Source organism: Apus apus, chromosome Z (assembly GCF_020740795.1).
Source record: "Apus apus isolate bApuApu2 chromosome Z, bApuApu2.pri.cur, whole genome shotgun sequence".
NCBI classification, from domain to species: Eukaryota; Metazoa; Chordata; class Aves; order Apodiformes; family Apodidae; genus Apus; species Apus apus.
In genome coordinates this window covers 59,382,756-59,454,844 of record NC_067312.1, presented here as the reverse complement: position 1 = coordinate 59,454,844, position 72,089 = coordinate 59,382,756, and the positions used below count along the sequence as shown (strand labels likewise).

The 72,089-nt window shown below is 42.3% G+C and overlaps 1 protein-coding gene across 3 annotated transcripts; it reads right to left on the bottom strand.

The window, feature by feature from the left end:
• Window positions 1-18,661: 18,661 nt before the first annotated feature.
• Window positions 18,662-53,730, bottom strand: ACO1 (aconitase 1). 3 transcript variants are annotated; one of them, XM_051643282.1, is made up of 21 exons: window positions 53,617-53,730; window positions 43,112-43,232; window positions 41,247-41,415; window positions 38,211-38,348; window positions 36,429-36,498; window positions 36,137-36,320; window positions 32,490-32,629; window positions 31,317-31,488; window positions 30,759-30,859; window positions 29,653-29,769; window positions 28,284-28,443; window positions 27,193-27,328; window positions 26,624-26,708; window positions 26,192-26,348; window positions 25,496-25,620; window positions 24,628-24,732; window positions 23,822-23,964; window positions 22,280-22,427; window positions 21,777-21,899; window positions 20,596-20,781; window positions 18,662-19,351 (listed from the first exon to the last, which is right to left on the bottom strand). In XM_051643282.1, the coding sequence occupies exons 2-21, from the start codon at window positions 43,206-43,208 to the stop codon at window positions 19,238-19,240; spliced, it is 2,670 nt and encodes an 889-aa protein (XP_051499242.1). In that variant the 5' UTR covers window positions 43,209-43,232; window positions 53,617-53,730; the 3' UTR covers window positions 18,662-19,237. The 3 variants fall into 3 exon arrangements, with proteins under 3 accessions (XP_051499242.1, XP_051499243.1, XP_051499245.1); XM_051643283.1 differs by lacking the exon at window positions 53,617-53,730 and adding an exon at window positions 53,069-53,335; XM_051643285.1 differs by lacking the exon at window positions 53,617-53,730 and adding an exon at window positions 49,061-49,078.
• Window positions 53,731-72,089: the final 18,359 nt, after the last annotated feature.

Below are 72,089 nucleotides of genomic sequence, written 5' to 3'. Positions count from 1 at the left end.
GGGAGAAGAAGCAGGAAGGAAGTTGTCTTCTGTGATCTCTGACCTTCCTCTGAGCTTACCTAGATATATGGAATGGAATATCTCTGGCCAGTTTTGCTGTCTGTCTAACTCAGCCTCCTACGAGGGGGGTCATAGATCTCCCCATAGTGTCTGAGCTGGCAGAGCAAAGATGTGACCTTGAAGACCCAGCAGTTAGAAAAACATTCCACCGTTATCAGTCTTAGTTGGAACGCTCTGCTACTAGTTAGAAGAAAGCTTACTGAAGGAAAAAAAAAATCAGTAAAAGGAAAAAATAGCTTCATCCTGGCTTAAAGCAGGACAGCAATACACACTGAAGCCTTCATTCTGTGCATAACTGAGAAAAACATACAGAGCTTCATTTATGAAATATAAATCCACAGGCATCCTTGTGTCTGAAAAACTGGATACGAAGGATTTTTCACGCTGGTTTTGTAGTGCTCAGGGTGTTCTGGTGGTTTTTTTGGTGTTCAGCAAGCAACATGGGAATTGCAGGAAGATGTGCAGGTAGCAGTGTGGATAAATGAGGAACAGACACTGAGCTGGCTCCCTTGTTGCTTCTTTCCTGAAGATACAGCATCTTTTAAAGAGAAGCCTGTTCTGTCTTAACTGCTTGCAAAACTCCATGCCCTGTAATTCTAGGCACCCACCTGGACCCGTAAAACCAACTGACTTATTTCCTTGTGCAGACAAGATGGACAGGACAGGCATTTCCAGCAGGCGATCTTGAGAAGACACTTAACTCCTCTGAGGACAATAATAGAGCTCCAGGGAGACCAGTTTCCAGTTTAGCTAACTTAATGTAATTCAGTGGGTTGGTGAACCAAAGTGGAATGACTGCCACCCATCCAGCTACTCAGCACAGGGTGTATTTATTACTAATGTCAGGCACTACTGTCTGCTAGTACACTGGAACTGTCGCTGGTGTTGCCTTGTGGCTAAATAATTCAGGTTTTTTGAAAGATGTTAAGATTAGGGTAGGTTTAGTGTTTAGGAATGGGAAAAACATGGACATAGGACAATATGTGTTTGCAAAGCTGGGCCCTGACAGTTCAAGGAGTGGCACCAAAGAAGGTCTTCAGGACACTCTCTGGGGTGGGCTGATGCAGGAAGCTCTCAGTGGGGCTTTTGTCAAAGCTGAATTTGGACGTTGTTGCAATGGGTCTGTGCTAGCACCAAGAGCGGCAAGCAGTCCTTCCTAATACTGGTTCCCTGAAAGATTTTGCTGGCTGCTGTTTACTTCTGCAATTGGTGATGACAATTGGGCCAAACACTTCTGCTGAGGATATATTACAGGAGAAAGTATGGACCTAGTGCAGGAGTGTGACTGAGATGTTGCCAAGCTGCTTGAGACGGATTTGAGGCTTGTTTTTTGACCTTTTATGACCACTCTTGTGGTGGAAACTCAATGTAAAACTCTTGCTGTTAGAGGGTTGCACTGGGAAACAATTTGGTAGTTTCAGTGCAGCAAGCATTTTCTCTTTTTACCCATTACATTTCTGCTTATTTCATAGAATCATAGAACTGTTCAGGTTGGAAAAGACCCTTGGGATCACCAAGTCCAACCATCATCCCTACTCTACAAAGTTCTCCCCTAAACCAGATCCACCAACACCACATCCAAATGACCCTTAAACACCTCCAGGGATGGTGACTCAACCTCCTCCCTGGGCAGCCTATTCCAGTGTCTAACCACTCTTTCTGTGAAAAAAAAAAATTCCTAATGTCCAGTCTAAACCTCCCCTGTTGCAGCTTGAAGCCATTCCCTCTTGTTCTGTCGCTCATTACCTGTGAGAAGAGACCAGCACCAACCTCTCTAAAATGACCTTTCAGGTAGTTGTAGAGACTGATGAGGTCTCCCCTCAGCCTCCTCTTCCTCAAATTAAACATTCCCAGCTCCTTCAAGTGTTCTTCATAAGATTGATTCTCTAGGCCCTTCACCAGCTTTGTTGCCCTCCTCTGTACTCGCTCCAGCACCACTCTTGAATTGAGGTGCCCAAAACTGGACACAATACTCCAGGTGTGGCCTCGCCAGTGCTGAGTACAGGGGGACAATCACATCTCTGCTTCTGCTGGTCACACTATAAGACAAGCCAGGATGCCATTGGCTTTCTTGGCCACCTGGGCACACTGCTGGCTCATATTCAGCCACTTGTCAATTAGAACCCCCAGCTCCTTTTCTGCCAGACACTTTCCAGCCACACTTCCCCACACTTTCATCAGTATGATGAAATATCATCATGATAGTGAAAATCTAGCACTCTAATTGCAAGGACATGCGTTAATCATCTCATTGGGAGTACCATGTGTGAAAGACATGTACATTCATGTGTCTGAGTTACTACACATTGCACTAAGCTTGTAAGAGACCTCCAAAAAAGCACAGTAAGCAAAATAAAACCAAGTATGGTAGGACAAGCAAGGAAAATTAACATTTGGAGAACTTTGTTCGACTTCCACTTGTTTATATCATCATACAACATCCAGCACTTCGTCTTTCCATTTTTTACTCTTGTAAATCACCAGAAGACCTGCAGATATTATCATAGAATCATAGAATCATGGAATCATGATTCTGATTGGAAGGGACCCATTAGGATCACCGACTCCTACTCCTGTCCTTGTGTAGGGCACCCCTAGAATCACACCATGTGCCTGAGAGCATCAACCAAATGCTTCTTGAACTCAGGCAGGCTTGGTGCTGTGACCACTTCCCTGAGGAGCTTGTTCCAGTGCTCAACTGCCCTCTGGGTGAAAAACTTTTTCTTGTTATCTAACCTAAACCTCCCCTGATTCAGCTTCCTGCCATTTCCCCAAGTCCTGTCATTGGTCACAGGACTGAAGAGATCAGAACCTGCCCCATCTCTTCCCCTCATGAGGAAGCCATAGACTGCAACAAGGTCACCCCCAGCCTCCTCTTCTCCAGGCTGAATAATCTGAGTGACCTCATAAGTCATCCCATCCAGATCCTTCACCATCCTCGTGGCTCTCCTTTGGATACTCTCCAGTATCTTGATGTCTTTTTTATATCGTGGTGCCCAAAACTGCACACAGTACTCAAGGTGAGGCCACACCAGTGCAGAGTGGGACAATCACCTCCCTTGACCAGCTGGCAACGCTCTGCTTGATGCACCCCAGGACACGGTTGTCCCTCCTGGCTGTCAGGGCACACTGCTGGGCTCATCTTCAGTTTGCCATCAGCCAGCCTCTCTGCCACGCTGCTCTCCAGCCACTTGTTCCTTTGTACTTACCACCAGGGTTACCATGTCCCAAGTGCAGAATCCACCACTTGCCCTTGTTAAACTCCATGTGGTTGGTGACTGCCCATCTCTCTAACCTGTCCAGGTGTCTCTGCAGGACCTTCCCACGAGGGAGTCGACAGCTCCTCCCAGTTTTTTATCATCAGCAAACTTACTTAGAAATCCTTCAAGTCTTGCATCCAAGTAATTGATGAAGATGTTGAAGAGGACTGGGCCTAGGACGGAGCCCTGCAGGACCCCACTAGCAACCAGTCACCAGCCTGATGTTGCCCCATTCACTGCCACTCTTTGTGCTTGACCTGTGAGCCAGTCACTCACATTGTATGGTTCACTTGTCCAGCTGTATGCTGGACATTTTGTCCATCCAGGAGGATACTGTGAGAGACAGCATCAAAAGCCTTGCTGAAGCCCACAAATATTACATCCACTGGCTTCCAGTGATCAGCTAGGTGGTTACCTTGTCATAAATGAAATCAACTTTGACAAGCAGGACGCTCTCCTCGTGAAGCTGTGCTGGCTGTGACTGATGACTGCATTGTTCTCCAGGTGTTTTTCAATACCTCCCAGAATAATATTTTCCATAATTTTACCAGGCACTGAGTAATGTATTTGAAAAAATTATTTTTATTATTCTCCCACAGTTCTGGCCAGTTTCAACTCCAGTCGAGCTTTGGCCTGTTGAATTTTCTCCTTTCAGTGGTTCACAGCATTTCTGTATTCTTCCCACATTATCTGACCTAGCTTCCACTAGGCATACACCTTCCTTTTTTGCCTAATCTGCAAGAGCAGATCCCTATTCAGCCAAACTGGACTTCTGCCTCCTCTGCTTGACTTCCAACATTTCGGGATTGCTTGCTCCTGTGTCCTTAGGAGGTTATGTGTAAAGAGTGACCAGCACTCATGAACCCCAGCACCTGCAAAAATATTTTCCCACAGTACCTGACTCAGAAGCTCCCTGAGCAGCCTGAAGTCTGTTCTCCTTATGTCCAGTGTTGCAGTTTTGTTGGCAGTTTTCCTGTTGTCAACAGATTTTAAACTCAACCGCCTAGTGATCATTGCAGCCAAGACAACCTCCAATCTCCACTTGGTTCACGAGATCCCCTGTTGACAAGCAGCAGAGCAAGGAGGGCATTCTTCTGAGTTGGCTCCCTTATGACCTGTTCCATAAAACTGCCATCCAAGCAGCTTAGAAATCTTATGTATGTCATGCTGTTGAATTTGGTGTTAGAATTCGACAATGAGAAATTAATTGCCCCCAGTTGTATTATTTAAGCATCAATGTGTTGTCATTGGGATTGCTTTAAAAAGTAGGAATTATTTGAGTGCTGTTTAAATTATTTTTGGTCAGAATTGGAAACATCTTTTTGACTGACAAAATATCTTAGCAGGCTTTAGAGTTTTGTTTTGCTAAATATGTGTATGCTGACCACGATTTGAGCAGTTCCAAAAAAAAGGTTTTGTATTATAAAGGATTCAGAATGTGGATGACTGTTATGCATGAAAAATAGGCATCTTCATACATGCAAGGCATAGTGTTTATACAGCTATTTGCAAAGCCTCATTTTGCTAACAGAGGCCAAAAAGGAAAAGCTGTAACTGAATTTGAGGCTAGAAAGAGCATCATTTGGCTTCTTTGCTTGAGAGAATGGAGAGAGTGTGACTTCCCTGCCTGACATCAAAATTGTCAGCTCCTCATTCCTCATGGTAATGTGGCTCAAAGAAGTGCTCTTGGTGAATTTATGAAATGTATATCTTCTGCTGTGCAGAAAATTTCTGCTTATATACCCTTCACACTGTGGGAAAATCCAGTTCCAACCCTCAGTCACTGCAACTAACTGCACTTCTGGTCTTTTGAACTCTTGAGTTGTTCTTGGTGGTTCTGCGCATGTCCACAAAGACAGGCTTATCAGCCAAGGACAAAGAGAAGTAATGAGTGAAGTGTCACTCATTACACATTCCTCAAGAGAGTCAGAGGTGAATCAACTCTTTCTGTTGAGTGAGACACATGTAAATAGGATTTACATTAATTTCCTGTCTCTGAAAGTCCGTATTTTTGGAGATTTGGCTTACCAGTGTGTGGCTTAACAAGGGAGGATACAGGTATACTCTAAAAAATCATTCAAGACTAGCCAGAAGTTGTATGTGTCTCTAACTACAACCATGCAAAAGGCAGTGACTCGTTTAAAGGCCTGAATGACCTTACCATCTTGAGTTTCCAAGAGTTAGTTGAACAAAGAAAGGAATAAAAGAGAACTGTTAAGCACTCTGAGATCATTACAATAGATTCTTAAATGGAAAAGAGCAAATTGGGAAAAGGAGGTTTTAGGCACTAAGGGTCAGGAGTCTGTTTTGAGAGCTCAACACATGTCCCAGCTGGTCCTGTATCAGCTTGCCAATATGGACTTTTGTTCCTTGACCACTTTGCTCATTTTTAAAAACAGGCTTCAAAACACCTGTTTTCCTGGACTTGCATGGAAATGGAGCTGTGCTCTGAACCTCAGTACACCAGGCATGCTCTGGTGGCTTGTGCTGGCCATAAGCACCAGCTGCTGCATGATCCCACCCTTGCTCTGGCAAAAAAAACCCACACATTTTTCCTTGTGCTGCTTTATCACCTGATATTGTGACATTTGAAAGTACTTGTGCAGGAGCTAGGGAAGTGGTAGTAATTGTAGCTGGGTACTGCAGTAGGATCTCCTGATTTGGAGACAAGGCAGTGGGGTCCTTAGGGGGGTGCACCCCACAAGCAGGGGGATTGTCAACACTGGTGGGTGCTGGCAGCATTAGATGAGGCAACTGACACAGCTTAGTGCACTGCCTGGCTTCTGCCTACCTGCTCCTCCTGGGTAGATCCCAAACCTCTGGGAAAAGGCAGGTGGCCCTTGCAGCCTTCTGATTAAAAGGTAGAGGTCGCCGTGTTCTCCAGCCTGTGATCTGGTCTGTTCCTGCAACTTACATCACTGGCCTGTCTACCCTCTGGTGTCAGCTGCTTTCTGGGAAGAAACAGCACCACTCTTTGTGGCACCACTCAGAATATAGTGTGCTTTGTTGCTGTCTTTTGATGCACAGTATGTCTCACAGGTTCTCCTTTTAGTTTGCTACAAAATGTGACAGATTCAAAAATTTTTTTGGAGGCTGGATCTTGTTGCATTCAACCAAGAGTTTTCTTTGCTCTTATCTGCAAGACTGGTATAGAAAATAAAGAGATGCTAATGAGAATGCCCGTGACATTTGAAACTAGGTTTGGGTAAGAATTCTTTTTCCTGCATTAAAGCAGTTAAAGTGTTCAAGAGATTGCTGTTTTCTTCCAGAGAAAGAACCAGAACTGACTGCCCTTTCGAAACATGAATCAAATGAGAACCCCAAGCTGGAAGAGCTTTCTGGCATCCTGGATGAAGCATATCACTACAACCCACAGACTTGCACATTGAGAGCCTTAGTAACTGTAAGATGTAAGTAACTTTTAAAGCTCATTTTAAAGAGAAGTGAGAAAATACAATGCCTCATCTATTACCCTTACTGTTTTGATCTGTAAATAGAAAAATATGCCTGTATTTGATCTTTCCAAGAAAATATTTTTCTTTTTCTGTCTTCCTAGTCATGATTCTTAGTGCTCTGAGACAGGATGAGGTTGCTTTTTCCTTTCTTTAACAACAATCCTTCATCACGTCCTCTTGCTCTGTGTCCAATTTGATCATTAAGCCAGACTTTTACTGTAGGTTTGAAGTCAGTTCTAATGAGATGTGCTACAAAGGTTTTGGTTTTAATGTGCTTGTAAGCCAGCAGCTCTGTTCTGTTACTGACTGCACATCAGGAGGTATTTGCAGGTTTCCCAGAGGATTCCTGTGGGCCCAAAGTGGGTCTGTGCCCTAGCTTGTGTTCTTGATCAAAAAAAGGGAAGTTTGTGGAGGAGAAGTTCTCTGGACCCTTCTGATACACCAGTCTGTTTCATACTTCAGATCAAGGTTTGAGTCTGGATGGTCTTTTTTCTTCCCTCCAATGCTTTGTTCCTAGAAAAAGGTCATGCTTGAAGTAAGTGTGCTGCTAATCATTCGTGTCAGCAGCTCCTAAATATTTACTGCAAGGTATCATAGTCTGTGTCTACCATAAACAGAAACCAGAAAAAAGCTGAAGGTAGGCTGAAGTCCAAACTCACAGCACCAAGAACCCGCTGGCAAGTTTCCACTACAGATGTAAAAGCCTGCTGTAGCTTGGCTGAAGTTTGTTTTTCTGGAAGAGCAGTTTGAAGGTACTACTTTTGATATGCAGTGAGAAAGTAAAATTCATCAATAGCAACTGATTTCCTTTAGATCCCAGAGGTGTCATATTCAGTGACTTGTCCTTCAACAAGGGAAATAAGCTTTCCTCTTAGCAGTGAAAGCTGTGTCCTACCTTGCCAGCCTTTTAAATTGCAGGAGTGATAAAAGTGGAAGTCTTGTGACATGGTTGGATCTGACATAATGGCTGTGACCCTTGCTTCTTCCCCTATTAATAGATGTTCACAAGTGCCTGATGCACAAGTGGCACCTTCTCTTCTGCTTTTGGATCTCAAAAGTATTAATTTTCTAGACAAGCGTGGGCAGGATCTACCTACCTATCCCAAACTAGCATTTCATCTGAACAGCGAGCTAAATTCCTATTTGTTTTCCAGGCTTTGAATCAAAGAATTACAGAATCACAGAATATTAGGGGTTGGAAAGCACCTCCAAAAATCATCAAGTCCAGCCCCCCTGCCAGAGCAGGACCAAAAATTAGGGCAGATCACTCAGAAAGGCATCCAGACAGGTCTTTAAAGTCTCCAGAGAAAGTGACTCCACAGCCTCTCTGGGGAGCCTGTTCCAGAGTTTTGTAACCCTCACAGTAAGGAAGGTCTTCTTCATTCTGAGGTGGAATTTCCTGTGCTTGAGTTTGAATCCATTGCCCCTCGTCCTATCACAGGACACAAATGAAAAGAGGTTGTCCCTGCCTTCTTGACACCCAGCCCTCATGTATTTACCGACATTGATTATATCCCCCCTCAGTTGTCTCCTCTCTAGACTGAAAAGCCCCAGGTTTCTTAGCCTTACCTTGTAAAGGCAGGTGTTCCAGCCCCTTAGTCATCCTTGTAGCCTCCGTTGGACTCTCTCAAGTACGTCCCCATCCCTCCTGAACTGGGGAGCCCAGAACAGGACACAACACTCCATGTGAGGTCTCACCAGGACCAAGTAGAGGGGGAGGAGAACTTCCCTCAATCTGCTGGGGACACTCCTCTTAATGCACCCCAAGATGCCATTGGCCTTCTTGGCCACAAGGGCACATTGTTGTCCCATGGATAACTTGTTGTCTACCAGGACTCCAAGGTCCTTCACCACGGAGCTGCTCTCTAGCACATCACCTCCCAGCCTGTACTGGTGCATTTGGTTGTTCCTTCCCAGGTGCAGGACTCTGCACTTGCTCTTGTTGAACTTCATTATGCTCCTCTTTGCCCAGCTCTCCAGCCTGTCCAAATCTCCCTGAATGGCTGCACAGCCTTCAGGTGAATCAGCCAATCCTCCCAGCTTTGTGTCATCAGCAAACTTGCTGAGAAGACACTGTCCCATCTTCAAGGTCATTGATAAAGATGTTGAACAGGACTGGACCCAGCACTGATCCCTGGGGGACTCCACTAGTTACAGGTCTCCAGCTGGACTCTGCACCATTGACCACCACTCTTTGGGCTCTGTTGTGTAGCCAGTTCTTAATCCATCTCACTATCCATTCTTCTATCCCACATATCCTGAGCTTGCTCACAAGGATGTTATGGGAGACTGTGTCAAAAGCCTTGCTAAGGTCAAGGTAGACACATCCACTGGTCTCCCTGCATCTATCTACTCATTCAGTCACGACATCATAGAAGGCTACCAGGTTAGTCAAGCATAATTTCCCCTTGGTAAATCCATGCTGACTACTCCTGGCAACCTTCTCTTCCGTGTGCTTAGAGTTGACCTCCAAAATTAGCTGCTCCATCATTTTTCCAGGGATGGAGGTGAGGCTGACTGGTCTGTAATTTCCTGCATCTTCCTTCTTGCCCTCCTGTTTGAAGACTGGAGTGACACTGGCTTTCCTCCAGTCCTCAGGCACCTCTCCTGTTTGCCATGGTCTTTTGAAAATGATGGAGAGTGGTTGGGCAATAACATCAGCCAGCTCTCTCACCACTCTTGGGTGCATCTCATCAGGGTCCATGGACTTTTGCACATTCAATTTGCATGACTGATCTCTGGCCCACTCTTCATTGACTAGTGGAGAGTCTTCCCTCCTCCAGGCTTCCTCTCCTATATCCAGGCTCATAAGGGCTGGTCTTAGTAAAGACTGAAGCAGAGAAGACACTCAGCAACTCTGCCTTCTCTGCATCCTCTGTTACCAGCGCTCCCACCTCATTCAGCAGTGGGCCCATATTTTCCTTATTCTTCCTTTTACTACTGATATATTTTAAGAAGGTCTTCTTGTTCTCCTTTACTTTGCCAGTTTGAGTTCTAAGAGGACTTTGGCCTTTCTTGTTGCCTTCCTACGTACTCTGACAACTTCCCTATAGTTCTGCCAAGTGACAAGTCCCTTCTGCCACAAACTGTAAATTTCTTTCTTCCATGAGAATTTCTTCAGAAGATCCTTGCTTATCCATGCAGGTTGTTTACCACCTCTGTCCAATTTTTTACTCGAAGGAATGCACCTTTTTAGCTTGGAGGAAGTGGTATTTAAAAATTGACCAGCTTTCCTTGGCTCCCTTTCCTTCCAGAGTTTTAGCCCATGGGATTTCTGCAAGTAGATCTTTGAAGAGTCCAAAGGTAGCCCTACAGAAGTCCAGGGTTGTAATCCTATTTATTGCCTGCCTCTTCCTTGTAAAATACTAAACTCCACCATGTCATGGTTACTGTCACCAAGGCTATTCCCAACCTTAATGTCCCAAACCAGACCTTTATTCATTAATACAAGGTCCAGCAGTGCACCTCTACTCATTGGTTCGTCCACTACCTGCATTATAAAATTACCATCAATGCACTGCAAGAACTTCTAGACTGAACACGCTTTGCTGCTTGGGCTTTCCAAAAAATATCAGGGTGACTGAAGTCACCTGTAAGTACTAAGGGTGTGATCCAGAGGCTTTTTCCAGTTGACTGTAGAAAGCCTCGTCAACATCTTCTTTTTGGATTGGTGGTCTGTAGTAGACACCCACAACGGTTTCATCTTCAATTACATATCCCTTAATTCTTATCCACAAGCTTTCAACCTGTCCTACCTCCCCCCCTGGATAGAACTCAATACATTCCAGTTGCTCTCCTACATCAAGAGCAACACCACCACCTCGCCTTGTTGTTCTGTCTTTCCTAAATAGTACACAGCCATCCATGACAACATTCCAGTCATGGGAGCTGTCCCACCATATTTCGGGGATTGTGATGATGTCACAGCCATTCAACCTAATGCAGATCTCCAACTCCTCTTGCTTACTGCCCATGCTCTGTGCATTAGTATATAAGCATTTCAGAGAGGGAGTCAAGCAATTAGTTTTCACTTTTGGTATCTGACCATTTCCAGCCACTTCCCTGGTTAGCAACCCATTAGCGAGCCCTGCGTTTTTGTTGTCGCATTTATCACCATTTCCCACTCTACTTAGCCACATAATACCAGATGTGTTGATGGGTCATGGAAGAAGAGATGAAAAAATATGTATGCAGGTTTGCACCGAGGAAAACCAGTTGCCACACTGCTAGAAGTGTTTTACTCCTCCTGTGTTCATCTTCTGTGCTTTTAAACAGAGTAAGGTCATGCAATGAATATTCGGTAATGTCACCAAAATTACCCAACTCAGGTATGGAATTTCAGAGCTATTTAGAAGCCTAGTTTGGGCCTAGAGATGGACATAACGCCTACATCTCTCAAGGGTGCATTGGCAATATTTAATTGTATCACCCAAGTAGTTAACTCTATAATTTGGCAGGAAGTGATCTCATTTGTATTTAATCCTCTGCTTTCAGGGTTTGTGCCCTGTGATTTTCTTATTTTTGTCTTATAATGAAACAATTGGTCCAGAATTAATGTTTTGGGGTGAAAGAACAATGTTTATTCTTAATGAGCCACTAAAGTTGCAAAGAAAATAGGATGTGTCTGTTATAAAACACGTAAGATCGTGATTTGAGGGGAGGGGAAGCTCAGAAGCAAAACCGAACATTTTTTCTACCAGAAATACTTCTAAACTGCTCTGAGACCACTGTAGTTCCTAGTTTACCAGTGTCACAGCAACAAAAAAGTGGGCAGGCAAGAGGCATAGATAGGAGGAAGAGTTGGCACTTGCTCCTTTCTTCTCTTGCCAGCACTGCATTTCCAGTTCCCCAGGTTTTTTTGATAGATTTTTTTTTATCAGACACTGAATAGCAGTGCAGAAAACTAGTTAAGTAAGAGTCAGATGAACTTTCCATTTCTAGCTTTTGTTTCTGTAGGAAGGCAGTGAGATGCTGTTCAATAACTGAAGTGTAAAGCCTGCCAGAGAACTTCACTCACTTCCACAGAGGATGGGGATATCCATGAGGATTGCTGGAAGGGGGCATCTTGTTCTGCTGTGTGATCCAAGAAGAAAGAATTGAGAGAACACTGTTTAGAAGCAGCATTATCTGAATCTGAACTTGGGAAAAAAAAGCAGCCACACAGAAAGTCCTCAGTACTCTCTCATGGCCCAGCTGCTGCTTTTGCATGTCTTGTTAAGAGCAACTAATGAGGGTAAATGTGTTGTCACGGAGGTCATGGAAGGGCAAGAGACAGCAAGTGCATCCTTGAGACAAGCAAAACAGAAGTGGTCGAGAACGAGAAACACAACCATTATGAAGAAGAAATTATCAATGAAGCAATTGAAAAGCTGCAAATTTTGAATGAAACAGCATTTCCAAGAAAGGTTTGTACTTCTGTTGAATTCTCATACTCAAATCTACTGGTGTAATGTATATTGGCCTCCATCTGCTGGGACTCTGTCTAGGACTAAGGGATAACCTGAGGGAAGTGTTTACTGTGCTTGGTTTCAGACCAAGGCTATATCAGCCAAGAAGGGAATCTATATGCTGCTCACTTGCAGAATGTGATCTGTTCTGCAACTGTGAAAACCTTGAAGTTTAATTTATATAAACTTCTCAGCTTAGAAAGCAAATAGAAGCTACTCTGTCCACTGGAATAAAAATATTGTTGTCTGCCTGGGGTAGCGGACAGGGAGATGGGAAACTGTGCAGATGGTAATATGTGCATCCATATTCACATTCAGAAACACTTCATCTTTGCTGCAGGTGAGTAACATTGCTCTTCTAAAGCTGTTGTCATGTCAAGTGCTCATTGATTTCAGAGCAGCGGTTTCTGGGGGATGTCAAGAAACCATCTCCTGGGTCAGCAACAGGATGACATTTGGGTTTGTACATGCTCTTCTGATGGTGACTGGTCTATGTCCTATAGGACCATCCATCTTTCCTTTAAGTAACATCTAGCAGATGAACAAGCCTAATAGAACACCACAGCACACATTCAGTGCTTTACATTAACCTTGCTGTGCACTTACTGGATCAGAAAATATCATGAGGATGGAAAGAAGTGTCAGAAACTTCCAGTGCTGAGGTGACATGCAAGAGGTGCAGGCCATGTCTCTTCCATGACCACCCCACCTACTCAGGTGCTGCCACATAATAACTGTGAGGCTCTGCAAGTGGAACCAAACAATGAGGAGGACAATGGTTCATCTAGCTTGGAGCTGTTGCTGAGGTTAAGTCAGCGTGTGCCCTGTATCAGAACTGCTTCCATAAGGAAAAAAAAGAGGGTCATCATCATTGAAGACCCGCTTCTGAAGGGGACAGAAGGCCCAATATGCAGACCAAACCCTCTTCTTAGGCAAGTCGCTGCTTCCCAAGGGCCTGGATTAAAGACCTGAAGAGAAAACTTCCTACCCTGGTACTGCCCCTGGATTATATTATCCGAGTCACTTCTCATGTAAGCAGCAATGCATCAAATTCCACCAAGAAATCCAAGGGCAATGAAGAGAGACTTTGGGACCTTGGGGTGACTGTTTAAGGGATCAGGAGCACAAGTACCTAAATGATTCTACGATTTTATCCTCCTAGACCTTTGTTACAGATTTCCCAGAGAAGACTGAAATAAGCCAGTGGCAGCCAGTGGAAATAAAAAGGCTTTATGCAGCATAGTTCTGCCATATCCCTGAGGATTTGCAGACCACCCCATGTTTCCAGGCAAGCTTTCAGAGACTGAGCTCTGCCACAAGGGATGTCCAAGGCCCTCCAGCCTTTGTGAAGCTGCTTCTTCCATCCCAGAGGCTTGGTTTGGCTGCTTCTCAGATGATTCTGTTTCTGCATGAGCTGCAAGTTCCCAGCTCCAGACTGTGGCTGTTGCCTCATTCTCTGCCTGTAATTTCAGGGGTCTCTGGAGCCTTCCTTCCAAACCACATAACTTCAGTCTTCACAAGGGCTTGATGTCTTTATGACCAAAGAGGGTAGAGGGAAGAAAGGAACAAATGGTATAAATGCTGTCCATTATGTGGCCTTGTTGTAGCCTTGCCTTCTCAACCTGACAAATATAACACATTCTTTCCTTGGTATGAATTGCTAGAACCAGGCATGTTTTATTTGTTTGCTTAAAATAGGTTTCTAGATGTCACAAATCCTGAGCCATGTTTAGGCAACATTGGGACTTCTCTGAATTTCCTAATGATCTTGATTTTTATGTATTTGTTAAATATACATGACCTGCAAAAGCAGGAAAAGGTATTACAAGATTCCAAAAGAAGACAAACAAGACCTAAGGTAGTGGAAGGGAAAAAAAAAAAATCTGTGTGGAAAATGCAAAGCATATGCCTGCAGTATGGATGACATCAGAGTTCTAAAGGTACATTTCTGTATGGAAGCCTACATCCATGAACACCAGACAAGTCAGCATTATTTAACTAACAGCATTGTTTATCAGTGTGGAAAGTAGGCTATTATGTGCAAACTAAAGCAGAAAAAAAAATCTGAGTAAATGGACTGAGTAAATCTGAGTGAATCACAGGATGCACCATAACTACTTCTGTAGCATGTTATGATGGTAGCTGATGATGTCCAAGGTGTGCAAGTACATGCTATGAGAGGAAACACTTCATTTTTCCTGAACGCCCTTCTGTTAGAAACTGATTAACTTTGTGAAAAGCCATGTGATCCTCAATGACACAACTTACCAGTGTAACTGCTGGATAGTTACTTTCCCAAGTAGTGAGAGGCTGGAAGTCTTCCTGCAGTTCAGGTTTCTTCTACTATTTCTGTTGACTGAAGGTTATGTAGGCACAATACTGAGATCAGCTCACTGTCCAGCTCTTTGGCTTACAGGCCAGTTTTCAGGTTCAAGAGGTAAGACAAACCATGTTGTTACAAGAGGAGCCCCTTAATTCTTCACTATTACCTTGTTTTCTGTTCTTTAGGTAGTTCACATTGCTTCTGTGTATCTCATGGGGATATTTTTGTTGTAATCTTTCTCAAGAATTTCTCTGTAGGTCCGAGAAGCCAATACTCTACACATGGAAAGTGGTGATCATAAAAGAGAGCCTTTTCTGGGCACTATCAGCCTTTTGAGTTATAAAATCTGTTCTTTAGAAGCTGCTTCTCTTTGTGCTATTCTGAAAAGTGCAGTTGTGATAGCCACAGCTGAGCATTAGAGTGCTTACCTTCAGGTACTTCCCTTTTGAATCAAGAGAATCTGCTTACTTTTGTTTTACCAGCTGTTTTTGGAAGTGGGTGGAGCTCACTAATCCTTTGCACAGATAATGGCCACAGGCAAGGAGTTGGGAATAGCTCAACCTTGTGAAAGCCCTTGTTACGTATCAGAGAGACGCAACTAGGTTATCTTAAAACTCACCTTGGACTGTTGCGCCATTTGGTGCTGCTGGCTTATCACCTAAACCTGTGCAAATAAGATCTGGGAGTTCAGAGAACCCTTTATTTAAAAGAGTTTTTTGCTTAGTACAGTGCAAATAACCTCTCACAATATTTTAAATAATCCCTACAGTCAGTGATCTGTCATAGTTCAGCCTGAATATTTCATGGAAGTTGCATTTTCTGGAGGAACTATCATTTCCAGACTCCAGCTCAAATTGTACATATGCTTTCAAATTAAGCTTTGGGGTTTTTTTTCAATCTTTGATTATATCAGTTATAAGCAACAACTGTACCTTCTTTACCTTCTTAGGGTTCCTTTTTCTACTACTCCAAATTAAATGTGTCACCCCTCATGGAAAGCTGGGGGCACAAAGCTAAAACTAGGAGGGAGCAGGAGCCTTTCCCGTTGTCTAGGTCACTTGGTTAGTTTTGCACACCAGGCTTCAATACTGTGAGCCTGCTATTAGAGAAGTAGGTTCAGATACATGTGAGCTGGTGACTGGTGATATAAAGCCATTTTGATTTTGATAAGGCCAGGCCTGGGCCTTTCTACTACCTGATATTTAATCAATGAGGAAGAAAGTGTGATGAGCCAAGGGGGCTAGAAGGTGAGCCTCCGGATGACAGGACACATCTTACCAGAGAAGTGGTCTCTCTGAGGGGAAGAGATACGTCAGAAAAACCAAAGAATGATTCTATTATTCAGCAATTCTGGTACATGTCATTTCAAGAATCCCATCACATTGTCCTAGGAGACACGTTCAAGGAGCATTATGTGACAAAGCCACACTGGAAACCACTCCAGTTTGATTCTTTGAGAAGAAAAGCAAGATGTACTGCCAGCATGACTGGGGAATCATAGTGAGGCACAAGATGTTTGATCATCTACTAGTGATCAGAATCAAAAAGCTTTGTAGTAGACAACGTTGAAAATGGGACACAAATGGATTTGCAGAAATGGAAAAATATTAACCTTTCTTTGAAGGTTTTGGATGACAAAGAAATGTCCAGCTGGACTTGGCATTTTAGTGCATGTATAACCATACTGCACTAAGCTGAAATAGTAGGTGATCTGATTCCATGCATAAAAACTTCTGTATGCTGCCTGACATACTAGGCCCCTCATCAGCACCTGGCCTGATTAGAAAAGGCTAGTATGACCAATCTAAAAAAAGTGTTATCTAATGAAACGTTTCACTAGAAGCTTTAGTATACACATGGACATGCTTGTGCCCAAGCATCTAGATCTTATTCCTTGCTGCTATGAAGAAGCTGGTTTGAAAAAAAAAAAAAATCAAGTTAAATGACTAACTACACATCCCATTTTAGGTGACAGTGTGTTTAAATCCCTGCTGCCCACCCTGATCCCAAACTTCTCTTAGAAAAAATGACACTGCTACAGATGGTTATGAAACATGATTAAACTCATACACTTCAAAGGACTTGCTGATTTTACCTATCTTCAGCAAGCTTAATCTTCAATATTTCTGGAAGATCAAATGGATTTTCAGTTCATGTCATGCATTTGATAGTGTAGTAAGGTATGTACATAGAAGAATTCTGTCTGAAACCCCTAACTTGAAGACAACAGAACACCTTGAACAGGAACCTAATACAGAGTTCAAAAATTAGTTAGACTGCCTAGACTCTAGTCAGTGAGACTTAGTGATCCTTTTAAACAGTATTATATGGCATTAAAAGCAAAACAACTTTCCAGGTTCCACCCATCCATGCCTTTTACTGCAAAAGCTGTATGCACTCTACAGGCAGCCTGAATCTCAGTCCTACAGTAACTTACACTGTGCTTAGATTGTACTTTGTACATTCACTGTTCTTACACCTGCTTCCAAAAAGGAAAATGGATAAAGATCATTTGTGGTTGGGTAATGCCCCCCCTACAAAAGTATTTTAAACAAAGATTTTGAAAGGGCTGGTTTAGCACTTTCAAATTAAAAGGACATGGAAAATCATAGTCCAGTTTGCTGTGTGAAAAGGCACCTACTCTGGGACTCTTGGGATAAAAAGAATCAGTTTTAAGTTTCACACCTTACAGTAATAACTGCTGGGAAGCTGAGGGATTTGAAGAGTTTTAGTCTTTTCCTATTGTTTTAATGCAAGGATTGAAGCCTGAAACAACTCTGCAGTTCAGCCTGAACAAGTGTAACAAAGATTGATGAGGTAACACCAGTTAAGTTAATGGTTGGACTTGAAGATCTTAAAAGATCTTTTCCAACCTAAATGATTCCAAGATTCTATGAAATTGATACAAGAAGCCTGTCTTCAGAACACAGTGGAGACATCAGTAAGAACACCAGCATTCTATTTGGCCTTTGAGTCTACATGACTTTTCTGCTATTTAACTCAGATTTGCATGTATTACCAATTAGTGCTCCAGATTACGGTCATGTTAACAGCTCTCTGCTAAAATATTCAACAGAACAGCTAAGGTTGTGAGGGACTCGTAGAGATCATCTTGTCAGCTACAGCAGTTTGCCCAGGACTATGTCCAAACAGCATCTGAACACATCCAAGGATGGAGACACCAAAACCTCTCTGGGCAATCTCTTCCAGTCAGTGCTCACTCACCCTCAGTGAAAAAATGTGCCCCAATGTTCAGAGGGAACCTCTTGTGTTTCAGTTTGTGCCCATTCTGTCTTGCCCTGCCGTTAGGCAACACCATTAAGAGCCTGGCTGCACCTTCTTTGTGCCCTCGGTTCAGAGACACCTGTACACAAAAAGCAGAGATGCCCCTGAGCCTTCATTCCACTGGGCTAAACTGTCCAGTTCTCTTAGCTTGTCCTCATTTGAGATGCTCCAGAGACTGCAGCATCTCAGTGGGCCTCTGCTGGGTTTGCTGGAGGAGCTGTTTGCTGTCATCAAGCAGGAGAGCCTGCTGCAGATACAGAGCAATCTCTATCCCCTCCCTAAGCTTCCTGACTTCTTTCAGAACTGTTTTCATTGTGGTTTTTCCCCCAATACAACTGGAGCCAACCACATGAAAAATAGGAGACTATTTGGAAAGAATCTTCACCATGTTAATTGTTGTGGCAGTGTCTCTAAATACATTTAAGAGTAAAGATTAGTACTATAATCTTGTTATCTCTGAGCAAGAGGGTATTTGTTATCACTGTCAATAGATTCATGTGGACTGGGCAGTCACTGGCTTCAACCAATGTGTTAGTGCAATCACCAGTTGCTAACTACCATAACAAGGACCTTAAAATGGAGGTAGACAGTCACCTTGAGGACACAAAGTACACCACAGCAGATGCACTTCTACTGGGCTACAGGAAGACTGACAGTATCTGACATTATTCCTATTCACCCTATCCCATGCACGTTATTTAAAGAAACAAACAATTAAAACACGTGAAGGCAAGACTTGAATGACTCAGCTCCTACAGGGACAATGGGAAAAGTTTAAAAGTTTTGTTCTGCAACTCGGTACTGAGGATAACAGGACAAAAAACACCAAACTTCTTGAAAATAAATTTAATTTTATCCATTAGAAATATTATCCCCAATAGGTCCACCTTTTCACAAAGGCTTAGATTTTAAGCAACAAAGTTCACATTTTTTAAAATTCATAAACAGCTAAATAATTAAATTCAGTATTAGATTCAGTTTCCGGTCAACTGAATAAGAAGGTAAGTAAATATCAGGTAATCAGAAAGGAAGAACGATTATTTTTTATACTGTCAGTTAATTTTTGGACCACTGATACGAGCATAGAACTTAACTTCAAACTAAAGGGACCAAATACATGAAATCACCACATGATCTTTAACAGGTCTATAGATTCCAGCAGTATTTTAATGACTTTCACACTGAATTCTAAGGTAAGTCAAGCCAACCACCATATGAAACAAATAAAAAATGCTGTTTACTTCAACTGGCAAGTGTGCCTAGTTTCCTGAAACACAGGACTGCAACAAGCCTTCTAATACAATCCATGAAAATACTGTTCTCTTTGTGGTTCACACTGATTACCATAGTTTTACTGTGCTCACCAGAAGCAGGCTTATAGTGGACGGTTTAACTTAGTGTTTTTTATTAGGATGCCATTTTACGGATCATGTAGTTCAGAATGCCACCGTTGTGGAAGTAAGTGAGCTCCACGTCAGTGTCAAATCTCATGATGGCATGAAAGGTCTTCCCAGTGTCCAGCTGTGGGGGTCAAAGAAAGTCATTCAAGCAGCAGAACTCTCCACATGTTACATGACATCATATTCAAATAAGGACTACTATGGTAGTTTTGCCATCTTAAGAAACTGTGATAGAAAGCTAAAGTGCACAGGCACTGGACATCAGAACTTCTTTCCACACCAGGCTACAGCCATCTGCTTAAGAGGAAACTGGTTTAAAACAAACCATAATAAGCACAGTATGGAGTCTCCTCACATGCATTTGCTGCCCTGTGTAGCTTTACTGTTGATATGAAAGCATGACCCTGATATGAAAGCTGACCCTGCTTCCAAGTGGCTATACTCCTTCTTGATGTTTTTCTATGCAGTCATCCTCCTGGCTGGGATACAACAGAAATAATTTCATTTGCTTTCTTTGAGGCATCGCGTTTGGGAATCAGAAAAGCACTCAGATAAGCGCATGAAGTGAATAAATACACTGTATTTCACTGAAGACTACCCTAGTCAGGTACTGCCAGATGAATGCACGATGCTCATCTGTGACTGTTAAGCTGACCAGCCCTTTGGGATTTACACCATCAGGGCAGTTAATGAGGCACATGTAAACACCTATTGTTAGAAATTAATCCAGGGAGACCACCTGCATTAAATGAACATGCGCTAAGTAGATTTTTTCGCCCAAAACAGTGAAAAACTTAATAGCATCAAAGTCTACTTAAATAAGCAGTTTTACAAGTGTCCCAATCAAAAACACACCAATTTTATATTGTAGATGCTAATATATTTCAAAGAAGGGCATAGGTCTGGAGGCAAAGGTAGACAAAAAGCAGTCCTTCAAATACATTGCCTGAAGTCTAACTAGATTTTATACTGGGTTTGTTTAGCCTTCACTTGAATGCTGCAATATACAACATCCTGTTAGTTGAATTGTCAATTATTTTTAATTCACTCAAAGAAATTAGTTTATTTAATTTAATACTTACAGTTCAATTTCTATTGTGCTTCAAACTTTCAACTGAGACAGAAGCATTTATAGTGGACTCTGAAAGACTGGTGCAAAATACAGGACTTGCTAAACAAGAAAGTTTGGGCACGCTGACTTTATATGCTCTCAGAGCAAATCCCTATTACAATTACCGCTTTCATTCCCTTTACCATCTCAGTTCTCGAGTGAGAGGAGCTTATTGACATATGAAAGCACATTGTTTGAAGAGACAATTAAATTTGAGTTAAATTACAGTGATTCAGCCCTTAGATGACTCATACCTTAATCTGGATCTTCATCTGTGGCTTTAGCTTTTCAGGAATGATAATTGTATAACGTTCCCGTCCAGTGAGTCCTAAAGTCCCTGCATCCTCTCCAGGCAAATACTGCAGAGGAATCACTCCCATCCCTACAAGGTTGCTCCGATGAATTCTCTCATAGCTTTCAGCAAGCACAGCCTTGACACCCTGAGAAACAGACAACAGGTGTCATTATCTTCATGGTACAGGACATTCTTTCTGTGCTTACAGGAAGGAAACTGGAACATTTGTGGTCTCCTCCATTTCATTTACCAGCTGCTAGTAGAGTTGACAGTTCTATCTGACAGCAGACTGTCCTCGATGACTTGATGGTATGGAAACCTTCAAACACCTTTAGAAGTCTGATGGTCAAAAAATTACATACGCTTTCTCAGGAATCCTGCATATTTCTTTAACACATCTTATGTAGAACACCACTAGCCATTTCCTTAACTCCTACTAATTCAGTGTTGCCCTCCCACACTACAAGCTCCAGGATGCAGCTTAATTGATTTCTAAATTTTTACACGTTAATACAGTTAAGACAAAAAAAAACACAACTGGAAAAAAAAACCACCCACAAACCACAATCAAAAAAACATAGTCTTAAACACAAACTCTCCTAAATTGACTTCACAAATTCCACACCAAGACTGAATCTGTTTGGCCTGGCAAATGGTTAAGACAGGACAAATAAGAATAAAACAGGCATTTAATATCCATAGTTTTCTATTAGGCTTCTGTAACAATACTGCTAACCATCCCTGCCATCTGCATGGTGAAGCCCTGCTAAATTTAATTTTCATTCATACTATTATCTTACCCTGTCTTCTCTGCTTAGCTGAAAGAGGCATCTGGAAGCAGACCAGAGGTTTACTGGGTGATGGGAAACAGACGTAAAGAAACTGGCCTTTCAGGTGTAGCTATTGTGGACTTCTAGTTCAAGATCAGTCAAGTCTTCCAGTCTGAACAAGATCTATAAATGTTTAAATAGCTCTTTGCAAGTCTACTGTGGCTCTTGGGAGGCAGCTGAGGTGTCAAAACAGCTCATGCCACCAAAAGGGAGAAGGAGCTACCCAGGATGTTGGCCACAAGCTAGTCTTTCCAACAAATTAATGCACTTTCAATTACTGCCCTCCTCCTAGTTTACCATAGTCACTCACCAAGAGAAATGGTCCTTTAGCTGCCCAGTCTCTGGAACTTCCTGCACCATACTCCTTCCCGGCCAGTACAATCAGAGGGTGGCCAGCCTGCTTGTATCTTTCTGCAGCATCAAACACGTCCAGCTGGAGTGAAAGAACCAAGCACTTTATATACATTTCAGAGAGGAAGCACAGTTCCAGGGAAACAAGGAAAAAAGTGTCCTCACACAAACAGATGAAGCCCACACTTTCTGCCAAACAGCACTTTAATTACATTAACCAGACAGGGCTTTGTGGCTCTGGCCTGATTTCACTCCCAACCCAAACCTGCAACTTCCACTACTGCTTCTGCAGTGGTTATACTCTCCCCTGGTATGCCTGATAGCCCTGCAATAGGGCTCCTGTTCCCTCATTAGCTGTACTTAAAGGCTCTTGAGTAAATGACCTAATCTGTAAGAAAGAAAGCCAGTACTGATCCACTCTACTGTCACCAAGCCTCAGTGTAGAGCAGCAGCTGTACTTACAGTTTCCCCAGAAGGGAAATGGACAGTCTGAGGCCCTTGTTTATCAATAAATTTGTTCACCAAGCGAATGTTTGCAAATGTTCCTCTGGCCATGACAGCATCATTCCCTCTGCGGGAGCCATAAGAATTGAACTCTCGGGGAGTCAAGCTATTAAGGGAAAAGAAAACAAAGGAAAAAAGGGAATTGTTTGGTTTTGACTGAAGGACTCTGCTTTAACAAAAATAAGTAACAACCTTATTTTTCTGGGGCATGTACGCACATAGTTCTTTCTCATCATGGCAGCAGTATCCAGTAAGCTGATACTTCTACTTTATTATTTTTTTGTAGGGAAAAATGTATTTAAAATAACAGAACTGTGTCTACAGTTTGGTTACAGAAAGCAGCTTCCATAGTCCACTGTCAATTTCTGCCCTAGAAGGCAGTGTCTGATAGCAATGCAAGGATATAATGCATATTAGGTAATAAGAGGCAACACAATTCTTAATAGCTGGCTACTAAAAATCCTCTTCTTTGTTTATATTACCACAGCATCTAGAATGAAGGAGGAGACACCCCTGTGCCAAATATCTAAAAGGCAGAGACAGACTCTGCTGCAACTTAGAACTACAGAAGAGAAAGTTCATTTGCAAACAGAGATATGGGAATGAGATGACATTCCAGCCTAACCACTACACAAAAAAATATGCTGGAATGTGACAGAAAATAGCACTGTGCTACATCCAAATAGCAACTAGGACATACAACATCTGTTTTGTAACATCTGTAGGACTATTTAGACTTCAAAGTGACTGACATGAGAGTGACAAATAGTCCAGAGCAGTTAGTTTTCAGTAGATTACACTGTTTTAATAAATTTCCTCTCCAGAATTATTAGGTCTAGTGAAAATATTTATTTAATACTGTCAGTGCTGTTCCTCAAAACACCAGTGAAGTTTTAAGAAGTGCTAAACCAGAGAATAAAAGCATTGTATTATCTATGAAGACTGAAGAAGGAATCTCAGCAAGTCTTGTTCTTGCCTTAAGTTGAAACCAGAGTGCTAAACAGACAGACCGGTCACAGAAAAAAGGCCACCATTTTACAGCAGTTTGGGATCCAATGAGGATAGTTTTGCTAGTTTTTGCAGCTGTCTGAAACCTAAACTTCTGGATGTTCTGTAGCTCCTGATAGCCCAGATACATAGAACAGTTGCACACAAAGAAGTGAGTATAAAACCAATTTTTGGCATGAAGGACAATGATTGTGTTTTGATTCTATAGGAGGACAAATCCAATTCCCTTTCTTATGAACAGACTTATTGCAAAAACTAGCCTGAAAGTTTTCTCCTTCCCCTCTCTCCATATCAGCTCTCCAACATCACAGAGGTGCAACACTTTATATAAGTTCTTAAAGTTGGTGAGAGCTACTGAAACAGCAGAGAAATAAATGCTTTTCTTTCTTCCTTTATATATTCTTCAGGCATCCACCAAGGTATACATGTGTATGTAACACAGTATAGTACTTGTGGCTTGTTTCCCAATTGTGAACAAGAAGTAATGCTTACCCTCTGCTGGTCAAATAACGGGCTGCAGGACTATTTCTTGCTATATTCCCAGCTGGAGATATGTGATCAGTTGTTACAGAATCCCCAAAACTCAAGAGGACATAAGCATCTTCTATTGTTCTTGGGGTCTGAAGCGCCAACGTCTGAACAGACATAAATGCAAACAAAATCATTTAAATATGACAGAATTCCTTTACCTTTCTCAAAAGAGCAAATTGCAAAATAAAGTCTCCCTTCTTATGCAAGTTAGAAGAAAGAAAAAAATCCCAGCCCTCTTAAAACTGTTTATATTCTTGAACAAAATATGATGTCCTGGCTGTCTGTCAGTAAGTTCACAAATGAAAAAAGACATACAAGGCAAAAAAATTAGCTGAGGTTTCCTGTGGTACATGCATGAATGCAAATGAAAATCCAGGATCCCTAGACACCTGCATCCATTGAAATCTGCATTTTCTTTTAAATGGTACTCCAACAGTAACCTAAACACTGAGCTATTTAGTGCAAAATACAAGCAAAATTGTAGATTTCATTTCCTATGCTTTGAGACTATTTAAAAGTATTTCAGTTTAAGGAGAAAAGGAGACTTTTCCAAAGCCCTGAAGTGACAGGCAATCCTTAAAATTTTCAGTCACTCATGCCTTGCATGATAATCAATTCAACAGTGTAACCCTAACAGTAATGTTTGAGAACCAAGGCCTCAACAGGCTATGATGGATGTTCCCAGGCCCCCTGAAGAGGCTTTGCTTCAACTTCAGCATCAGTCAAGGTCACTACAGACTTTGCCCTGACTCAAAGCAGGCACATACCAGACCATCAAAGAAAGGTGGAGACTTGATGTAAGTCGACTTTGGATCCCAAGTATATAGTTTATCCAAAGGAGCATTTAAGGCATTCCAAGACTTGTTTACTGTCTGAAAAACACACAGAAACATCCTGTTGATTTCTAAGTTTTCAAAAGCAATAGAATTACTTCAGAATCCAGGTAAAATTAAAAATCTGACTACAGCAAAAGACTTGTGCATTTCTTAAAGCACTTTTGTGAAAGGCCTATCACAATACACATAATGTTCTTGAGTTTTTTGTTTGTTGGTTTGGTTTATTTTAATGATTCTACCGATTAAGTGAGGCGGGAAAATCCTCACTTCATTACAAAAGAAGAGCTGCTCATCCAGTTTTCTGACAATAACTTGTATTATATACAGAGATAACATTTTATAATTCTCAAGTGTTTTTACCAGTAATGTTAAGAAGCTTTCTTAACCTGCAAACCTTAAAAATACTTAATTCCAACACCTGAGAAAGGCTTGCAGGCAGACATTACAAGGTGAAAGATTTTTTTCTGATGTGAATGCTGTTAAGGAATGCAAATGAATTTTATGTCAGCTGTGAAGCTGCAGTATCTTACTTTCCAATATCAGTCTGTTTAAAATACATCACCTGTATGTTGCCTTAAAAAAAAAATAAATAAAAAAGGAGAAATTTTCAGGACATGACTGTCTGTAAGAAACGATTAATTAAACAGAAGACATTTAAAAAAAAAAAACTCATTTGAACACTTGTCAGAACAGCAGCAATGGAAGGAAAAGGTTAATTTCATTATCAAGGCCTTCTTATTTAACATCATCAGAATAGCACAGTACATCAATGAAAATACTGCCCAGGAGATCAACTCACCTCTATTTTTTGGTAGACCTCCTTGAACATCCCAGGAATAACAAACTGACGCTCTATAGCCTGAATCTCATCTCTTGTTGGCCAGATATCTTTCAGGAAAATCTTCCTCCCTGAAGAGTTTATCCCTGCAGAAAATGGTATTGCTATGTTTGTTGCATACATTTTCCATTAAGAAAGAAAGAAAAAGTTCATCATGGTGTCCTTTATCTATGTGTTCCTTCTAGCCTTGTCAAGATGCATGAGACACACACAATTTTGCCTACAAGGGTCTGGCAGAAGAGGGCCTCATTAACTTGATGGTGCCTGTACACAGGACTTCTTTTCTGATTTCCAGTGGATTCCAGCCCAGAATAAATTTAGGGAATAATCTAGGTTGGAAACAATCTTTGAAGTCTGTCTAGCTGAACTACCTGCTCAAAGAAAGTCTACTAGATCAGGTTGCTCATCAGAGACTGTCACCCAGACATAACCAAAAGGGCTCCTCTATGGAATCAGAACACTGGTCAGCCTTGGCTTTCCCCTTTCTCCACCACAAGAGATTCTCCGTGTTGCTCTCTTTCTTAGCAACTGCACGCCCTGAGCCCAGAGGTTCTCAGTCATTTGAAGCATCTCCCGAGGACAAATGTTTCTGAACAGCGTAATTCCAACCAGTTTAGCTGATCAGCTGTGAAAAGAAGCATCCTGACACCATCTTACCCAAAGGCTCCTTCTCGAAGTCGATCCGGATGGTCCCTGCAATCGCATAGGCTATTACCAGGGGCGGAGAGGCAAGGTAGTTGGCACGGGTGTTGGGATGGACGCGCCCTTCAAAATTCCTGTTGCCAGACAGCACACCCACTGCCACCAGGTCTCCCTGTAAGAGTTTGAGACAAAGGCAGTCGAGGTGTTGGCAGGTTGCACACGCCCAGTGAGTCTGCAGAGCTGCACCATGCCACAGCATCAACGACAGGCAGTCACGGAATTGCCTCCTCGGGAACAACCCCAAACCACTTCCACAGAAAAAAGTATATAGGTGGAATTTACTTCACACACAGCTGAGAGAAGTTAGTGCACAGTGTGACATGGGCCAGAATGGGACACAGCAGAGAATGGCTTCCCTAAGCAAACTGCAGAGGAAGAACTGCATACCTGCGTAATGGCCTCAACCACAGGCTCTGGCAGAGGTCCACTATTGCCAATACAAGTCATACAGCCATAACCCACCACATCAAACCTAGAGAGAGTACAAAAACATCAGCAAACAGAGGGTAAGAGGTTTAATCCCTTAGCAGCTGACCTTCAGAAGATATACTGTTTTAACACATGAATTGCTGCTGGAAACAGCATTTTTGAGAAAGTTCCATTTTTATCCTTGCAGTGACTGTCTGAACATGCAGAATAAATCTGGGAAATGTGTTATCTAGCAAGTTGAACAATATCTTGTTACTTATGCTATTAAAAAAAAAAAAAACAACAAACAATAATCTTGAAAAATATCCCATTTTCCTGCTTAAGAACATGAGTTTTCCAGAAGCTAGAGCTGGCAACAGGCCTTCTTCCTCACTAGCAGTCAGCCAGCACAGCAGCAATGTATTCACTCATGCTGTGGGGCACCTGCTGTATCTTTTAAGTTGTACAGAGATATTCTATGGCACTGCTTGCTGTTAGCAATTCTAGTTGAGCAGCCACAGTAAGAACAGCAAGAAAAACACTCTTACCCAAGCTGGGAAAGGTAACTCATAACTCCACTCTCCCTCAGGTAGTAAGTGACAACCCCACTTCCTGGGGACAGGCTGGTTTTAATGTACGGCTTCACGGTCAAACCAGCTTCAACAGCTTTCTTAGCAAGCAATCCTGAAAAATGCAAGGATAGCTGCAGTTTTTCCTGGAAGTGGACAGCTTGGTTTATCAACAGGTTAACAGAGGTATGACTTAATGGCTGGGAAACAGAAAAGGCTCCATTTCCAGCAATGAAATGGTACAATAAGCCACAGGGAGGGTTAAAAATGGATGCCACAAGCCTGAGAGCCAAACACCCAAGGAAACTGTACCCTACTCCAAGTGGCACAACTGAGAGATACAGACCCATAGAACTAAGGGAACAGTCTGCCTGAAGGAAGCCTACTTCTTGATCCTTGGAAGAAAAAAATACAGCTCTATTTCTGTGATCAGATGGACTTGAGGAAAGAATTATGCTGATATGGATGTCCTGTCAAGGGGAAGTGCACTAGGAGACTTTTTCAATTCTGCTTCTTCCAAAGGAATAAGAAATACAGCAAGTCTCTCCTCCACTTCCCTTTTCATCCCACATCCTGGTTTATGATGTCTTCTGTCCCTGTTGCTAGGAAGTAAAAGTTGTTATGTGCCTGGAAAGGGGCACACATGCCACAGATGCCCTCAGACTCTTGCTGTAACAACTAGCTAAGCATGTGTTTTGTACTGTTCTGCCAGATCAGACTTAAGCCCATAGACCACTCTTCACTGCCCCTTCCCTTGCAGCTCTGAGCCTCTTCTCAGCTCTACATAACAGCTTCTTTGCATTTGAACCAGTGTCACTGGTGCTGGTTAATTCAGTTCCAGCTTGCCCTGTAGAGAAGACAGGGCAGGAAAATTACATTTTCTTCAACCCATGTTTCTAGCCACCATTTCCAGAATTTCTTCTGTTACCCTTAGGGACTAAGCTCAGTTTTAGCAGTCCAAATGACAAAACTAGCAATGCACACGGAGAAGTACATCAGTGCTGTATTGTCTTTAGGACTCACAGCCAAAGCCATAGAGAAACTACTGCACATGAAGCAAATAAACTTACCTGCTCCCAACATAACTGAGGGGTTACTGGTGTTTGTACAGCTTGTGATGGCAGCAATCACTACTGAACCATGAGCAAGCTCAAAGTCACAGCCCTCAAAATTAAATTTGACTATACTGTTGTGTCGGTCTGGGGCAATTTGGAATCCCTTGAATCCTTGCTGTAAGAGGAGAAAGTAAGAATCAAAAGGATGTGGTTAATATAAATATTTTTACTGGAAGTTAGTATGGGCTGGGGATTTCATGAATGAGAAGCATCTGTCAGTCACACCCATGCCTGTACTTTAAGGTCTGGTGATGAAGGCTTGTGTCTCTGGTCAGTCAAGGTGGTGGATTTAAATTATTTTTCTGAGGTCTATTCTATTCTCTGTTTATTGATAAAAGAGGCAGGATTTGCAGCAAAATGTATTTGTGTTTTCTATGAATATACCCTTCTTCAAACTGCCCAGACACTTTTTGCTCCCATATGCTCCAGATTCCTGACTACATATAGTCTTGTTACACAACCTACTCCTGAGATTTTAGTCATAACATGTAAGATTTTTAAGCCATGAATATAAAACAGCTCAAACTTATAGTCATATAGTCAAGAGCTGACTTGAGAGGCAAAAGCCTGACAGCTGAAAATCATGAAAAACTACACTTAAGAGATGTGAAAGCATAAGGTCATTTAATGGAGTTTTGGACACGTGACACAACAAGAATTATTGGGAGTTGCTGCGGTTGTTTAGTGAGGGTGATTACCATGTCAGGTAGGGATTCAAACTGATTTTGGAAACTTAATTGTCTGGGCATATTAATTCAAATTAAAATCTTACTGTTCTTTCTATGACCATTTCTGAGTGGATGATATAAAAAAAAAAAGTGGTTTTCTCCTGTCTTTACTTCCAGCAGCAAAGAGTCATGAGGACAATACTGTTCTGATCTGCTGAACAGACCCAGCATTGAACATAAAACTACTTTGTGGAGCTCAAGGCATAATTGGTTTGGAAATCTGAAGAGATGGGTAGCTAGCACAGGGCTACAGTGCAGCAGCTGCTTGGTTCACTCTACTAATACCACCAATCATGGCTAGTTCAGAAATCCTCAGTGTATGTTGAAACCATGTTAGGCCTAGGACTGATCTAAAATTAGAAAGAACTACTGCTTCAATAGGATATGAACACCCCCATGTGAGAGAAGCACCACCCTGGTTTTAAACTACCCATCATTGATGTCACCTTCTAAACTGCATTCAAACAGGCTCCTTTATTTTCAGAAAACAGGCAAACAAACAACACACAAGTCAACCCCAGAACGTAGTTCCTAAACACTAGACAACTTTTAGAAGCACACATTAGTTTGTATGCCCAGATGTTCCTAGTCCCTACCTTGGCTCCCAGACAAGCCTCAAAGTCCTTCTTCATATCTGACACAGCAACTTTGTCCTGAGGTCTTTTTGGTCCACTGCAGCAAGGCACAACAGTATGGAGATCCAACTCAACAACCTGCTCAGTAAGAGGAACAAAGTATGGTTCAGCACTGCATGACAAGTTGAAGCCTCAAGTATACTTATCTCTGCTGTGGATCCAAAGCTAAGTCTGCACATCTTTGCTTGTTTGCAGAAATTATCAGGGGATAATGAGAAGGGAAAGATCAGAAGGAAAGCAACAATTCCACTTTTAGACCCTGCCAGCTCCTAGGTACAGCTCTCAAAACCCAGCTGAAAACCCAATTTGTGACTAAGCTTCTAAACAATACAGATGATGTATCCTTTGACATACTAGCAGCAGGGTACTTTTCAGAAAACAATGATGTGAAGAAATCCTCATACTGGCATAAACAAAAGCAGACTCTTCATCTTGGCTTTGAGAAAAACATTCAGCCTTTTATAAATAAGAAAATACTATATTTTCCTGTTCCTCACTCATGTTTAAGCTTTGTTTTATTGTGTGCTGCACCTTCCCACATTTACTAAGGTTTATGAATACACATGCAAATGTAATTTACTCTCTTACTGTAGAGAAAATCAGGAATGTTCTTGAGTTTTCTGGACACAGAGAAAGATCTTGATTTTCTTGCACAGAAAACAGCTTGTGTGGTCTGCAGTTACCACACAGACCTTCTAAGTGTCCTGATTCACACTGTAAAATAATTTGCTGAACAGAAGGGTCAAACTGGGACAAGGCTCACACAGACATATACACTCTTTCCATAGCTGTGTTTGAGTCTGGACTGGACTTCTCAAAACTACAGGGATAGCACTGCAGAATCCATACCAGCTAGAGCTCAACTGAGTCAACCTGTACCTATGACAAAGTTTTCACACCTGGAGAGCCAGCTGACTCATTCCATTGGGCCAGTTAAGATGGCTGTGTAGACCAAGCCAAAGGATAAGGAGTCCCTAGACTCTTTCTTAGTTTCAGTGAAAAACAGACAATTTTCATATTACAATAGGGCAGGGAATAAAGCAAGGAGCCATAAGACAGTTTCTAACCTGTGTGAAGTCTGGATCCTGGGAGGAGTTCTTGAAATCTCTTAGCATTCCCACAGCCTCAAGATACTTTTTTGTGTACATAACTTTCTCCTTATCACGGCCTAAGAAAGCCAGATACAGAAAAAGCAAAATGCAAATGAAACAGAGGAACTACTATGTGACAGAAAAAGAAAAGAATACATAATAGGTGATTTCACTGTTTGCACTTTACATTGCCCTATGAGACCCTTTCAGCACAAATATTAGAGACTCACTAGAAACAAAGCTAGTTGGCAGACTTGGTGGCTTCTGCAGACCAAAAACTCGGGTTCCTGATTCTGTCACCCAGACAAACTCGTTTTGGGCAGCACTATAAAGACAGCTGTGAAATGGTCTAAACCTCAGCTCTTTCTAAACATAGACCCTAAGAGCAAGGAACTGCCTGAATAAGCAAGAGTAGATAAAAAAAAAGCACTAAAGCTCAGAAGGCATCACCTGATTCAACCCCACTGCTGACTATAGACCTAGAGTCCTTGCTTTCGGTTACACCTTTAACTCGTGGTCTCTTCTGACACTCACCAGTTTGTAACAGGTACCCAATGCTAATATCATCCACCGGGAAATAAGCAGCTGTTGCTCCATACTCTGGACACATATTGGCAATGGTGGCTCGGTCAGCAATTGACAGCTGGGCTACACCAGGACCAAAAAACTCCACGAATTTACCCACAACTCCAACTTGGCGAAGGTGCTGTTATAAAAACACAGTGCCTGTGTCATTGCTAGATGTCAACCAATCTGAGCACGTACATTATGAAATCCAGCTTTTGACTTCAGAGAAACCTTTCTTGAAGGTTACCTATAGCCATTTGAAACCAGAAAGCTTTGGTAAACTAAATCACAAAGATGAGGATACAAAGATGAAAGGTTCAATAATAAGGTACAACATAGGGATGTAGTCCTCCTAAACTTGTTCTTCCTCTAATTTAAACTAGAATGTATTTTAGAACAATTTTTCTCAATATGATATTTTAAGGAGAACAGTGTGAGGTCTAGACAGCAAACCCAGGAAGATGGTGAAACAGAAGAACCACTTCACAAGTACATGAATCAAACTGTAAATGGCTGAACACATACAAGATCTAGATGAACTCACAAAAAACACTGGCTTTCCCCATTTGGAGGTTCTCTCTAGAGACAGCCTTCCCTGACAAACATCCCATGTACCAGATTTCTGACCTCCAACAACACTGATGTTGACCCAGTGACACTCTTAACTCAGTCACAATCCACAGTGCAACTGAACATATTATAAACACATGACATGTAAGCCAAACACCTGCAGAAAAAAGTAATCAAACTGCAGAGTCTACTGTCTGTTTCAGGTTTTACATTGCCTTATTTAAAGCAGAGGCTTCAAAAAAGAAAGTAATTGTAGTTTTCTTGAGGCAGTAGAGAAAGGAGGTCCTTTACAAGTACTGTTGTTCCAAAACAGGTCTGCACACAAGGATTTGAGCAGGCTGTGAGCTGTTCTATTTTGTCCTGCCTCTGGGAAAGATTTGCCTAGCAAATTTGCAGTTGCCCTTGGCCAGCTGATTCCAACCAGTGCAGAGCAATAAAGCTTAAAGGATCTCCAAAATTACCACATGGAAGTAGACAGGGGGGCTTCTAAGCATGCAGCACAGCAGCTCTGTCATACAGAGTAAGTGTGGCTTCCAGCAGCAATGGCAAAACATCAGGCATGTTCATTACCTTGGTAATGGTGAGCACGATGTCAGTGGATGTTACCAGTGGCTGAGGGTTTCCTAGCAGCTTATAGCCAACTACTTCAGGAAGCACCATGCTGATTGGCTGGCCCAACATCACTGCTTCTGCTTCAATGCCACCAACACCTGTATGCAACGGGAGTGTTCAGAGACAGTAATGTGCCAATGATAAACCCATGAAGTACAACTGACTGATGATCACTTGATCTAAGGTGTGGAATGAGAAAGCAGACAGCCAGAAGGCTTAGCTTTCTGCTACAGGGCACTCATCTTGCTTCAGTTTCTGCAAGGTAGGGCTTTTTAGTTTCTTTCTATTTTGTACTTTCATCCTTGTTCCACAGCTATTAGATAGGATACTGGGTAACTTACTCTGAGGACACTTGGCTTTTACAGTAGCAGATGTGACAGTTTTATTTAGCAACTTAAATATACAATGCATAAAGAAAGAATATCCAACATAGAATTGAAAATGGTGCGCTTTAAGTGACATGTACGTAGATCATGACTATTGGTGCAAGGGACCAAACCTCAGGACCCATGCTTGCTAGAACTGGTTTCTAAACCTCATTGTAACTCCTCAAAGTCTCTTTTGCATCCTAAAAGGCCTGCTGAGAGGATGGAGACAAAGATGATGGCCTGCATGTACAGCAATTGAGATAAGGACAATGATCAAGAGGTGGGAGGGCTGGGGAGGTCCACTCCAGCTGTTCAGTCCTATGGCTCAATGATTGTTCATCCTTGTGAAACAAGAAAACTAGGCCTAGGAAATGGGGGGCTGCTATGTTGAGCTTCAGGAGCCTCCCTGACACCAACTCTCCCCCAGTGGCTGGCACAACACTGGATCCAGGACTGGTGATTTGCTGTTATCTATCTCTCTAAACTTTTATCCTCCTACTCTTTCTCCCTTCCTAAAATCATTAAGTAATGCAAGGCCTAACCACAATTTTTTTCTCAGGTTCTGCAGCTTAAACATATATGTACTGTGCTCTTGTGATCTAAATGTCAGTATTTATGATTATGCAGCCTAAAATAATAATTGAAGTATCTGCATTCCTTCTGTAGTTTTAATTAAACCTAATTCAGATACAGACCCTTAATATAATTAAGGGGTATTGGACGGTCGGCCATGAGACTGTGACAGTTCAATCACTCTCCCTGGAAGGGCCAGGTCTGAGACAAAGGCTGGATCCAGCCACATGAGGCTCCTTTCCGAGAAGGAGTTTAGAAAGCAAGTGGGTCCAATCTGAATCTCCCTGGGTTGCCCTACCTGGGTGGTGACAACTGGTCATCAAAAACTTAAAGTTATTTTGATGGAAGGAAAGATTATCAAGAGTCAAGAGTATAAGCTGTTCTAAAGAATACTAACAGAAAAGCTACTTGTTAAAGACAGAAATATCCTCCTTATATCTACTAAATTTTAACATGGGTTGGCCACATGCAGCTGGGAACCTTTGTGGAAGCACAACAGAATTAGAGAAATGCAATTCAAGTGACCACTTCATTTAGTTAATTTAATAAAGTATTGAGATGTCATAGCCATATGAACTCTAAAAACCCCATGACATTTACTAGGAATTTGACATTAGGCAGCACTTTTATAACTTTGCCAGTGGAAAGCCCCTCACAGGCTTATCTTCCACTTTCAAATCTCCTTCTACTTTCTGCTTAGCTTAATTAATACTGAGCTAGAACAAGTTGCCTGTAATAAGTTGCTTATATATGCCAAACCACTACTCCTATCCTTTTTCCTACTAAATCTAGTAATGGTTCTGAAAAATAATTTCCAGTTTATTTTGTGCAACATGATAAACCTATACTAAATTAAAAGGTAATTCTGTGACAGATATAATTATGTGACTCCTTTTGCTAGACACAGAATGACTTTACAACAGCCAAGTCAGTTGACATGACTGATGAGTTACCACAACAGGCATAAGGCGAGTTCAGCATTACCAGCCACCAGCAAGAAATGCTGGCTCCAAAAGCTTGAACTTTGAGCACACATGGTATGGACTATGCTGAGTCATACTTCTCAAATTCTGGAGTAAAATGAGGTTAAGTTTAAAGACACACACTTCCAAGCAGCTTCTGGTGTTGCAACATCACCTAAGTGATGGCACCACATGTAAGATGCAACCAAATAAAGAGTAAGAGAGACATCTCTTATCCCAAAGATGTGATGGTTTAAACAAAGTGAACTTGTTCAAATAAATATTCCAAGCCATCAGGAATTCTTATACCTTTGACAGTGTCTCAATCAACCAACATTGCTGCAGCATAGGTAGGGTACAAAACCCACAATGTCCTGCTTTAATCACAGGTGGTACTCACAACTTGACAAGCATCTTTGTGAACTAGCAAATGCTATTTAAAAACACAATGTCTTCTGTATTGGTATGATACGTATTTCAACAGGGCTCTTATCACTATATCACAGGAGAATAAAAAGTTCAACTGAATTTCTTGCCGCCATGTGGAGGATGATTGCAAATACTTTCATTTCTACTTATTTAGTCAGTAATTCAAACACTGCATTTGCCAGTACAAGCAAAAAGGAATTGTTTGTATATGTTTCCATAACAAAGATTCTGCAGACTACTGGTATTAGAACATACTTAATAGCACTGTTTTTCACAACAGACTCTGTATTTAACTCACTCAGATTCAACTTTCAGCATCTTCAATCTAAGAGAGCATTTGCAGTACACCTTTTGATAAGGCAACACTTTGAACGTAGCTGAGTAACTAAGGAAGAATTGGCTGTTCACTGATGCATCAACTCCCTTGCTTTTCCAAACGACTAGGAAGCTTCCAGAAGTCCTGTTTAATATTTTCCTTGCCTGTCCTTGTGATTTAAAGGCAGAATAGAAAATATTTAAAAGGGGAAAAAAAAACCCAAACAAGACAACAAATGCATCAGAAATCATCTGAGACTGTTACGAGAACAAGGAGCTTAGGTACAAAGCTTTAAATAACAGTATGAGACCTCATGGGGTTCCCTGAACTTGGTGTTGGTCTGTGCACCATGTCTGGCTGGCACGGAGGTGACTATTCTGTACAGCAGTCCAGATAGTTATGTGTTCAGATTTGTGACCAAACCAGTGTTGATAACACACCAGTGCTTCAGATACTGCCAAGCAGTGCTGACACAGTGTCACAGTCTGTTCTTTCTCACTCTGCCCCTCAGCAAGTAAGCTGAGGTGGGCAAGACAATGGGAGGGGACAAGGCTAGGGCAGCTGACCCAAACTGACCAGAGACATTCTATGCCATATGACATCAAGTTCAGCATTAAAACTGGGAAGCGGGGCTGTAGGGAGTTTTTATAAAGTAGCTGTTGCCCAAGGACTGGCTGGGCTTTGGTGTGTTGGTGAGGTGGTGATGGATTTTCTTTGCATCACTCACTTCTATTTTCTCTCCTCTACCCCCACCCTTCACTTACAAACTGTCCTTGTCTCGATCCATGAGCATTTTCTTGAGTTTTGCCTTCCAGTTCTCTTCCCCCATTGTGCTGGCAGGAGGAGCGAGTGAGCAACTGGGTGGGGGCTAACCCACCAGCCAGGGTCAGCTCATCAGAGCCTGAAAACACAGCTTAGCCAGCCAACAGACCTGACACGAAACACTGCTGCACATACCCCAGCCAAGCACTCCCAAGCCATCGATCATGGTGGTGTGTGAGTCAGTGCCCACCACACTGTCTGGGTAGTAGTAGCCATCCTGATCCATCACCACTCTTGCCAAGTACTCCAGATTTACTTGGTGGATGATTCCAGAGCCTGGTGGAATAATCCTCATGTTTTTAAAAGCTTGAGAGCCCCACTGAAACAGAAGGAATTGGAGTAGAAATAATTCAGTGCACATCAGTGCTGGAAGAAATTCTCGTAATTGCATTTTTCTCCATGCAAACAGGATTCAATCTTTAGGTACCTTTAAGAACTCAAACCTTTCTTTGTTCCTTTCAAATTCCAGGTCCTGATTTTTTTGCAAGCTGTCTGATCTGCAAATTAAAATAATCAGCTGTCAGAATCAAAAGTATCCACCTGAAATTCATGTTTGGTCAGAAATACCCAAAGGTTGAAAGAAGAGTTATTAGCTAGTGTTAATGCTGATCAATCTCATCTTTTTAATCTCACTGCAACTGTGAACTACAGGCAACCAGTGAAAAGGATTTAAGAATCCTTAAGAGATAACACCTGAAGCCTGGTTCAAATGTAAGTGCTAATCTGCATCTTATATACGTGGCAGGCCTAAAACCCTGGGAAAAACTACACCCCATGCTACAGCAATACAGAGTGTCCAATATCTAAATCAGAAGCAATCAGCAAAGCAGTAGAGGGAATGGGAACAAAACTGCCCTGCAACTTCAGCTGAAAAGACTTTATGACTGACAATACCATGCTGGTTGAAGCCCCTGCATTTCAAAGCAGACAGGGCTAACAAGCTTTTCACTTGAATCAGATGCTTAACTTAGGCCTGAAGAGTTTGAAAGGACTGCAGTGCAGGGCTGGTCAGTGTTCTCTCCATATACACATGAGCCTAATAGAAATAAAATAAGGCTGTGACAGCAAAAAATTCTCTAAATGAAGTCCTGGATACTACTGATAACATAAAATTAATGTTATTAAAATAATAAAGAAAAATAATCATAATAGTTAATTTTGTCCTATGGTAAAGATGAAATAATACCCTGTTCATAAAGAAATGCATGATTTCTCAAATATCTTAAAAAACTTACATGATGCAAACTAAAAAGGTTAGGCTTCTAGTTTAATATATTAGCGCTAGAACCCCCATTATGCCAGAAATTAGTCTTTAGATGATTATTTTTAATTTTGTTTTTAAACTCCTTAGTATTATGTTACAAACAGAGACAGAACCTCTAGAAAAAAAAGTTAAAGGGAGCTGATGTTCAACAGCTGCATAAGTCAAAATTTTTGTCTGTTTTTCTCCCCTGCCATCTAGAAACAGCATAGTGAGCATTTTTATCCTTACTAGTAGACAGTTAAAAAAAGGTAGGGAACACTGCAGACCAAAAAACTTCAGGAGTTTGGAAGATGGAAAGAAACCACTGAGAAACATGTAACTGCAGGATTTGTTAGGAAGAGCAGTTCAGTAGCCCATGTTAAGATACCACCGAGGGCAGATGGACCCCTCTGCAGCAGTCTGTTCTTTCACTGTGGGTCTAGCGAGCTTTGTGTTTTTGTAGCATGCTGAGGATTGAATAGCATTATGTTTCTTTCCTGTACTTATAGGGGCCATTAGTGGCTTGTGCTCTTCTGCAAGAAGGCATTGAACTAGCAAATTAGTTCCTTGCTGCTGGGCTAGGGAAGATCTATTCTTATATGAGTAAGAAAGAAAGGAGATATTCTCGCTTGTCCCTTCCAAAAAGTCCTACAGGGTCAAAAAACTGCACATGGAAGAAGCTACTTCTAAGCAACTAATAATAATGCAGTGTTGTTATGGAAAATTATGATCACCACAGGTCTGGACTGAGCTTGTTTCTATTAACATTTAGTCCAGGCTGGTGCTGCTGACAGATGCACCACAGAGGAAAAAAAAATAATAAAAAAATCCCCCATCTAATTCACACACAACAGCTGAACTTCTTAGAGGCTAGGATGTTATAGTCCAAACGCTAAGAATATCAGCAACGGAACTACCAGTATTACCAGCTTACTCCCACTAAGAAGAGTTACTCTGTATCCTTACCGCCTGTTAAAATCGACCTGGATGGAGTGATCTATCACGAGATCAGCAGGACAGATAGGGTTGATTTTTTCAGGGTCCCCACCAAGCTTCTTCACAGCATCACGCATTGCAGCAAAGTCAACCACAGCAGGTACCCCACTAAAATGGAAGAGAAATAGGCAAGGTGGAACAATTTGGAAATCAAAAAAAACAACCAGACAAACACAAATGAGATCCTGAGATGCAGAACAGACACTCCCACTGTCCCACAGAACACAAACCACAGCCGCACTTTGAGTCTTGGGATCGTTACGCTATGGCAGAGGCAGGACCCTTGGGAAGACAAAGTCAGGAGAGCAGAAGGTACAGAACTGTATCAATATCCTGAGCGCTTTAAAAATTAAAAGTTAAAACCAGAATTCATCAAGTAACAGAGACAGTTTAACGTGCTTGGCTGAGGAATCTGGAAACTTAGCCCTAGTCAACATTCCTGTGGGACCTTGAACTGCTTTCCTTTGCTCTGTTCCTCTCTCTCCTCCCCCAGCTGTTTAAAAAATAAGGGGTTGGGAATGACAATGTCCTTTCTTTCATTCCTTGCTATGTTTATTTAGCTGATTTTAAGGCAAGGGTCATCTCTGCCAACTTCTACAAAGCACAGGAGAATCTTTTCCATAATTACAGCTGTTTGGTACCTTCCATACTTCAAATGAAACTGGCAGAGCTGGCAGGCATCAGCTAATCAGCAGTAAATTACAAAGGACAGGACTGCAACAGACCTTTGCAGAATAACTATTTTCTGAGGTGGATTTAACCACCCTGACAGATCACTGGACAAGTACAAGAGGTAGAAATAAGGTGTACCATTAATCTTTACTAACCAATTCTTGCACTTACCACTGACAAAAGACCTTATATCACAAATTACATTAAAATGGCACATTCCAGGCTATGGGCCAACATGCACATTTCTCCTTTCTCACATACCTTGTGAAAATCCTGCAAGCCCTTGAACTCCCAGTGAGTTAGAAAAAACACAAACCAGCCTTTTCTCTATGTTTGTATGTCTCATTAATCAAAAAATGATGTTTAAATCCTTAAATTAAGCCTTCCTTCCTAAGTGAGGTAAGTAAACTATACAGAGAGTCAAAGTACTGCATATGAGATTCTTCTGTCCATCCTCCACTTCCAACCCAAGTTGAGCTAAGCAAACCAGGAGCAGTAACCAGAAGTTCTAGCACTTCAACACCCATCTTACCTAATAGATCACACACGTTTGCATATTTATTTTAACAAAGCTCCTGGTGCTTCTCAGCACATACATTCTCAGCTTCTACAGAGGTATGTACTACCAAGCAGTTTTCCATCTGATTAGGAAACTCTTGCATACCAGCCCATCTGACTTTGCTGGCTGCTGAGACAAAAATGTCTGTGATGAGCATGTAAGGATCCAGAATCTTTCAGAAACTCACTGAGAACAATATGTTTCTGTGAGAGTAGCCCAAAGCAGGGAGAGTTTATGTTCTCACCTCTGATTATAAGGAAGCTATTACAATTTTAAAATACATCAGAAACAATGCAGGAAGAATAGAAAAGGCTTTGCAATTCCCACTGAATTTTACCTTGAAAATCGTGAGTGTTTAAATAAGGGTTCACATTATCTAAACTGACATGATTAACTGGTGTTCAGCAGTTTGAAGCAATTTATTATCCCAGAATATGTATATGTCAAGGAAAACAGCAAATGCTATGCTATGCTTCCTAGATGGCTTTGGGGGAGAGCAGCGGTAGCAGGATCAGAGTGGAAGAGTTATTCTGCCAGCTTACAAATACTATACAATTTAAAAGGAACAGACTGGACATCCATCTACAGTCTTCTTACAGAATGACCAGATCTAGAAAATCGTATAATTCTAATCAGAACATGTGAATGTAACTGTTGAATGGGTTTGGGGAAGTTGTCAAACCTGTCTTTTCCAAGATATTCCACTCAGGAGCCTGTTCAAGATCTAATTTTTCATGAATGCAGCTGCTCTGCAGACTTACCAACAAATTTATAAAACTCAGCAGGTGAGCAGGGGGCAAGAAAGAAGTGCAATAACAAAGGGAAAAACATTTGCTTGGAAGATTGGCCTCCTCTGTGCTCCAGCTTTTTAATAGCTTAACAACCAGTGGGTAAAAAAATAGGTAGGAATCAGTGCTTTTTTCAGTTGAGACTGTGCCAGTTTTTCCTAATGTCTTTCTGAGCTGAGCCATACAGGGTCTCCAGCACCTGGCCAACCTCTGGGAAAACGCAGAACAGAAGGTATGACAGCTAAGACACTACTATTCTGAGAATGAAAAATTAGTGGACCTCTTAGCAGCATGGAGCTTACCACAGATGAACTAAACAAAGGCAGAGGACAAAGGTACAAAGGACAATGGACTTACAAGTCAAAGGTTTTATCAAGCCAGAAGATACTGTTCCACCTGAAAATTGACTTTATTAATCTACTAGAGGCTGTTAAATACTGACACATGGGAACTAACCACACTGCAAGGACCAGTTTTCAGAGCCAATGAGGTAGGGATCTCAAGTTGCATTTCTAGGGTAAAGAAGACATTCCTTTTTTCAATATCGCAGAAGTCTTCAACAATACATTTGGAATATTGACTCAGAAAATAACATAATTAGATGGGTTATAAATGAGAATTGAAAAGGGCAGGATATTAAAAGCAAGAGCCTCTGGAAAAAAAAAAAGAAAAAGAAAAAAGAAAAAAAAAAGACACCACCCAACCTACCTCCCACCAGACAGTAACAAAACCTTTAAACTCTGAATTCCCTCATTTAGATGCAATTTATTATCCCATTTTCTTCCCCTCTATTTTGAAGAGTTCATGAGTTCACTCATGAGTGTTTGCCTCTCCAAGTGCTGTCTGCAGCATGACACCCAGGAAAGCTGGAAATGTTGTCTCCACACATTTTGCTGCTATTCTTTCCCTCAGCTCACCCCTCCACCCCAAGCTGAGCATTGCTACACTTTCAAGAGCCTCTCTTCCTTTGGAGAACATCAGACTCACGTGAAGTCTTGCAGTATAACTCTTGCAGGCTTAAATGGCACTTCAACGTTCTTGTGTTGCACCACTTTCCAGTTGAGAATATTCTCAACATCTCCCTTCTTCACTAGGAATTCATCACAGTTACGGACCGCTGCTTCCAAGAGGACTCGAATGGAAAAAGGCAGGTGTGCTGCATTGGTTAGAGGCAAGAAACAAATTTCAGTTTTTACCTTAGGACATGTATCAGCAATTGCAGAGTTCCATGCCTGGGTCAGACAGGTCCTCAAGTGCTGTCCCAATCTTCTCACAAGGCTTTATCCCAAATTATCAGATACCTTTATCTAGCCTCCAGCTTAGTCAGTGCTAATTGACCTGCTCCACCCAACTCTTTGAGCAGATTTGTCATCTCAGTCCCTTGAGACAACAGACACCTTTGCTGAAAGGACTCTTATCCACAGCTCTCCCAAACTCCACAGCAATACTGTTTTGAAAACATGGTGTGCTTACACTGGTCCTCTGCAGTTTCCTCTCACTCTTGTCACTGAACACAGTACTAGAAAAACAATTTTCTACCTGACATGTTGAAAAGCATAGCTGCAGTGGTCTAGGCAGCTTCTTCCTCTTCAGAGATGGAGAAGGAAACTGAAAGGCAGTAAGACTGTGCATCTGCTAATCTTCCTTTAAGATTGAAATACTTAGAGAAGATGACACAAAATATTATTAGAGCAGTCCTGACAGCTTTACTACAAGCAATAGGTGTGAAGGGAAAATAAAAGTCTCTCTCCCCCTCTCTCTCTCCTTCTCCCCCGATCCACTGTAATAATAGCTGTTTGATTTCTTCTGAGATTATTTACATTCAAAAAATTTTTGAGAAGTTTGTCCTAACTTTGTACACAGGAACCCCAGGACATAAAAGTCACTTAGTCACAGTGAGACCTCATTACTGCTATCATAAAAAAATCCCAACTACTATTCAGGACACAGTCATTCTGAATAATTTTTTGTTTGTTTGTTTTTTGTTTTGTTTTCATTGTTGTTGCTTTTGGCTTTTTTAAAACTCCAACCCCCCACCCTACTCTTCTGTAGCTTAGTTATTCCATTTTTCTGCTGGACAGTGAGAATTGCACCACTTTTTCTTGGAATTCTGGAATGGATCAACTGGTAACACCATAGAAGTATTTGGTCATCTCTTAAAGACTCATCTCTGCTTTTCACACACTTAGTCCGACATTAACTGACTTCTCATTTACACACTACCTGAGCCTGCAGTGGATATGCAATGCTGATGTCCAGGGAAACGTTTCTCCTCTTGCTTCCTGAAACATCCTCAATCAGCTGTTTCCATTTTGAAAGAGGAAAAATACCCAAGATAGGCAGCTCTAAGCTATGTATACTAGCTTTCAAAGTCAGAGGCACAGATCACAGGATTTTTACCAGTGCCACATTTAGCAAGTGTCAGAGGAACTAAAGGAAAAGCCTTCTCAGAAAGGATTTTCTGGCTATCACACTTTTAAAAGTTGAACAAACTTACTGGATGACTCAGTCATACCAATGTTAGGTCCTTTGCAGCCTTTCACAGTAGTGCAGTGGTATATGAGAAAACCTGTGCTCTTAGTCTTGCCTAGTCCTCCGTATCTGCTCAAGAAAAAGAGGACTGCTGTGTGTACAGCACATGAGAAAACAATACTGTGATTTTGCTAGCATTTCTGTAGTCCTAAATTTCCAGAATTGAATTTTACTAAATTTTTTTTCCCCAATAACCATCTTCTAAATTCATAGTTCTCTCCAGAGACCAAATACCATCCAATGTTGCAATGTTTCTTCCGGTTCTGTTCATCAACATTAACAAAATTATTTCCTTATGTTGTACACCTAAGAAAACATACCATATCTTGCATCTTCCAATTTGGTCAAATTAAAGAATTTCTTCAGAGGCTGTTTAGGATCCAGTGGCTCCACAATCCGTACAAAAGGGTTGCTCATGGTTATCCAAGACTCTTAGTGTTCCTAAGGCACAAAAGAAAAATCAGTGCTGTTTTTATTACATCAGTTCTGCATAGAAAGTACATGTATCACATTTTCCACAATGTGTCTGTCCCACACAGGAGTTCAGGCCCAGAGATAAAAGGTCAGCAGGAAGATAAGAGAATCATGAAAAATCCTGACACACCACGTGTTTTAAAAGTTCAATGTCTGCACTATTCTCTTCTTTATGCTGCTTCAAGACTGCCCTTTGAGCATCTGTGATCCCCGAATCACCACAACTCTGTGGTCCCTCTTCTTAAGTAGTATTGGTCTAAAGCTAAACAAACATGCTTTCATACTCAAAATCAAAAACAATTCAACTAAAGCAGAAAACACAGCAGTTTTACTTGAGCCATAAAGTCACAGACTAAGATCACAAACTTCGACTTTCAGAGACAAATCAGGAACCCTCCTGATTTCAGAAAGATTAATTAGGGTTGCCACAAAAAAAAAAAAAATAAAGTAGACTATAAACATAATTGTAGTTTTTTATGGCTATCCTATGGTTTACTGGACAGAACACTCCACTGGGAGCTAAGACTTTTAGGGTTCACTTATACAAGTTAAAGTACCCTGAGATATCCCCAATATCAAGACCACCTAGCATAGAGGAGATGAAATTCACTCTAGGAACATCTCTCAATCTCAAGAAACATCTCCCAGTCTCCAGAAAATGTTAAGTGCATGCAAAATGCCTAGTGGAACAGCTCCTAGGACACTTTTAAGGCCTGAACTCTGGCAAGGGAGCACTGGCTTAAGCCAACACATGCCAAGGAGCAAGCTAACTAAGGACAGTTCTCTTCCAGTCTCTGGCAACATTCACAGTCACAATTATAATTTTTTTAGAAGAGAGATCACAAGCTTGATTTCCAAATGTGTTGTTTTCCCACAGCATTCTTCCTGTCTTCATTCAAGTAACATTATCTTCCCTTGCCCCAGTTTTTGAAACACAAAATCACCTCCCAACAAGGTATGAGACGCATATCCTTTGGCAGGCCATGAAGAATGTTTGGTGCAAAGAGATGCACAAAATCCACTCTTTGTTAAAAACAGTTAATGCAAGGCCAAAGAGTGAATTAATTTACCTCACCTGCCAGTCCCATTGACTGTTCAAGGAATACAATTATATGGAACACATTTATGGGGGATTTTAAAAGTATTCCAGCACAAATGACATTTCATGTATGTTGAAGACAGCAACAAAGCTAGACATTAGATTGAGATGGAGAGGTGGCAGAAATGGTGACAAAGAAAGGTCCAGGATGTAAAGCAGCAAGATTTTGTAACAGAAATAAAAACTTCCAGAATTCTATCAAACAAAACAGTGGAAGTTTCTAGATAAGAAGTCGAATTCCCTGAGAAAGCAGAAAGGCAGGCAAATGAACAGATTGCAAACAACAGACTCCTACCAAACATACCACCTTTCACATTCCCATCTACAAGTCACTTTCCAAGATTCCACTTCCCAGGTTTGCAGATACCCATCCCACACAAAAGCCCATCATGTTTTAGGTGTCATCTTTGTTAATTAGCACAAACTACTCAGCTATTTATCTTTTAAGCAAACTCCTTAAGCTTCTACAATTGTCCATCACCAAAATAAACTGCTTCCCTTCTCTCCTTGCCAGTAGTGCTCCCAATTAGCTTTATCTTCTGCCTTCCAAGCCGAGAACTTAATTTTATGCGTATACAGTTCTCATGGGAAGTTAGAAGATAGAAAGAAGATGGAAAACACTGGGATATCCCCTGACAGATAAAGCAAGAGATCATCACTGTACTCAGCTAAGTATTCTCATCTAAGTATAAACTGCAGCTGTAACATTTCCCATCCAAGTCAGTGTCTTAGCAAACCACAGCAGCAATTCAAGATGCTATGGGACATTATCTACTTGTTACCATTTCTTTAACCAGACATCTACCCCAAACAGCTGGTTTAGTTCACAATATGAGATACCTTGCACAAAACTGCTTTCATCAGTAAGTTACACAAATGTGCCAGACTCTGGGGTGACCAAGGCCTAAACACACAGTTCTTCTCACTTGTCTGGTCATACTGATAGGAACAATTCTGTTACAGTCTTGTAAGCCATTTAGAAATCCCCACAAAGAGGTGAAGTATCTAGAAAAAACACCATCTTGCAGCATTGCTACAGCAAATTTCACAGAGCCAGAGGAGCCTCGGTCATACCAGCTACTATTTCCAGACAAGGAATTATAAACTGAGTGGCCACAGCACAGCACTTGAGGTAGGGATCCCTCAAAGAGATGCAAGGGAGCAATACTCTGCAGACTGAGTACACCAAAACGCTTTTGAGTAATCACTGCAATAGATACAGATTAACTTGTGATTGCAGCACAGAATATTTATTCATGTTTTGCAGGCACTGAAATCTAAATACATGAGCAGGCTGGCAGACAGGTCAGCTAATATCTAGCTGCCTGGGACTGGTGCAGGGTCACTGCACTGACCATGGCCAATGCCATAAGGCCATGGCAGCAGCTGATTGCACGTTCCAAAGACAGCACTTGATCTTCTGCCCAACAACCCTGAAAATGCTTGCACGGAGGTCACATCTGAAATGGGATTCCACACAGTGGCCTTCAGGAAGACAGAAGTGCAGATTAGGAGGTTCCTAATGGTAACAGCCACCAGCCACCCACATGAACAGGCTCATCCTGGCCTTGGAAAACAGCAGCTGATCCAGCCCAAGCTACTCCCCCTCTCCAATTACCCAGACACATGTTCTTTATTATTTGTGCAATCCTGGATGCAGCCCTAGGATTCCAGGAGTTTCAGCTGACTGAAATATACTAAAATCATTCAACTGGGCAGTTGGGAGGAAAAAAAAAAAAAAAGAAAAGAAAAGAAAATGCACCTCATTACTGGAACCTTCTCAAAGGGTTTGCATGACTTGTGTAGAGTGTACCAGGCAAATAATAGATCCATTTTAGTCCTTCCTCTGCCTACTAGTGCGATCCTGTTAGCACTGATAATTTGGCTCATAACTAATGCTGATCATCTTTAAATCTACATTCCCTCATGATCAGTATGGTTTTCTACTCATCATGTTACATCCATGCAGCTGTTCAGCACCATGTCAACTTGCTCTCTCTCTTACCAGATTATGCCTCAAATTCACTCACAGATTGCACATCAGCACATCACAGAAAGTCTGATTTCTGGCTTTTCTCTCTCCCAGATCCACCTTCCCCCAGAGAAGCAAAAGTGCAGACAGATTCCAACCACATATAACAGGAGGGGCAAATTTATTTAGACAAGGTCATAATTTTCCAAAGATATAGAAAGGAAGCTGGTTTTGGCACATGCAGCATTTGCCCTTCAGAGCAGAGAATGAACCCTTGCCTGTAATGGCTGTTCCATACAGTCTGTATCCCTACATATAACACAAGAGCATTCAGATTTCTGTGGCAACACAAATTTTATACCGTGATACTCTAACAAAGCACTTGCAAAATGTGAGTATGACAACATTCTTCACTGGATCTGTACTCAATGGGTCTGCAAGCTCAGCTTTTACCATGACAGCTGAGATGTTTGCTAGCCACAAAAGATGAGTGCAGAAATGATGTACAGGGTGTGGGCATCTCTGTGGCAACCTGCAGACCACACTGTCTGATGATCATTACACAGAGTACGGACAAGCCCAAAGGGACAGAAGAAAAAGGTGTCTTTACTCTCCTCATTCCTTGTTTTCTCTTCTAAGTTAATCCACTAAATAAAAAATACACTCAAAGCATATTTAAGTCTCAGGCAGATCTCCACAAAAATAATTAAGAGGATGTAACTTAAAATAACTTCTTTTAAAAAAAAAATAATAATGGGAGATGTAAAGATGCACTGTGTATATGGATTTCAAGTCTTAAGTTGATGTAACCTTTCTGAGTATCCAACAGAGAGAACATCCTAGTCACATTTTAACACTTTATATTGGAAAGTGACTGTTCAGTAACTGAGGTATTATTTAAAGCACACCCTTGATTGACTGTGGGTCCAGCACACTACTTCAGATCCTTTTAAAAGCAGCAGTGTGACTTGGAAAAATTTCAAGAAGCTGAAATTTTACTTAGATTAATGGAACTGAGAAAGCCTCCTGATTTATCCTGTAGTTTTACACTGGCAGAAATCATCTCATGTAGACTGTGGAGAGGAAAAAGGTGTGCTGCTTAGCCTCCAGCTATACCCAAGAGAGAATCTGAAGACACCAGACATGTTGTAGACATCACTTTAACACATTATTCTACTCTCTTTAGAATTGCAGGAGAACATGAAGGTGAAAATGAACACAGCTAAACAAACTAAAAGCAACAAGCTCTCTCACACCACTAATACTATTTTTTTAAAACATAATTGCTCTTATCTTCATTTGTTGAACCAGATCAATACCAGCAACAATTCTGCTTCAGGGGTTTTTTAGGGATATGACAGGAGCCTACTCATCTCTGACTATCCAGAATAAAAGAAAACTTTAGCACATGAATAACTTTAATGTTAAAATTCATGCCAACAGCTAATCATGCTCCTGCTGTAGTAGATTACACAAGTGTTGCTAAAAGACTTCTGATTAGTAAAAATAGCATTTATCACAGAAGTGCCCAAGGGCAAACCAAGGACACAGATTTATTTTATTTGACCTGCACGAAAAAAAAAAAAAAAAGCTTCTGCATGAGACAACTTCTATCTAAGCTTCAGGCCATGAAGTAGGAACAGTACAAGCACTATCACTCTATTATTATTACTAATAGTAATAGTAATTAGTAATACTTTCTGGAGAAAAGCCAAGTAGGAATTTCTGTGTTCTATTACTTCTATGCTCTATTACTAATTACTGTCTGTAACTACTAATACAGACACATTATTCTCACTCAAGGAAAGGGAACATGACTCCCACGCTGTCTTTCCTACTCCATGTTTGGTTTCTTAGTTATATTCTTTGAAATTATGGGAGGATGCCTACATTCTTAAGATGAAGAGTTCATTTTAAGCACCTATTCATAAAACTGGACACCTAATAGCTTGATTAAAACTGATTTCAAGTAGTAATAGCCCTTTTTCGTGGAGAAAGGCTAAGTTCTTGGCCACCCCTGGGAAGCACACACTCAGCAAAGGAGCAATTTAATCTCAACACTCTAGCAGATGCAAGAAATGCTAGAAAAAGTTACACTCAGCCAAAGCAAAGACGGTATTTTATCAGCCATCAGGAAAAGGGAGAAGGCTCAGACTTGCTGGTACTTGCAGGAAATCTGTGAAGAGAATTCCAACTGAAACTGGGAAAAGGAGAGGTGAGCTGGCAGGACTGCTCTGGTAAAAGCCCTCACCTGGTGATAAGACAGTGGAGACAGGCAACACCCACGGTCTTCCTCGGGAAATATGGCATTTCCACCCATGCTGGATATAATCTTAACACCTTCCACTGAGATAATCACTCCTTCTCCTGCACCCCCAGCTTATTTCCCTTAGTTTTGTCCATCCAACTAACATTGTGTGTATCTGTACTTAGCTGATAAGTAGGTGACAAGCACCTTTAAATAACGAAAGCAAGTAACTGAAAAATCCAAGGGGAGCTGCAGCAGAGCAGCAAGCTGCTGAGTTGTGAACCCACCAAGACAATAGTTAGCATGTATTTTCTGACATTACTAAGAACTATATAGCTGAACAGCACTTCTCAAATGGAGGGATGTTGCTCAGTTCCCCAACAGAAAATGAGTCTCTACGTAGCTCTTCTCATGGTTTTAGATTCTACCCAGCAATGTGTCTTAATTAAAATTATTGATGACTAGTTCCAGTTTACCTAAGCTAGGAATTGCTTAGCCATGAACAACAAGCTCTTAGCAGGTCCAGCATGCAGGAATCTCTGTCCTCTTGAAACTGCAGCAAAAAAGCAAAGAAGGAAAATATCCATTCTTAAGCACACTGTCAGATGTTTGCATGTTTCATACAGAAAGACATCTCCAATATGAGTCAGGTATCTGCACTAGTAAGTAAGTAAATCCATCCATAATTCAAGTCACTTCAGGAACAAATGTAACACAGACATTTGTGTGGTAGAAAAAAATGTAAATATCCAAAGTGCTAAGAAAAATGTGAGGTTTTTTACCCTGGAGGAAAAAAAACCAACCAAACAAACACGACAACAACAACAAAAATCACACACACAAACTCCACAAAACACTCCCACCATTTGGACACAGTTGCACACCACCACTAGAACAAGCAGAGTCTTGTTTTATAATGTATCTAGCTACAATTACTTCGGGATACACACAGACCTGAGGAGTACAACTGCCGTTGCAACAATCGCAGGTTTCTTGTTTGATTAAGAGAAGCTCTTACTATAATAACACTTAGTCTACCTATGACAGGTCCCTGTAATAACTATGCAAGAATGCATTGCTGAAAAGCAGGCAGTGTCAGGATTTCAGTGCTAACACTTGGGGATTTCACAAAGAATCTCTGCCTTTCTCTGTTACAGTCACACACGGTTACAAGTGGATCTTTAAAGAGAAGTCCACTAACAACGGGATGCCTGAGCAATGAGTCTGCTAGTACAAACTGCACCATTACTGCACACTGGAAGAAAATGTAGTAATACATGTAGGAGATTTTTTTATCAAATGCTTTGCAACCAAAGTTTCAGGGACCCCATCACAACTTCAACAAAGCTCAGAAACAACTCTGTCCTGGAACAGAAGCAGGACTTGGGAATGCTGGCTTTACTGCTTTCTCCTAATGCTTAAACCTTTGACAGCAATGCTTAAAATATCTATTTATTCAGAGCCATAGTGTGCTACACTTCCAGTGCACTGCAGAGGTTACAAAGTACATATTCCTATAACCTGTATTTTTCACAGGGTCTCGTAAGCATTCTGACCATTTCACCTTGTCAGCAGTGTTGCGTTGCACATAAAGGAATGGAATGTTTAGTTCAGAGATCAAGCTTGTGAAATCAAACCTTTAGGTCTTAAAGTAACTCCAGCTCCAAGCAAGCTGGAAATTTAGGGCCCAGTTCCAAGATATGGATATTAAACTCCCTCAAACCATCCCTCCAAAAAGCCAAATGCTACCTCCTCCCTCACTTCAACACAGGTAGTTTACTCACTGCTTAAGGGACAATCAAAACGTCTTGCCAGCTTTTGATGACAAGCGCAAGTATCTAGCATCCTCAGACAGCCTCTGGAAGACAATCTAGCCTTACAGTTAACATAATCCAGATCATAATTAAGCAGGCATAAGTGTTAAGGGAATGCTGTGTCAGCAGACTCACCACTGAGTGTCCTAGTTAAAAACCAGAGACTAATTTTCTTTTTGCTGCAGGAAAATGAGCAGTATAAAACCTGAGAATGCAGGGAAGTTTAATTAGAGGCTACAGAACGCTTAAAAATGAAGCCCTGGATTTCCCCCCCCCCCTCGAAAAGAAACTCTGAACTTTAACCTACTTCCCAGCTCTGTATAAACTTGCTGCTCATTTCCCCTACCTTAGCAGTCTTATACTGTTCATTAGCAAATATGCAGCAAGGACTAGTTCTAACAAAGAACTAGCTTTCAGTGTTGGTAAAAAGATCCAGTGTAACACACAGAAACAAGTTCCCACTGATAACACAGCAGCGCTGCAAGAAGTCTGGAATACAGAGAGTGCTGCAAGTGTGTACAAAGGTTTGCTCTGAAACTTGGTTTCAGTTTCAGTGGGCAGGATTAAAAGACATCTCGGTATTGGTCTGTTTCAAAAGACTAATGTGAAGGGGGAAGGAACACTGCAGAGGTGCATGGGAAGGGCAAACAAAATGGGAGTACTGTGAATCAGCCCTCTACTCACGCCATTACTGTTGCACTAGCTCTGCAGAGTGCTGTCTTGCCACCCCTAAAGCTCCTTTTTGCTAAATGCCACTTAAACCATTTAAAAGATATACAAGACATATAGGTGAAATGAGACCTTCCAGGATGAAGAACTGATGAGGTTATTACTACTGTTGTAAAATAAATCTGCACTGTGGGGAAAAAGCCCTAACTTCTCATGCCACTTCAAGGCAAATCCTGAATTTGTGCTCTGGAAATAAAGATAATTTTCTTCCAAAAAAATTGCTGCATGCAATCCCAACAGCTATTGAACTGTCCATGTAGATGAAGCTAGCTTTCACCCCTCCTTGGCTTCAGTCTGTAAGCAGAAGTACTAGTGGGTATCTGATAAGATTTCATCAGTTCCAACTAGCTGATACCAGAGTTTACTGGCCAAGCTCTCAGGGGAAGCAAATTCAGTTTCCACACAACATTCTAAATTCAACTGGCTTTTTCAGAACAGTATTCCATGGGAAAGAAAAACAAACAAACAAACAAACAAACCACCAAAACAAACAAAACCCTAATCATGCTCTTTTACAAGCTTCTGGAGTTCTGACCCTAAAACTGTATAAAGTCCCAACTCCTGCAAGGAAGTGCCAAATATCTAGAGGAAATCTTCTGAACTAACTGCTCCCTAAGGCAGTAATGAAGGCAAGAACCCTGAAAGACTCTTACCTCCTACTCACACAAACAGACCAGGCTGGAAACACTCTCTCTACCTTCTCATTGTTTCAACAGAAGGAAAGGGACCACACCACTCTTCAATTTATACCTCTCCAGGAATCTTAAGTGGATCATTACTCCAGCAAGGGAGAAAATTTCCAGCTATTGTGTGGCGACATCCTACAGTGAGAGTCTATGTCAGAAAACACTACCAAAAGAGATTCACTGCTGTTCTTACTATTTAAATATTAATAATATTTCTTCCATGGTCTCTGCAATTAGTGTTTCAGCTCTTCCACCATTACTATAAAAACTTCACTGAATACTGTCTAAGTGGGAGTGTATTATTCTCTAGCTGAAGGGAGCAAGAGAGAAAGGAAGGTGCCAAGTTACAAATGCAATATGACCTCAAATTCAGTTTGAAAGTCCCAAAGCCTTCGGTTCAGCAGCAGTCTGCATGACACATTCTGCAGAGCACTGCTAAGTCACCAGACTCCTTCATATGCTGAAAGCCTCTCCAGGAATCTTCTCTCCCTTACCAAGTCCAGGATCAGTAAAGAGCTGAGAACCTTCTGAATGACTCCTCATACACACCACGGATCCTGGAAGGCACAGGAGTCAGCTGCACTACGCACTTTAAATTCCTCTCACTTTCTTTGAAGAAGTAACAATCCCCAGAAGTTTATTAGAACATTCTGATGGAGCACAATTGCTTTTAATGAAAGCAATACAAAATAAACATTCCACTGTTAATATTTCTCTAGGGTGGTCTTCCTTTCCTCCGGTATTGTGGATTGATAATGAGCCAGTCTGAACAATAGAAACAATATGGAATGTTCAGATATATTAATTCAATTCTGATTGTTTGGAGCGAGAATCCTCTGCTTCAGATCAACTTTCCTGCTGATGCCAAGGAATGCTGAAGCCCAGACCGCCCCATCTTTTTCCCCTCTCTCACACCTACGCTAGCTTTAGAGATGAAAACCAAATACCAAAGTGCAACCTCCAGTTAAAAAATAAGCGGGAACAGTGTTGATGTTATGAAACACAGCAATGTGCTGAGCGGGCACACAAGGGACTAATCCGAACACACGTCTAACCCAGATTCTGACACCACACGTCTCCACAGCTGCAGCTCTCAGGAGGGCTGGACCACAGGGCAAGTACCTGCACCTCGGCTACAGCCGCCGCCGGGGCTGCTGCTGCGGAGCGCGCCGGCTGCCTCTGCCACCACCACCGCAGAGACCCCCTCGCCACCCAGGGCAAAAAAACACAAGACTATTACACCCTGTCACTTTACCTTAACGCAAGCTTCACCTTCTGACGCCTGCCTTCCATCCCCCCTCTGCCTTACCCACTCGTGCTGCCGTTTCGGGGGGGTTTTGGCCACGCAGCCGGGTTGGGTGCCCGCCGCGCACCCTGCGCACCCTCCGCTGCTATCCAGCTGCCGCTGAAGCACGAGGAGAGCGGGCCAGAGCCCAGCCGGCAGGACAAGCCGTGCCCAGCTGCGGACAGGGCTGTGCAGTTCCTCCAGCCCCGCTCTCCTCTCCCCCGGCCCCGCCGAAGCTGCACCCCGGCTCCCGAGCGGCCCCGACGCCTGCGGGCTCAGCGCTCTGTCCGGAGCCGCCCGCGGGGCTCCCGAGAGCCGCCTCCCCCGCCGCCCGCAGCCGCCCCTTCCAGCTCCCACCCCGCCGCCCGGCAGGCGGCCGGATTCCCCCTCCCGCCGGGCCGGCCCGGCCTGGCCGCCCATGTCGGCTCCGCCCGGGCCCCTCGCCCCCCGCCCCCCCGGCGCAGGGAGCGGCCGCGCGGCGCCCGAGGCCGGGCCCGGGGCCCGGGGCCCGCACTCACCGCGGCGCGGGCGGCAGGAGCGGCGGCTGCGGCCGTCAGGGCGGCCGGGCGCAGGGGGAGGGCCGGGCGGCTCCGCCCCGCTCCGCCCCGCAGCCCCGGGGCGGCCCCGCGGCGGGAAGCGGGCGAGGGCGGGACGGGGGGGCGAAGCGAGCGCCGTGGTTGTGAACGGGTCGAGATCGATGCCGTGACGCCAACGCTGGGGAGCGTTGTCAGGGTACAGGGCGTCCCGGGGGACCTGAGGAACGTCACTCCCGCGGCCCGGGGCGATGGGGTGTGCGGTGCCCACAGGAGGAGAGTGCGCGGCTGGGCCTTAACGCGGCGCATGAACGCGCTTCTAATCCTGGGAGGGTCGTGAGACAGGAGGAGGGGAGCTAGAGACACGCAGGGCGCTGTGTGGGAGAACATGCGTGTGTGTCACAAGGCTGGAGAAGATCCTGGAGGCCCAGAGAGTGGCCAGGAGATTTGCCAGCCTCTTGGGAGCCGGGACTGGCGGAAGGAAGGGCAGTGACACTTTGTTTGCTCCCTGGAGAAAGCGCAGACTGAGAGCCGTCGGGGCCGCTGGCTGGCTGTGCTGCCGGGCAGGAGGTGTCAGAGGAGCAAGCGGATTCGCAGAGTGGAGGTGGCAGTCCTCTGCTCAGAGAAAGGGACCCAGGGACATGCCCAGGATGGCTCTCCAGGTTGTTGGTGGTTTGGATGGCTGCACACCAGCTTGTGCCCGCAGATCCTCCTGCCTGCACACTGTCCAGCTGGAACTGGCTGACCACGTAAATCAGTGATAAGATCTCAGGGTTTAGCAAACAAGAGATGTTGGATAGGGTTTTTTTGTAACTAAACACTGAAATCCTGGCTTTGGCATACCTGTTAACTGATTTTACAGGTGCAGAAAAGACTTTTTAGGTTAACTTGGACATGAAACCAGACATTCATTTGTAATACTCTTTTCAAACCTTTGGCCAGAGGTTCACAAGACAGAGTTTGTCAGAACAAGGCCCTATTTGTTGTTTGACAGTGGAAGGAGAAGGCCCATGTTTTCTTATGACACCACAGAATAGTAGATGACTGGTGGTATATGGGAAGCCAGAGCATTCCTAAAATCTCCAATTACTTTTCTTGGAGCTTTAGATGTTTCACTAATTGATACAATTGCTTCTTATTGTGTATATTTAATCAATACTCATAAGACCATTTCAGTATGTTCCTCTTGGAGACATAAAGTCTTTGGTTCGTTTCCTTTAAAAAAAATAATGTGCTTTTTTTGTTGTTTCTAGCTGCATATACTTCCAAGGCCTACATGCGTCACTAAGGTTTGAATCATGAGCAAACTCCTTCATACCTAGATGCCAAAGTGATTGCTGCAAAATCTGACTGACCTAAAATCTCTTGGGCAAAGAGCAAAGACTGGTGAAATAGCAGGTCAGCAACAGGAATGGAAATCCACCTGTAAGCTCTGACTTCTCCCGGTAAAGGCCAGTGTTTTCTGTTCTACATGGAGGCCCTGGGGCTGGGGTGTGGGGTGGAGGATTCTTACCGCAGACAGAGGCAGCACTCGCAGCATTGGCTGGTCTGTGTGTGCAGACACAGAGGGCATGGTGGGATGTGTTCACTCCAGGGTTTGTGGTGATGCTGTCTGAAGGCTATTGCAGGCTGGTGCTTGTAGCACAAGTCTCTGAGGCTGACATTCTTCTCAACGGGGCTGAGTTTACAATAATTTGGTTTATTTCATACATGATTGAATGTTTGTGGGTTTGTCTGTCTCCCAGTACCTTTAGGAGGTGAGTACTGCATTTGATCCATTGTTTGTAAGAAGATGTTTTCTGACTTGTATTCTTGGCTTTAACATCGGATTGTGAGGACATCCAACAGTGTTCTTGGGCAATCATGAATTGTGCTGATTTTGGGTTAAAGGAAGTTACTTTCAGTTCTTGCAACAGAGATGAACAAAGTAGGAGTAACAATGCCATCTGAGTTGCAGTAATGAGCATCTCAGTTCTTGTGACTTCCCCTTTTTTAGGGTTTTTTATTAAATTATTTCACAGCAGATGAGGAACTGTGTGTCAGTCCTTTTTCCTATCTGTCTTACTGGGGAAATCCATGTTAACTTTGGCCTAACCTTAGATTACTTCTACAGTGTTCTTTCAGGCTATTCACCAAGCAGTATCCTAGAAGTTCAAGGGGTGTATCATGTCTGTTCAGTCCTTTGCTGTATTCACTGTCATGCCTCTGAACATACTTCGTTTTGATCTTACCATGAAGTTACAACTACTTGGGATTCCCAAGGTGCAGCTTCCAGCTCATTACAGCTGTTAGTAGACTTCCCTGTCATGGTCATCCTCCAGGAAGTCTCAGCTGACAACTGAGGTTGCAGCAATCCTGTGATTTCTGCAATCAGTCTCACATTGGGCTAGGACTGGGTTGAGTGGGAGACAATAAAACTAGAGCTGTCAGCTGACAGGACCAACGCATCTTTGCCCTTTGAAGTAGTCATCCCAAAGAAGTGTACCTCAATAGCACCATCTGCACATGTCCTCCTGCTTTTCCTATCTAGGTGCAGCACAATGAAACTGCCTGGTGATATTTACTTTGAAGAGCTGTGTCCCCACAAGCAACACTTTATGGTGCATCGTATAACATACTGTGTTCTGCAGATTCAGCACTCAGCAAAAATATTGCAATCCAGGAAGCCATCTGCAGATGACTTTGGGCACTGGTGAGATGGTGACTTGCAGGTTGTGGCCTACAGCTTGTCCTGAGTACAGGAAAATAGATTTATTTGACAGCTGACAAAGGAGTTCATGCGCAGATTTCATCATCAGTCACATATACCCAGCTGCTTTAAGCTGTTGGAATTGTCACTCTGAAATACTAGTACAAGCTAATAGCAGAGATTCTAGTGTCTCACAGCAGACAGATTAGAAATACCAAGGTGGGTTTTGATTATTTAAATGAGCGAGGGCCGGCTGCTTCTCTCTCTTTAATTAGATGATTGTGCATACTCTAAAGGAAGTTCTGTGGTCAGCATAGTTGAACAAATAGTTGTAATTTGCTTCTGGTCTTAGCACTAATTTACTTAAATACCTTTATTTAAATGAGTCTTCAGTTCATAGAATTGCAGTAATGTTCATTGAACTTCATAGTATAACTTCAGTATCAAACCAAAGATTTAAGTTCTGCCATCAACTGGTGAGATGGGGTTTAGTGGGGGCGTAATGTAATTCACTACCAATAAGAGGGCAGAAGTCTTTGCTGGCCACCAGCAGCAGTGTGTTTCTTTGCACAGCTGGAATGGTGTAGAGGACTTTACTCTGGACTGGATTCATGGACATGCTCACCCTAGAAGAACCCATATTCAAAATATTGTTTAAACTGTTAGGGTGTATGCAACATACAGCCCCCTTGCACAGTTAGGCTGGATCCATGCTCTTCATAGTTGGTATCGCAGCTGCACTAACACCCCCTGCTGAACTCAGGGCTCTGACAGAAGATTTTACTTAACTGATAGGGCTGAAAGGGGATCAAGGGAGGAGTAAACTAATGCAGAAAAGTGGTAGGAGAAACAAACTCTGGAGCCCAGTCTGGGGGCCTGTTTTCACTTTGCAGCTTTACCAGCCTGAAGAACTTGCACACAGTCACTAACCTTTATCCAAGAGGCATCCATTTCCTACTACCAGATTATTTTTCTTAGTTCGCAATTCAGGAGTTGCTTCACTGAAATAGCAGGGAGATTTCTTAAAATAATAATAATAATAAACCATAACAATGCCTTTGCTTTCATTTCTCGCTTCAACGTGGGAACAACTTCATGTTCAAAGTTCTGGACTTGATAATATGTATACAGATGAGCAAATTCTCAGTTAGGACTAACTGGTATTTAAGAACAGCTTACAAGAGCTGCATAATTGTGCAGATTTAGCCAAAGTGATGTGCTGTTCTCACAAGTGAATAAATACATACAAACTTCAAAAATCTTGTGCCTTTTCCTCTGAGAAACAGTCAGTGGCTTGCAGGCATCAGATACTCCCAAAGTCAGGGAGAAGGGACAGTCTTTGTAGCCTTCCTTTAGCAATGCAGCTGAAATCACAGTGCAGCCTCCAGTTTCAAACACTGCATTAACTCAGGTTGTTGGAGGCCTGAGTCTTTCTGCCCTTCTACATTCCATGAAGCATTTTACGAGTTAAGATATGGAGCAAATTGTCATCATTACACTTACTTGAGTGTAGCTGAAATAATATTTACAAGCAGAGGTGGTGGCCACACCTCAAATTTCAGAATGAATTCTGCTTTATAGAGAAGCATTAATATAAAATCCGAATTTGTTGGATGCATTTAGTATCATTGCTGCAGTGTTCTGAAGCAGCTGGGATGGAGGTTTTAAAGCTGTCACAGTATTGTGTAGAACACTAGGGTGATTTCAGAACAGTTGCAATAATTTGCAGTAAAGTTAAGATAATTTTGAAGTCAATTTCAATAATATTGTTTAGACAAATAAACATCATGTAATCGTCCTCCAAAGGAGGAGTGTGAGAACAAGTCACAAGGAATGTCTTGAAGATAAAAGCAAGTTAGAGAAAGAGGAAACTGGGCTAAAAAGAAAATGTGTTGAAATTAAAGACAGGCACTATTGGATTTTACCAATAGTGGGAAACCATTCATTAGTAAATTCTACTATTATACTAGTATCAGAAAAATATGGATTAACTTGTGGATTGATTCTGCGAGGATTACTGTCTAGCTATAAATTATTGCAAAGGCTCAGAGTAACGCATTCAGCAAATATTCAGCAATTTTTTTTGTGCTGGCTTAAAACTCGAAGCCTGGAGCTCGACTTGGTCAGACCCGCCGTGTGGCGGCTGCTCAGGCTTTAGTGGAGCTGTTCTGACGTAAAACAGCTAAGGCAGATGGTCGCTTTTCCCTGTTACCGGGGGCTCAAACAGCGCTTTAGCGCTGCAACCGCGGGCTTCATGTGCAGAACGATGCGCAGCACTCGCTTTAAGCCTCTGGGAGGAGCTCTAAATCAGCAGAGAAAGAGCCTTCGTTCCCACCGCTTCCACACAGTCAGTCGTCAAACAGCACCAGACTTCGCTAAGACAGGGCAGCGTTCTTCATCCTGTATCCCTGCTGCTCATTTCTGAAGCGAAAAAGCATATGGACATCTCTGACTATCTTAGCGAAGGCTCTGCATTAAAATATGTCCTCTGGAGTCTCTGTGGATAATAATTGTGTAAACATAAAATCGTAGCATCATTTGGGTTGGAAAAGACTTTTAAGGCCATCAGGTCCAACAGTTAACCTAGCACTGCCAGGTCTGCTACTAACCCGTGTCCCCGAGCACCACATCTGCAGCACATTGTCCTTAAATGGAGCCTTGTGCTGGTAGCAAATAAAAGCTACTATATTACTAGTGAAAGGTACAACCAAGCTGTCTGTCTTTCTCTCCTGTTATTATCCCTTTCCATAATACTGTTAGAAGAACTTCTATGAAAATGGGAACTTTCTTCAGTTAGTTTGAAATTAACTATTTGACACCTGTACCAAAAGGAAACACATAATCCAATCTGTAAAGAACAGCTGGCACATTCTAGAAAGCAATAGAGAATACAAACATCACTCAGAAGTCAAGAACCTTCCCCCAGGTTTCTTCCAAGGCTTCCTGACCAGACCAGATCACTCATAATACAGCACAGCAAGGATGGATGTTTCTCTGACATGTTTTCCAGCCTCTAAGAGCAGAGAATGATGCAGCATGAAGGACATACCCTGACTCCTAGCACAGAGCTAGATCACATCTCTCACCAGGCACTGCAACACTATCTCTGTTTAAAAACTTGCGGGTTTTGCTCCTTTTCAAGTAGTCCAAATCTTCCTGTACAACTAAACCTTCATTAAGATCTACCTCAATGATTGCACCAATCAACAGGACACCCACTGAACATAACACCTGAGGACAGCACAGTGAAGAAGACAGAGGCTGGCGTTTCTTTTTATCCTGTTTCTTAGCACAACATTTAGATGCTACAAGAGTGGATAATCCTCTACTACTGCTCTGTGAGCAAATAGTACCTCCATTGTCAATGTCTCTTCCAGTGAACAAACTGCCTCATTCACAACAGACCTTAATCAAAAGTCGTTGTGGTGCCAAGAGCAATCTATCCAATGAGACCTACTATGAAATGTTAATTTGAATGCAACCAGGCTCTCAGTGCTTCCTATCCATCAGTGAAATCCCATTCACCTTGTGGTTTTTTTTAATGCTGTATCTCAAGTGACCACAGTCACTGAAAATATGTTTATTAATCACTGATGAGGTATTTTGGTCATAGTGCCTACACAAGCAGCTCCTGTGTAGCCAGATTTAATTCTGTGGTGCTTTCAACATGTACCAAGGCTAAGCCTCTTTTTACATGTCCACTCCCTAAAAAGGTATGATGCAGCCCTTGTTGTCATTTTGCCTTCTAAAAGGTTTTGTAAATGTGTTATTTGGAAGATAATGGCTCAAAAAGGCTATTCCACAGTAGAATTCCACCTGGATGATCTTGTTCCACACACTGGCAGTACTTAGTTTAGTCCATTTGCTAAGAAAATTTACCCAGGTTACAGAGCCCTAGTTCTGGTGTAAACATACCCATGAAAGTTAATGGAGGCACCTCAGTGGTTATTTCACATTCTCTTTCCTGTGGCTATACCTCCAGGCATATGGCAAGCTGTCCTAAAATCCCACCCCAAAGTCAGTCTTCTCAACCTGAACATAATGCTAACACACCAAAGAAAGTGTTGAAAGCTGGTTTTCATTCCATTTGAAACTAATTTAGTATGAAATTAGCAAAACTCAGTAACAATTTGATGTGTCTGTGATCTTTGAAGCTAGTGTTAATGATTAATTGTGACAATGCATTGAAGTATTTGTTAGTAAATGGAACCTCTAAAGCTTTCAGAAGAAAAAAAGGATAGTTATTGTACTTGTTTAGTGAAGAAGAACGGAGTGTAGCACAAGTGGTTTGAATTGTAATAATTAAAAAAAAAAAAAAAGAAGTTAGAAAAAGGTTAGAAAAAAACCAAGAGGACTTAATTTTCAAGAGAAAAATTTACTGTTGTGTGTAGGTTAAGCCTCTAGATACCCTTTATTTAGTAATATAAAGTAACTAAGTAATATTTAGTAACTAAGCCTTCAGAACCACCTAACAGTTACTGACATTAGTAGGGCCTGACTCCATACAGATCCCACACACCTGTGTGGAGAACCAAGTTTTGTTGCAGTCAAGTCCAACTTACAGAAATATACAAGCAGAACTGCTTCTCTCAATCAACTAATCAGTGCTTATGGAAGGGGAAGAGGCTGATGTGAAGCCCAGGATTCCACCCAGCCAGAAGTATTGCCAGGAGCAGCATCTTGGACCAATGCAGTTGTTCATAGGGGAATTCCTGGGCTGAAGGGCAAGGGTTCTGCTTTGGTGGTCTCTGACGGAAAGCCGGGCAGGACTCTGGTGCTTAAACTTTCATGGTGCCAGTGGTCTTGTGGTGGGAAACTGCAGTGTTGGTGGCTTTTCTGTCTCCTGACCAACCTTGCTCCAAATGAGCCTGCAGATGGGTCCCAGGGTTGGGGCTGTGCAGAGGAGCTCTCAGCCTCTGTCCCAGGGTCTGCTTTCAGGGCTGTCATGGCTCTGGAAGTGCTGGGGTGCTGGAGGTGCTGGGGCCTGTCCCCATGCTGTGATGTGCAGGTGCAGGATCCCTGTTAACTTTGCTGTGGGCCACATTTTTTCCTCCTGCCCCAGGGATCTTAAGGACATCTCACTCTGCAGGTATTAAGTGCCACCTCTGCAGTACCTTCACTGCTTCACCTGCTGGGATGTCACACTCTTGCCCAAGCCATCAGCTGCCATGCACACCTTGAAAGTTTCCGTTGTACATCCATGGCTGCATGCTGGTCCTGTCCAGTTATGCCACAGAGCACACAAGCAGGTGTTTAATTATTTTATTTGCAGCAGGGATGGGAAAATTCATGCTTTTGTCTGCACAACGAGGTGGCAGAACAGGTTGGCAGCCCTGCTTGGGCAAAGCAGGTTACTGTTGCAACACTGAAGCGGGATCTAACTTTGAGATCAGCACACCAGGTAGCAGCAGGAGAGCATCCTCCCAAGGAGTTGCTTGTGCAGAGTAAGGAGCTGGAGCCCTGTACTGCCCTAAGGAGTGCATCCACTCTGAGTGAAGAGCACTGTGGTTCAGACATCACCAACAAGCAGGTCTGACTGAAATCAGCCCTGCGCTGCAAACAGTGAGAATTGTGCAAGGACGTGATCTTCTCAGGAACCAAGGACTCTTGGCTGCATCTTATCAGGAGCAAACAGTACCAGCCTGAACTTGTACGCGAACTAGACAAAACTAAAACTGCAATGGCTACACTCCTACACATACACCAAAGGGGGGTTTACTCAGTCCATCTCTCTATGCTACAGCTACTTGTAGCCTCCCTGAGTTCACTGAGTTCTCCCAGGGCAGAGGGCTGCACAGCTGGGATCTCCCCTTGAGCAGTGATGCCTCTCAAGGTTACCCTTGGCCAAGGCCTCTGGTGTGACATCTGGTACCTATAATGAGGTGAGCAACATTGTATGTTAGGCCTAAAAGTACATTGTATGTTAACTACGTTTATATATCCAGCTATAGTTGAATGATTAAAAGTGAAGTAAATATGAGTATTTGACCACCAGAAAATCACTGTTTAAATCTTCATTTCAATCATCATTTAAATAATTGTCAATCATCGAAGCACTGTTCAATTACCATTCAATTATTGTTTAATCACAATTTGATTACTATTGATTTATCACTCGATCATCAATTAATCCTTAATTTAATCATAATTTAATCATTAATAAAACCCTTTTTGTTAACCCCATATAAGTGATTCCTTAACTCAGAGCAAATTCCTGATGTTCTTTTTCAGGAAGTTATTTGTGCTAAAATGTAAGAGCTGGAAATATAGTGACCTTCCAGTACGTGAAGGGGGCCTACAGGAAAGCTGGGAAGGGACTGTTTACAAGGCTGTGTAGTGACAGGACAAGGGGCAATGGTCTTAAACTAGAGCACAGTATATTTAGATTAGACGTTAGGAAGAAGTTCTTTACTATGAGGGTGGTGAAGCACTGGAACAGATTACCCAGAGAGGTGGTAGAGGCCCTATCCCTGGGAAGATTCAAGGTCAGGCTTGAGGAGGCTCTGAGCAACCTGACCTAGTCAAAAAGGTCCCTGCACACTGCAGGGGGTGCCTGGACTAGATGATCTTTAGAGGTCATCTAGTGAAATGGCTCCTCATTTACAAGTCTCAGGTTTGCTTGTAGCATGAGACAACCTCCAGAGATGACAAGAAGTGCAAATGCTAAAATATGGTATGAGCTCTGCAGTCACGTCTGCCTGTGGTAAGAGTCTCTACCTTTTTGTTCAACGCTTACTAGTGCTGACTATAATTGCTGGCGGCGAGGGAAGCAAGCAGTCTGGAATCAATGTGATTGATAAAGCAAGCTTCCATTTATTGAATACACAGTGTTACTTTTATACCCTTTTCCAAAACTACTTGTAGTGATTTCATTGGATAGTCATTATATCATTGGATAGCTCTGTTTACATGCTCCACCTTCTATATGGTAACACATACAGAGTTCTCAGGGTTCTTCCTTATTCTCTAGTATTCTACTTCTCTATCTTGTCCTTGTGTTAGTTTCCTTGTTACATTCTTATATACAAGACCCAATGCCTACCTTTGTTAAGCTAACAAAGAGACTGCTTATACTTGTGTTAGGCTAACAAAGAGATTGCTTGTACAGTTGCTACTTGTGTTAAACTCTCCAGGAGATTGCAAGGACCCATGGCCTTGCTCCTCAAGCCATTCTTCAACAATTCCCCCTTTTTGTACAAGCAATATCTTATCAATCTTGTTACATTTTTCATAATACAATGGTAAGCTATCTTGATTACAATCACAATAACCAATAGCATAGCGACCCAAAACAATCCCTCTTTAATGATTGATATCAGCCAAGGAGAAATTCCTCCAAATATGGATGTCAGCCAGGAGTCAAATGGATTGTTGTTAACTGTGATTTGCTGAGTGTGTCCCCTTAACCATTGGAGCTGTTTATGAATGGAGGCACTATGATCTGATAGATTGAAGCAACACATCCCTTCAAACTCTGCACATCCATGTCCTTGGGCCAAGAGTAAAAAATCAATGGCCGCTCTATTTTGTAGGACAGCATGCCGTAGGTTGTTCATGTCTTGGGCCATGGCACTTAAGATAGCCGAAGTTACATTAGCTTGTTTAACTGCCCAACATGCCAATTTTCGAAGGGACGCCAATGCATGTGCAGTACCTATAGTAGGTACATTGAGGCAAACTCATCCCATGGTTGACCATAGTGCTGTTACCTATTGTCATGGACCCCAATAAGTCTACCTCCTGAGGATCCCAAGGTAGGCTAACATTTAACCCATTTATTAATTTAGCACTACAGCCACTAACTGTTGTTTCATTCTCACAGCTCCCTCTACTGTATTCCTTAAACTGACTCCGGTCCTAAGAGGGCACCCCTATTAAGCATGTACGAAATGGGTCAGCAGCTGATGCAAGAGATAAACAAAAAGCTGATTGTCCAGTTTGATTCGCCCAGGTAACCCACAGATTCTGTCGAGGACTAATGTCAAGGAGGATGGCTTTTCCTCCATTCGCTACCCAATTTACCAACACTACACAATTTAAAACAGTCCAACCGCTCAGTCCCATGATCTCAGGTCCTTTAGACAGCTTCTCTTCTATGAGTCGTGGTTGGCACCGTGCGAATCAACAGTCACTGTATCTTCTCTTTTTGCTGGACGTGTCCACTTGCTGGGTACCCACAATGGTCCTGTAAGAGTAATAACACACATATAACCTCTACCCAGACACCGAACTTCAGCAGGGCCCTTCCAGATACCTGTAGCAGGATCTCTGTACATCACATACAATGGTTGTCCCCTGCCTTGTCGTTTTTTCTCGAGCCCACTGTGAATATATGCAGGTGAGACCTCCTGATCAGCAAAAATACAAAGATAATTCATGACAAATAACACCTTAAAAAGCTTTTCCTGAACATCTAAAATGTCGCTAAATTTTGCTATACACATTTTCAGAGTTTGATTAGCTCTCTCCGTTATGGCCTGTCCTGTAGGAGAGTGAGGCAGCCCTGTAATATGTTGTACTCCCCATTGTTGGCAAAACTTTCACATTTGTTCACTAGTATATGCCGGGCCATTATCTGTCTTAAGCTGCCTTGTAACTCCCATCACAGCAAAACAGTCAAGTGACGGATGACATGAGAAGTTTTTTCGCCCGTCTGGGCTGAAGCCCACACGAATCTGCTAAAGGTGTCGATGGTAACATGGACATATTTCAGTCGTCCAGACTCAGGAACATGCATGACATCCATCTGCCATACTTCATCCGGGCCTAGACCCCGAGGGTTCACCCCAGCACCAAGACCTGGACCATGATGGCTGCAGGTAGGACATGCCTTCACGATTCCTCTTGCTTCTTCCATTGTGATGTTGAACTGCTTGTGTAGACCTCGAGCATTTTGATGAAACATCGCATGGGCCTCTTGAGCCTTGATAAATTCATTAATGGGCACCGTCACTGACACTAACTGATCCGCCCGTGCATTGCCTTCGCCCAGTCCTTCACTCCACTGATAACTCCTAATATGCAGAACTGCGTATGGCTTCTTCCTTTGGAGTATAGCAGCTTGTAACTGTCTCATGAGATCAAATAGATGAAGGTTCTGGATATCTTTAATCCTAGCACTCTCTATCCGTTGGGCAATTCCAGCCACATATAATGAGTCAGTTATCACGTTCAATGGATCCTGTGACCAATGCTTGAATGCCCAGACCACGGCAGTTAATTCCAGCGTTTGCAGTGTATCACCAGGTTCTGCTTCCAGAATAACGTGACACCACTGGTCTTCCTTAAACCACGTTGCCACTGCTCATCGTGATCGTTTCCCAGCATCCGTAAAGACCGTAATGGCTTTTTTCAGGGGCTGCTCACTTCGCTTTGGTAGTGGAAGCCATTTATGTTGGCTCATCCACTTTAACACTGATGTTTTTAGACAGCTAATGTTAATCTCTTGGGCAACACCTAAGATGCTATGTTGTAATGCTTGTGAGTGTTGCAAATACCATTCCAAGTCTGCTCTTTTTATAGGGAGGTATATTGTTCCTGGTTCTTTCCCCGATATCTGTAATACTCGGGTACGGCTTTTTGTGATCAATTCAGCAAGATCATCCACCTGTTGCTGAATTGTTGTCTTAGGCTGTATACCAGTGAATAACCATTCCAGGACCTTAAGCTCCTTTTCCCCCTTTTTCTTTTTGCACTGTGTCAGTGCACCAACAAAGTGTGATGCTCCTAACAGAATAGTCAAGTCTATATCCAATAGCGGGTCAAGGCGGTCAACTGTACGATCCGCTATAGTTGTAGCAATCTGCTTGATCTTGTTGCGTTGTGCAGCTGTGAGTGTTACTGGTTGTGCAGGATCAGTTCCTTTTAATAATGGCCGTAAAATTTCTAGCTCATCATTGGTAATTCCAATCACAGGATGTAGCCACTGCAAATCTCCCATGAATCTTTGGGCATCATGTAAGGTTTTGATCTCTATCTGAACGGACAGTTTCTGTGGCTGAAGGTGTGATTCTGTAATAATCCATCCCAGGTATTTCCATGGAGCCTCTCGTTGAATCTTGTCAGTAGCTATAATTAATCCCTGCTGTTCAAGCTGTTGAGTCAAGAACGTCTCGTGGTCTCGAGAAAATGGAGGTTCTTGAGCTATCAGGATGTCATCCATATAGTGAAAAATTAAAGCCTCTGGCTAAGCTGCTCAAACAGGTTGTAATGCTGCATCAGCAAATAGCTGGCACAATGTGGGACTGTTCTTCATTCCTTGAGGCAACACTACCCATTCATAGCGGTTGGCTGGGGCCTCCTGGTTTATAGCAAGTACTGTAAAGGCAAAACATTGTGTATCCTCAGGATGAAGTTTGATTGTGAAAAAACAGTCCTTTAAGTCTATAATCAATAAGTTCCAATGTTCAGGCAGCATTGCTGGATTGGGTAGGCCAGGTTGTAAAACCCCCATAGATTGCATCTGTTGATTAACAGCATGTAAATCATGTAATAGACGATATCTGCCAGATTTCTTTTTTATTATAAATATAGGTGTATTCCAGGGACTAGTAGATGGTTTTATATGTCCTTGCTGTAGCTGCTCATTCACTAGCTCATGCATTTGCTGTAAACTTTCCTTCTTCAGCTGCCATTGTTCGATCCAGACAGGTTCACTAGTTAACCACTGTAATGGAATCGGGAAAGTCCTCACAGTGACCGCCATCAAAAAGGCCTATCAGTGGTCAAAACAATCCCAAGCTGATTTAAAACATCCCGACCAATCAAGGCATTCACCTTGTAGGGTAGTGGCACTACTGTTACTGGTGTAAATACAGCTTTTCCATCTATGATGATTTGAATTCTTTTCTGGCTTCGTTGCACTGAAGCAGCTCCTCCTACACCTTCTACACTGTCCATCACACCCTGTAGTGGCCAATGAGAGGGCCAAATTGAGCTAGAAACAATAGTCAAGTCAGCTCCTGTGTCCAAAAGAACCATAAACTGTAATGATTCATTTTCGTGCTTTAACACTGCGCTGACTAAAGGGTGATGATCCATGGTGCATGGTAAGCAAAGTAAGTCCTCCAGCTGAACCAAATCCTCCACAACCTCGCTCTGGAACTTGAGGGGTCTGTGCTGCGTCCGTTAATTGTTGCATAGGAACAAGTTAAGCAATCCTGCTTCGTTTTGGAATAAACATAGGAGGAAAGTGTGTCTGGATAACTATTTCAATTTCTCCATGATAGTCTCGATCGATGATACCAGGAAGTACAAATAGTCCTTTTAATCCACTGGACGAACGTCCTAACAATAGTGCTCCGTGTGTCTGTCCCTTAATCATCACCGGTCCTTCAACTCCAGTAGGAATCTTTTGAGGTTTGTTATTAATGAGAGTCACACCTATTGCGGTTGCCAAGTCCAAGCCGAGGCTTCCGGATGTTGCAGGCTGTAATTTGTCAGTAGTTCGCAGCTGTCGTCGCGAGATGGAGCTGTTGCTACATGAGCTGCTGGTGGTGCCTGGCGCTCCGTCTCCCGTTTCCCGATCCTCTGCGCCAGGCTTCTGTATTGTGGTTGTTCATTTCGCAGTTTTCACACCGAACCTGTTGCACCTGGTATTGGCGTCGCAAATATCCTCTGCGCCCACACCGGAAACATTTTAAGTCTTTATTTTTTGGAGGTCTGCCTGAAGACAGATTTTGCGGAAGAGGTGCAAGGGCTGCTAAGAAGACTTGGTTCTGGACTTCCACTAAATTGTTCCTTAAATCTTTCACTGCTTCTACCAACCTTGCTTGAGGTCCAGCCGGCATCCTACTCGTCCGATCTAACATTTCCTCTACAGAGGCATCCCCGGGCAGCATCACAATAACAGCCCTAGTAGTGGCATTACAGTTCTCCATAATACATTGCAGTAATAATGCTCCCTTCATCCACTCCTGCACATCTGAACGATCAATTGCATCGGTAACCCTGTCCACAAAGCTAGCAAACAGCTCTTCCCTGCCCTGTTTAATAGACATATAGGACGGAGTGGGTGGGGCTGTCTCTTAACCATTGTTATAGCTACGTGGGCTAACCGCATTGATTCCCTTAATACTGCCGGACCTAGTTGTACCTGCATATCTACAGTAGCAAAAGGACCTACACCCATCAAATGTTCCACCGTAACACCATGCAATGGGTCCTGCTGATCGCGGGGGATGTTAACTGCCCTGTCACGAAGTCTATTCCAATGCTCTTGCCACAACATTAATTGCGACTACGTCATAATAATTCTCACAGTTGTCTTAATATCTTCTGGACAAAGAATTCCACTGCCCCAAATATAATTCAACATTTGCCTGGTAGGTTCACTGTGTAACCCGAATTCATTTACCGCAGCACGTAACTGTGACAACAGCTTCCAATCTATAGGATTATACTCTCCTCTTGCCCCTTGATCTGTAACTTCAAAGAACACCGGAAACGCACAAGATTCCTGCATAGCAATTAACAAGTCATGATCACCCTTCTCGATAGCTGTCCGAGAGATCTACTGCTGGTTTATACGCAACGCTCCCGCGGAACGTTTTCTGAACTTCCCTTCCTATCACTTTTCACTACCAGCTCGTTCTTATGATTTTCTGCTGTCTCTCGTTTCAACTCCTCCTCGGCATTCTCTGACAGTCTGCCTTCTCCATTGTGTTCTTCTAACTGCGGAGCCGATGGCGCCCCTCCCCCAGAAGCACTTTCAATCAAAGGCTTCACTAACACCGAACACCCTGTCGGGGGGGTAGGCACATAATCAACCCCTAACTGGAGCTTGCCTGCCTCTTTTTCCGTACCTACTCCTTTCAAGTGACTGGAAGCAACTGCTGCTATTTTTTCCTCTGCCTGATACTGTTTAAGACAATTTATCACTGCCCGCCATGGCTTCATTAACTTTTTCACACCCTTATCATCATCTATTACCGTATTCCATAACAAATCACCATACTCTTGCCACACCTCAACCTGAAACAACGCACCTGGATCCTTAAAACAACCTTGATCTTTCCCAAAAGCTACCGACCCCGCTAACTCCTTTTTAAGGTCAATATCCTTTATTGCCCGCTTTTCTAAAAAGTGTAATAATAAATTAAGGGCTACCTCACTTTCCATTTTCGGCCAGTATATGTATATATGCCTGATCCTAATAATTTAGTGCAGCCTTTTACCTTGTCTTAGAGCGTGCTCTTCATCAAAATTGTCATAAGGAGCCCAATAATCCGGATGGCGAACCTCTGATACCAGGTCAGTTCAAGCGCGGATCAGCCTGTCGATGCCAGCATTCTGCGGCTGATCTTCTGCTCCCCGGTCGCTGCTACCGGTGCTTTTCCGGAACTCCCGTCGACTTCGGTGACAACAAGGAATGGGGTCCCTGTTCGGGCGCCACTTGCCGGCGGCGAGAGAAGCAAGCAGTCCAGAATCAATGTGATTGATAAAGCAAGCTTCCATTTATTGAATACACAGTGTTACTTTTATACCCTTTTCCAAAACTACTTGTAGTGATTTCATTGGATAGTCATGATATCATCGGATAGCTCTGTTTACATGCTCCACCTTCTATATGGTAACACATACAGAGTTCTCAGGGTTCTTCCTTATTCTCTAGTATTCTACTTCTCTATCTTGTCCTTGTGTTAGTTTCCTTGTTACATTCTTATATACAAGACCCAATGCCTACCTTTGTTAAGCTAACAAAGAGACTGCTTATACTTGTGTTAGGCTAACAAAGAGATTGCATGTACAGTTGCTACTTGTGTTAAACTCTCCAGGAGATTGCAAGGACCCATGGCCTTGCTCCTCAAGCCATTCTTCAACATATAATGATTTCATAAAATGTTATTGATGTTATTTCTGTAGGATTTTTCCCCACAGGAGGTGGATGTATTTAAACTGAAGCACAGTCTTCTGATCTAAGTCACTGTACCCATGTGTGAAGTGGTATTTTTTATATAGAAATATCAAAGTATCTTATTATATTACATATAAGATAGAATTTATTTTCCAGAGTTCAAGAGGATAGGCATTATAATTTCCCTCTTTGTTTCTTTGAGCTTGTATAGTCTGATGTCTTCTTTATTATAACCTTTAGATGAAAACATGTAATCTCTCAATCTGGATATAATAAAATATTGAATGACATACCAACTATCTTACTACATAACTTGAAACTGAGACAGAAAGTTTAAGCTACCTTTTCATATGTAGAACTTTTGCTTCTCTTACTCAGGGGCAGTTGCTGGTGCAGTTAACCAATTTATTTATGACTAGTGTGATCAGAATAATAGTTTTAAAGACTTTTTTTTTTTTTCCCCGATGATGTAAGCTGTAGAGTTACTATGAAGCAAGAAGAAGCCTAGTTACATGCTAGCTATTAACAAACATTTGTGTCGTGTAGGTGTGAGAAGCCGCATTCTTCTTTTGCTTTCCATTGCAGGCTGCAGAGTGCACAAATGTGATCTAGTATTTTCCACGTCTCTTCAGTTGTGATGTTTTTGACAAAAAAAAAAAAAAAAAAAAAGTATCCCATTTAAATGAACACAAGGACTTGCTTTTGTTTCAGACATCACCAACTTAAATTTTGTAGAAGTGAAAAAGCTACAAATGTGAAACTTCTCTTGCCCAGGAAGCTGGTACTTCATGAGCCATTTCTACCAGATTATTCCTCAATTTGCAAGTACTGATATGCTTGTTTAAACCAAACCAAACCCTATACTCCTCCTTCCTACTGGCTGCCAACAGTAGGACACATTCAAAGACCTGCCTGCGTTTTGAATTCTTCATTCTTAGAAGCCACGATTCTTTTTAAATTTTCCTTTGCCATCTCCGCATGTACCTCATGTCGTGCCTCCCAATGCTCAGCAATAGTGAGAGAAATTCAGAAAACAGAAGTCAACAAAGTAGAAGATGCAGTTAAGCCTGGAAAGGCTTTTGCTCGCAACTCAGCTGTGAGATGGCATACCATAAAATGGCCTACAGTAGAAAACCTTTTTCTTATACATAAATTAGATTTTCTCTGTTTCAGCTGGTGCCCACTGCCTCTCATCCTTTTACTGAGTACAACTGAGAACAGCGTGGCCCCGTCTGCTTTCCACCCTCTAATCCCATATTTATACACCCTAAAATCCTCCCTGTGCCTGGATCTGACCTGATTGTTTATTGTCAGGCTTTTGTAGCTTGCTTACAAATAAATTAATTCATGAAAAAGTTGAGTAACTGTACTTCATCATACTGACTGTCAGGAAAGCACTGATATGATTTACTGTTTTACTTAGAGGATAAAAATATGATGTTACACTGACAGCACATTAAACTAATTTAATTCTGTACATAAACTGGGGATAACGTTCCAGAATTTGCATTTCTCAGTTGTACCAAAAGCTTCTAGCTGTCACAGGATGTTCTCTTCCTAGATATATGGAGAACAAGAAGGTTACAAAAGGTTCAGAAGAGCCAAGATATAAAACTTGCTTGATTTATAGACTACATCTCTACCTAGCCAGAAAACTTGTGAAAAGGAGGATCTTCCTGTATTGACTGTCCTGGGGTTGTATTAGTTTTGTTTAATCAGGTACTTGCATATCAAGTACCTAATTAATGTGCAAAATGTTTATTTGGGTATGAAGTTAAGTAAATTACCTTTTCAGAGGCATTACATTTTGGCCCTCATTAGTAATCTTGTGCAAGTGTAGAAGATGGATGCTTTCAGAATTTTGCCTGTTTTCATCTGTGTGGCAGATTTATTTTAAAAAAAAGCGTATCTGAG

Coding starts and splice junctions, on each gene's coding strand:
- ACO1 (XM_051643282.1), bottom strand. CDS start 43,208: ATGAGCAACCCTTTTGTACGGATTGTGGAGCCACTGGATCCTAAACAG. Junction 27,329..28,283: donor CTCAGTTATGTTGGGAGCAG/GTAAGTTTATTT, acceptor TGCATTTTTCAG/GATTGCTTGCTAAGAAAGCT. Junction 20,782..21,776: donor CTAAAGGACCATTTCTCTTG/GTGAGTGACTAT, acceptor TCTGTTTCTCAG/GGTGTCAAGGCTGTGCTTGC.